Here is a 67,951-nt window from a genome sequence, read left to right on the forward strand (position 1 = left end):
TGTAGGTTTTTTCCTTTTAGCACTTTAAATATATCATGCCACTCTCTTCTAGCCTGTAAGGTTTCTGCTGAGAAGTCAGCTGATAGCTTTATGGGGTTTCCTTTGTATGTAACTTGTCTTTCTCTCGTGGTTTTTAGGATTCTCTCTTTATCTTTTATTCTGGACATTTTCATTATGATGTGTCTTAGTGTGAGCCTCTTTGGGTTTATCTTGTTTGGTGCTCTCTGTGCTTTGTGTACCTGGTTCTCTGTTTCGTTTCTTAGGTTTAGGGAAGTTTTCAGCTATTATTTCTTAAAATAGATTCTCTGCCCCTTTGTCTTGCTCTTCTCCTTCTGAGACACCTATAACATGGATGTCAGTGTGCATCATGTTGTACCAGAGGTCCCACAGACTGTCTTCACTCTTTTTAATTCTGTTTTCTTTTATCTGTTCAGCTTGGGTGATTTCTCTAGCCTTTCGTGCAGCTTGCAGATCTGTTCTTCTGTATCCTCTACTCTGCTTTTGGGTCCTTGTAGTGAATTTTTCATTTTCAGTATTGTATTCTTCATTTCTGATCGGTTCTCTTTTATATCTTCCATTTCTTTGTTGACATTCTCACTGAGTTCATCCATTCTTCTCCCAGGAGCAGTGAGCATCCTTAACACTCTTTATTTGAACTCTCTGTCAGATAGGTTGCTAATTTCTGTTTTGCTTAGTTCCTTTTCTGGTGTTCTGTCCTGTTCCCTTACTTGGGACGTATTCCTTTGCCTCCTCGTTTTGTCTCTTTCCTTGTTCTTGTGTCTATGTATTAGGTAGGTCAGCTACGTCTTCTGCTCTCGGAGAGGTGACCTTCTATATGTGATGCCTTAGGAGGCCTAGCAGTGTGCTGCCCTCTCCTCTCCAGTTGCAAATGTTCCAGGAGTGACCCCTGTGTGGGCTACATGTCTCCTTCTGTTGTGGCGGAGTTGTTCTTCCTGTAGGTGCCCAGGGAGGCTGAGCTATGCAATGGCCAGCTGTTGTAATGCTCAGCTGCTTGTAGTTGTTGTGGGCCCTTCAGTCTCTTTATCAGGTGTGGGGTGTGCCAGCACAGTTGGCTGCAATGTCTAATAGCACATTCCTGTTGCCATATTTCTATTAAGTGAGTAGGCCCCCAGCATGGCAGGTTGTTAGGCTCAGAGGCTTACAATTGCTATAAGCCTCTAGCCTTTAGGTCCCTTGTCAACTCTCTGAGGATTGCAGCCAGGTGGGGCTGGCCTCAGGCACGGGAGTACCCAATTGTTTCAGGCTTTGTATGGTGGGGCCAACCCCATATGTCACTCTTTGAGAAGCACAAGTCTTCTGCAGTTGACAAACCCCACCGCTTACAGGTCCACATACACAGTCAACACAGTCCTGACCCATGTGTGCACCCTGACCTCCTGAAGTGGACCCAGTCTCTCCAAGGCAGGAGCCCCACACACTCCACCACCACTCCACACTCTCCATCTGCTCCTTGCACACAGACTGCCCTACAGAGGCAGACCCAGTCACCAAGCTGTGGAGGGGCCCGGAAGCTCCCTTAGCAGCCCTGCATGCTGCCCGAGGGCTTGTTGGTGGATGGGGCCAGTCCCTAGGGTGGGCTGCCTGCCCTGGCCGAGCTGGATTAAATCAGTGCTCTAGTGGGGTTAGCAGGACTCAGGGAGAACTCCAATGGTGTCTGCCACCATCTGTGTCAGCACACCCACATCAGGTCACAACAATGGCTGCCGCCAATGTCCTGGTCCCTGGGGAAGTCTCACCTCTCATTGAGATGAACTCAGAGCCTATCAGGTGAGTCTTTTTTCCCCAAAGGACTGTACACCTTTCTTTCTGCTGATTTTAGGTTGCTTTCTGAAACCGGTGAGTTTGTGCGTGGGCCCTTTAAGAGCCGGTTTTAATTTCTTTGTGCACCAGCTTTTCTGGGCGTACTCTCCAATGTTTTAGTAGCAAGAAAAGTCAGATGTTATGCCGCTTGTCTCAGTTGTGCTGGGTCCACAAAATGCCTATTGCGGGCATGCTCCCTGGCTCAGGTCGCTGCTCCTCCAGAGAGGGCTGCATACCGTTGGGCTGCTCCTGGGCATCCATGAAGAACTGCGGCTTGTGAGGGTGGTGTTTTTTCTCTCCAGAAGGGAATTTCTGTCTCTTCCACCTCAATTAGGATTGCTATTTGTTGCAGGAGGTCCTCATATCCAGTTTTCATTCCTCTCCTCAGGGGTAATTTTTCCAAGAGTAGTTGTAAATTGGCTGTGTCCATGGGAGGAGGTGAGTTCAGAGTCTGCCTATGCCGTCATCTTGGCTCAGGAGACCCTATGTATTTTTGATATTGACCTTTTATCAGACATATGGTTTGCAAGTAACTTATTCCAATTGTTAGGTTGTCTTTTTGTTTTGTTGATGGTTTCCTTTGCTGTGAAAAAGATTTTCAGTTTGATATAGTCCCATTTGTTTATTTTTTCTATTGTTTCCCTTGCCTGGTGAGACATGGTACTTGAAAATATGCTGCTAAGACCGATGTCAAAGAACATTCTGCCTATGTTTTCTTCAGGAATTTTTATGGCTTCAGGTCTTACATTCAAGCCTCTAACTCATTTTGAGTTAATTTTTGTGTACAGTGTAAGATAATGATCTACTTTCATTCTTTTGCATGTTGCTGTCCAGTTTTCCCAACACCATTTATTAAAGAGACTTTCCTTTCTCTAGTGTATGTTCTTGGCTCCTTTGTCAAAAATTAGCTGTCCACAGATATATAGGTTTATTTCTGGGCTCTAGATTCTGTTCCATTAATCTGTGTGTCTGTTTTTTATTCCAGTACCATGCTGTTTTGGTTACTATAGCTTTGTATTATATTTGAAATCAGGGAGGGTAATACCACCAGATTTGTTCTTTTCTCTCAGGATTCCTTTGGCCATTCTAGGTCTTTTGTTTTTTCATATAAAGTTTAGGATTCTTTGTTCTATTTCTGTGAAAAACGACATTGGAACTTTGATAGGGATTGCATTGAGTCTATAGATTGCTTTAGGAAGTATGAACATTTTAACTATGTTAACTCTTCCAATCCAAGTGCATGGAATATCTTTCCATTACTCTTTGCCTTTTTCAATTTCTTTCAACAATGTTTTATAGTTTTCAGTGTAGAGGTCTTTCACCCTACTGTCAAATTTATTCCTAAGTATTTTATTCTTTTTGTGGCAATTGTAGGTCGGATTGTATTCTTAATTTCTCTTTCTACTACTTCATTGTTAGTTTATAGAAACGCAACTGATTTTGGTCTATTGATTTTGTATTCTGCATCTTTCCCGTAATCATTTATTATTTCTAAAAGGTTTTTTGGTGGGTTCTTCGGGGTTTTCTATATATAAAATCATGTAATCTGCAAGTAGTGACAGTTTCACCTCTTCCTTTCCAATTTAGATACCTTTTATTTCTCTTTCTTGCCTGATTGCTCTGGCTAGGACGTCCTATGTTATGTTGAATACAAGTGGTGGAAGTGGGCATCCTTGTCTGCTTCCTGTCGCTAGAGAGATAGCTTTCAGTTTTTCTCCATTGAGTATGATAGTGTCTGTGGGTTTGTCATACATGGCCTTTCTTAAGTTGAGGTACTTTACTTCTACACTCATTTTTTTCATGATTTTTTATCATAAATTGATGCTTTGTCTTGTAAAATACTTTCTTTGGGTCTATTGAGACAATCATGTGGTTTTTATTCTTTATTTTGTTAATGGTGCATCAAGTTGATTGATTTGCAAATGTTGAGTCATCCACGCATCCGTAGAATAAATACCACTTGATCATGGTGTATGATTTTTTTAAACATATTGTTGTATTCGATTTGCTAGTATTTTGTTAAGGATTTTTGTGTCAATGTTTATCAGTGATATTGGCCGTAATTTTCTTTTTTTGTGTTGTCATTGTCTGGTTTTGGTATCAGGATAATGTTGGCCTTGTAGAATGTATTAGGAATCTTCTCCTCCTCTTCAATTTTTTAGAATAGTTTGAGAAGGATGAGTAAAATCATCTTTGAGTGTTTGGTAGAATTCACCAGGGAAGCCGTCGGGTCCTGGACTTTTATTTTTGGGGGAGGTTTTTGATTACTGTTTTGATCTCCTTACTGGTAATTGGTCTATTCAAATTCTCTATTTCCTCTTGATTCAGTTTAGTAATGTGTGAATCTAAGAATTTGTCCATTTGTTCTGGATTATCCAATTTGTTGGTGTATAGCTTTTCATAGTAGTCTCTTATGATTGTTTGTACTTCTGACTTGTCTGTTGTAATTTCTCCTCTTTCAGTTTTGATTTTAATTATTTGAGACTTCTCTCTCTTTTTTTCTTGGTGAGTCTAGCTAAAAGTTTGTCAATTTTGTTTATCTTTTCAAAGATACAGCTATTCATTTTGTTGATTTTTCTATTTTTTTGTCTCTATTTCATTTATTTCTGCTCTGATTTTATTATTTCCTACTTTCTACTGATTTGGACTTCTTTATTTTTCTTTTTCTAGTTCCTTTAGGTGCACTGTTATATTGTTTATTTGAGATATTTTCTTGTTTATTGAGGTAGGCCTCTATTGCTATAAACTTCCCTCTTAGAACTGCTTTTGCTGCATCCCATATATTTTGGCATGTCGTATTTTCATTTTCATTTGTTTCCAGGTATTTTTGGATATTTTCTTTGATTTTTTAGTTGACTCAATTGTTGTTTAGTAGCATTTTCTTTAATTTCCACATATTTATGTCTTTTCCAAGTTTTTTCTTGTAGTTGATTCCCAGTTGCATACCATTGTGGCCAGAAAATATGTCTGGTATTATTTCAATCTTCTTAAATTTATTGAGACTTGTTTTGTGGCCTAATATGTGATCTATCTTGGAGAATGTTCCATGTGCATTCAAAAAGAATGTATATTCTGCATTTTTTGGATGGACTGTTCTGTATGTATCTACTAAGTCCATCTGGTCTAATGTGTTTTTTAAGGCCAATATTTCTTTGTTGAACTTCTGTTTGGATGATCCATATGTTTAATTAAATGTATATTGTGGATTAGTTGAAAGAACACATGTAAGGCCTCTGGCATAGAGTAGATATTCAATAAATATATTCTTCACATAACCATCTCTCATCTGGGGTTTCCTGCTCTTTGGAATTCAAATAAAGTAGAAAAGACCACTCACCATGTCCCTTGGAGGTCCAGAGGGTTCCCTACAGTTTCTTGAAATCCTAGGAACTTAATTCTCCTGGTCACCTCCCAGATCTCTTGTTCTTCCTGTGTGCTCAGCTTGCTGAACTCTACATTTTTCTCCTATCTACACATTGTGACACACATCATGCTGCTGTAGATCCAAGTATGCCTTCCATTAATTCCAAAAATATCCCATCCATCAGGTAGTTGTGTGTAGTACACTCGTACCAAAGGTTCTTCAGGTGGCATGAGTGTTATGCTTGGGCACAGGTTGGCTGGGATGTAGAAATGAAGTTAGATACCTGAATTTTTAAAACGTCCCTGGCATTTTTCCAGCGTGTAAACGTCTGACTCTCTGTAGTGTCCCTGGCCTGCACCTACATTGCTGGTTCCCTCTCTCTAGGCTCCTCCTCCGCACTCCCTTTAAGCAATTGACTTTATAACTCAACATTTCTCACATGAAGAGTGCTATCACAAGATGTGTAGGGACATAAGGGAGGGGGACATGTGAGATTTGCTCCCCATCACCCTGAGAGTGACCATCAGATGAGCTGCCTAGATTTTGACTCCATCCAAGAAGTTTTTGACCATAGGACTCATGGACTGACTTTGGAGTAATTTCTCCATTGTTTGGTGGGGTTGGGGGAATCAAGCCAGTGTTGAAGATTCTCTTATCTGGGATGCTGCAGAGAAGTTTAGGAGATGCAGTGACTGGACTCAGGTTACTTGCTTGAGGCCACAGAGTAGGATTTGACTGCAGCTGTGATGTTGGGGTTTTTTTCCATAATTTGTTATTAAGAGTCCAGACCGTGACCCTTGATTTGCTGTGTGACCTTTTGCAGATTGTGCTACCCCACAGGACTCAGGTTTCACATCCATAATATGGGTTTAGCACACAGCATCCTGACTACCTTGAGTACATGGTCATGGGGCCAGACTTGCAGATCCAGCTTTGGGGTGTTCTACCTGGGAAGCTGAGGAGGTAACCTCAGTAGGGAGGAGGCACTGACTGGGGGTTAGGGAGTTGGGGTTGCTCCCCTAGGGTATGGGAGACAAGAGTTCTCTAATGTTGCATAGAATCCAGTCTGGGGAGAAGAGTCCAGGACCTGAGCCTCAGTAGGTAGTGGTGAGTCTGAGGCAGCTGAGGCTGTGGGACCAGCAGGCATGTGTAGGTCTCTATCACTACAAGTCCATGACAGTGGAACAGGACAGGCAGAGGCTTAAAGGGAAAAGCTCGGTCTTCTTGCACCAAAGAGCCTATCAGTTTTTGTGTGGGTTTGGCTTTGCCCTGTGTGCAGGGAGCATTACTAGTACTAGTGGCAGCTGAGAAGGCCATATAGGTGCAAGCAATATGTAAATGGCAATGTTTGCATTTGGGGTATAGAGATTTGACATTTCCCACAAAGAGCTTTGTGTGTTTTTCTCACAGCTTCTTACTTAGGCAACTGATAGTTTAAACTTGTGGAAAATCCGAATGGAAATTTGACTCATTAAACAGTGTCAGAACAGAGGAGAGGAGAAGCTTAGTCCAGCCTGGTTGTAATAGAGTGACCTCTGAGCTGACCATAGGTTGGCATCAGTGGGAAGAGCTACCTGGGGCAGGCAGTTAACCAGACAAGCAAGTAAGGGTTTCAAGTGGGTGTAGGGGTAGTAAGTGTGAGATCACTAAACTGGTTTTACCACAGGGAGGTGGTCTCTCCAACACAGACCCAGGCATACCATAGAGTGAGGCTGTTTATAAGTTATTCTGCAAGTATTACTGAGGTCCTACTGTAGGTGATAGGGACGATATGAAAGATCTGAATTAGTTACTCTTTATTTGGCTGAGATCCCAGAACAAGTATTTAGCTCCACCCTTGGGGTGGGTAGAGCTTAAAAGACGTGTTTGGGTGAAGCTTTTCTTCTGCTTTTCTCTGACTCTTAGATGTATTCTCTGCAACTGAACAGGCTAGCAGGCAGCCTGTGATGGGGCCTTGCTCAGAAGACCCCCACCTCTGCTGGGCCTTCTTGCTCCTGGGATTCACCAGTCTCCTCCTCAGTGAGTGGCCCGGGCTCCTGGGAGGGAGGACATTGGTTGGTTCAGAGAGGTAGGGTTTCCTTGCCCTGTCTGATGTCTTTGGTAAACAAAACGACCAAGGAACTCTTATAATTTAGCAAATGCACTGAATTTGGTTTAGAGTCCAGGGCTGAACAGAAATAACAAATGTTTTTTGGTGGTAGGGAGGCTGGGAACCCTGAGCTCTAGGTGGGGATGCATTGAGGGAACAATTAACAGGGAGGTGAGGCCACTTCTGCTGCAATGACAGGGAAGCCGGGAGAGCCTGGAGCTACCTAATGAGAGGGATGGAGACAGACAAAGAAGCCAACTCCTGGGGACAGAAGGGGTGGGAATGGGCCACCCATGGCCTAGAACTCAGAGGGCACACGGCAGTCTCTGAAGCTGTCATGTGAAGGAGGGACCTGACCTGGCACCCCTGTGAGTGTGCTGGAGGAATCAACTCTAGTTGGGGCTTCTTAGTCTTCCCCACTAAAAAAGGAGAGCAAAGCAACACACTCTGAATGGGTTAGGGGCTCAGCTCCAAGCAGATTATCACAAAGAAAAGAGTCCTTGTAAGTCTCACATTTAACTTAAAATTACTTGTCAATTTTGCATTCCACTACAGTGTTAGTTTTCATCTTAAAAAGTTAAGATGTATTTGAATTTGGGTAAAGTGAATCCTCTTGGGGGGCCCCTTTTTCATGCCTGCAGATTGCATCTCCCTCCACTGCCAAATGCTGTTCAGGTCCTGGAGACCCCAGCCTGAAAGCACTGTTTTACAGAAAAACCCTGGAAACAAAGAAGGTACCCATCGATTTGGGAATGATTGAACAAATTCAGGACTATCTCTACCATGAAATAATATGGAGGATAAAAAAACACAAATGCACCAGTTGTCTGGGTGGGATTTCCAATATCCATGTGGTCAGATGCATGGATTTCCATGAGCAAGATGCAAGAGACTGAATACAATGAAATTCTAATTTTGTACATGAGTGGGTGCCTTCAAAATTTAAGAATATCTGTGTATCCACATGTTTATAACTGGAGAAAATGTGGAAGGAAACAGTTGACTGATAACATGGGTTCCCAGAGAGGGTGAACCAGCAGAGGAAATTGAGGAGGGGGAAGTAGAGCTGGGGGAGGGTGAAGCAAAAAGAGAACTGAAAGAAAAACTGTCCTAAGGAAGCCTGAATATCTCATTTGCGACTTTATCCTAGATTAATGTTTACGTATAACAAAACTAAATAAAGAATTGTTGATGTAAAATAACCAATAACCATTCTATAGAGAAGAGAAATAAGGTGAGTTTTACCTGAGCTGGAGTGAGGATTATAAGCAGGGAATGCTTTAGAAAGCATTCCAGAGAAGCATGGTTTTCACTACAGTCTTATGTCTTTTTAGAACAAAGAATATACGTTAAACATACCCAGGATATATTTTCATCAAAGTTTCAAAAAGGTATTTAGTTGCCAATTAGCGGGTCAAAATGACTCTGATGTTGGGAAAGGGACTAATCTGGGTGTTATCAATAGTGTGTAGGAGCGGAAGCGTGCATTTTTATCTTAAGAGAGTGCATTATTTACTTTAACGTTTAAAGCAGAAGTACAATATGTGTTTCATATGCCATAAGTCAGGCTCCTTTACTTCAAGCTGAATCAGCTTTGAACCCAAACACTTACCCCATATACCTCGATATGTGAAAATCTCTTGTCATTTTCCCCTTCTGATCAATAACTTTTTGATAGAACCCATTGCTGATCAAAATGTTGTCCTTTGGTGCCACGGTGGTTTCCACCTGCCTTGGGTCCATCATGTCCCTTGGTCCTAGGCTTTTATTTCATTGATTTGCCCTGTGATCCATGTTGAGGGTGAAAAGTCAGGTATAGTGGACAAGCATAAAGGTATATATTACCAGGGGAAGTGTTTCATAGGTTATGTAATTTGTCAATTATTTTTTAGATTATCACACAAACATTGTCCATGTGCTTTTACATGGACTTCCTATAGGTACATTATTTATAGCAATTATATAACAGGTAATCCAATACTTGAAATGATTTGCTTAAAAATCAATTCTTAGGCATAGTCTTAATAAGAAAAGGAAATTCATTCAGAGTTTTAAGATTGATTGATCATCTCAAGTTGCTGAGCAGTCATTACTCTAGCTTGCATGCCAGCCTTACAACACTGAGCAAAAAAAAACAGTAATTAGTTAGAATATTATGACAAGTACAAGAATTCTAAGGAGTAATAGAAAAAGAATTGCATTCCAGATCGCAAAAGGGAGCCAATACTGGAAGGGAACCAACTAAACAAATCAAGACTGGTTGTAGGGTCACTTAGGGCATTCACCTACTTTTTCATGTGCTGTAGCAGGGATGACACATTGGAAGATTCATCAGGTATAAAAGCACAGTATTCAGTTTGAATGATTACACACATACCACCTCAGGATGCAGTTAAAATATCTAAAGGCATTCTATTTTAAAGGTCAGCCTTTCTCATTAAAAACACTTCAATATTTAATAAGGCTATTCCTGCTTGACTATCATTAAGGGCTTGTTGGGTAAATTTAGTCAGGGCTTCTATATGTGATATGACATCTTCTAGCCCCAAAGAAGGAGCAAATATAGCCACTAGGTGGCCATACCAGTGGAATACTGAGCAAGCCCATCTGTCCTTAAGGAAAGGAAGATGGGCAACAGTTCTTAGTTCAGGGCAAATCCTTCCCTGCATCCAAAGGAAACACAGGATGCAGTATCACAGCCATCTGGGTGGTAGTCAAGGCCAGAGCTTTGTTCCGCATAAGCATTGAGTTCCATTAGAAGTCACCTAATAGATGCCTGGCCTTCAAGACCAGCGTGTTCCAAATCGATCATACCAATATCATACCAATCAAACCAATATGATAGTATGAAAACCTTAAGTGGAACAATTATAAAATGGGTATACAGTTTTAGCATTACAAGGGTTTAAAGGGGGAGATATAAGGTTGGGAATACAGACCTGGTCCAGACTCCTGGGACAGCTGTCTACAATAGATGCTGCCTTCTTCTCATCCTGGTTTGGAGGTATTTGTCTTGGTCAGTCAAAGTCAGGTGTCAGAAAAAGGAGTTGAAATCCACTCATGCAGAGGAGCCTATTTTTTTTTAATGAGAAATGTGAATCCATGAGAAATGTGAATCCATGGGTCTATGACCTTTAATTTTGCAGATCATGGATTGGTTAAAGGTACCTGTTATGGTTCTTTCCAACGGGGCTGAGAAAGTCTTTTATTTGATGCCTCTTCTAACAAATAAATTCTCCAGGTTATAGTCCATGATCCTTAAGGTCTTCATCTCTCAGGAGCTCTCCATGAAAGAAATCAACTACCCACCTTTCATTTCTTTTTAGCACCTCAATAAGACCCTGAAAACAATGTAATATATCCCCCTTAAGAAAAGTTAGTTCATACATTTCCTCATCTAATTATATAGGCTGTCATGTTATTATTTCAAAAGGAGACAGCTGATGTTTATCAAAAGATGTAGATCTAAGATTATGAAGAGCTGGCTGAAGAGCTTTTGGCCATGAGAGAATAAATGTTTCTGAAAGCTTTGCCAATTGAGTTTTGATTTAACAATTAGTTAAAATGTTGCATTATTGGCCAACTCTTACATAGATTTAATTTTTTGTCCAGTGAAATGAGTTCCCTCGTCACTGGGTAACTCAGTAGGAATTTCTCAAGCAGGAATTATCCTTTCCAATAATTTACCTACTACTAAAGCCACTGCTCTTCTTCAGGGAAAGGCCTCAATCCAATGTGAGAACACACAGATCATTACTAAGATATGTATACCCTTGTGATAGTCGCATTTGGACAAAATTATATTGCCATACATTGAAGGGTCCCTCAGGAAGGGGAAAGGGACATTTTGACTCATGAAGTGTTTTCCTGGGATTATATTTAGGACATATAGTACAACAAGCATATGCTCTCTGAGCTGCTGTGGGAGAAAGTTGCAAAAAATATTTTTTCCCCACAAAATCATCTTTTCAGGTGCCCAGTTGGTAATTGATGCATATGGTGGAGCAGTGGCAATTTTGCTGTAATAGGCACTATGATTTGTTATCAGGCTGAAACCACATCTGCATGGTGGTGTCAAAAATTCCCCCTTTTTGTCACCACCTTAGTTTCTCTTCTTCCGTGGTGATTTCTGGAGCGTGTAGAAGGAAATCTTTTACTGGGTTGGCAGAGGTAGTAGAAATTAGTGGGCATTCTTGAGGCAGGACAGCATATTCAGCTTGATAATGTCTTTGCTTATCCTTTAAGTAAGACCAATCTGTAAGCCAAATTAGATAACAAAATGAAGTCATTGTTTTCCTCCTCTGGTGCTTGAAGCAAGGTAGCAGAGTTAAGATAGTGAATAATATTTACTTATGCCATATAACCTAAGAAGATTTATCATCATTTATTTGACAATGCTTCCCATGCAATTTAGCATACCAAACAAGCCTAATTAGTTCAGCATCTGCCTCTTTATAGGGAGAAAAAATTTCTTTGAGGAATCCAAGGGGCCATCTGAAAATTCTCAAAGAAACAATTTTTTTTTTCAGGCCAAAAGAAAGACTTCATTTAGGAGTTGAATTTTTTGGGAAGCTTCTCAAAAATATCAAAAGGTTTCAAAACACTTGTTCAAACAAGATCAGGTGTTTTGCTGATCTTGTGTCTCTCTGAAACACTGGTCACTGTGAAAGAATGCTTAGTTATCCATTTAACCAAGGTTACAACAGATGTTCAAGACAAACAGTTAAAAAAGAAAAACCTTAGTTCTTTTTACAGAGAGATTTCAGTATTTTAGAACATAGGAAATTATTCTGACAAAACATAGAATTTCTGTCTTTTAGGTAGACTTACTCAAAGGTAAAGAAAAATCCTGTATAACTTCATTATCAAAAGCAGACTAAAACTGCAGGAAAATTATCCTTTTAAGAAAGAGAAAACCAAATTCTAATTTTGCACCACCTCACCTTTGATATTAAAAGTCATTTACTTAATTAAAATTAATCTAATCTTAGCCAGCTGGACCATGCATAAAACTCTGTTCTCAAGTTTCCTTTTTCACAAACCTTCTATAACTTTCTTTTTACATTCAGAATTTGTCTCATGCCTTCCTTTTTTTTTTCCTAATACTTTAATACAAATTTATCTTTCTTAACAAAACAATCAAAAATAATTCCTTTCCTAATACCTTCTTCACTGAAAGCATACATCTTACTTTCCTTAAATACAAAGATGTTTTCCTTACTAATTTTTAGTAGCTTTAATCACATATGTTAATTAGAATTCTTAACCCTCACAGACAATAATTATAGTGAAAACCAAGAAGTAGGCAATTATAAACTGTCTTTTGCATTAGCATTCTATGGCTTGGCAAATTTATAAATACTTTTTACAACTTCTAGAAATATGTCACTTCATAGTACAATCTTTTAATAAAATACAAGGCATGTTTACTAATAGACCCAAACATCTTTTAGTTTCTCTATAATGAGAAGCCAAATTAGATACACGTATATTTAGTAATTAATACCTAATATTTGAACTTATGTGGAAATGACCTAGATATTCAATAAATTTTTTGTCACTTAATTTAACCAAACTCTAAGGTTTCAAGTCACCAAAAGATTTTGAAGTTATTTTAATTAGATACACCATAGCATATAATTATTGTTGAAAATTTCACCCAAAAACTTTTATCTTTTCACATCCATTTACTTTACTTGTTTCCAATAACTATGTTCAGATTGCCTACAAAAACCTCATGAGACATTGGGCAAAATCAGCTATCATCCTATACCATTTTGCTGACAAATTTTGTAACAGAGATACATGAGCTTATTTGACTAATAAACACAAGCTGCCTGCCTGCATCATATCCAATGCTGATAACTCTGAGGACATGCCTACTTCAATCAAACCAACAAACTTAAACAAACTTTCATTTACCAAAGGTTATTTAAAATCATGTATGATTTCCTTCATTAAGTAGTAGATCATAACAACAATAAACAAACACATAGAGACAGAGATTGGATTGGTGGTTATCAGAGGTGAAAGGGGGAGGGAGGAGGGCAAAAGGGATAATTCGGCACATGTGTGTGGTGATGGGTTGTAATTAGTATTTGAGTGGTGAACATGATGTAATCTATGCAGAAATAGAAGTATAATGATGTACACCTGAAATTTATACAATGTTATAAACCAATGTTACTGCAAAAAACAAAAAACTAAAAATAAAATAAAAAAAATAAATAAAATAAAATCATGTTAGCTTGGAAGACATTTGGGTAGTTTCTATTACATTTAGAAATAACTTGGCCGGCCCCGTGGCTTAGTGGTTAAGTGAGCGCACTCCACTGCTGGCGACCCGGGTTCGGATCCCGGGCTCGCACCGACGCGCTGCTTCTCTGGCCATGCTGAGGCCGTGTCCCACATACAGCAACTAGAAGGATGTGCAGCTATGACACACAGCTATCTACTGGGGCTTTGGGGGGAAAAATAAATAAATAAAATCTTTAAAAAAAAAAAAAGAAATAACTTACATAAGCACTTTTTAAAAATTTTTTCTGAGGAAGATTCATCCTGAAATAACATCTGTTGCCAATCTTCCTCTTTTTGTTTTTGTTTTTTTTTCCTTGAGGAAGATTAGCCCTGAGCTAACACCTGTGCCAATCTTCCTCTATTTTGCATGTGGGTCACTGCCACAGCATGGCTGATGAGTGGTGTAGGTCCACTCCCAGGACTCAAACCAGCGAACCCAGGCCACTGATGCAGAGCATGCCAAACTTAACCACTACACCACAGGGATGGCCCCTGTAAGCACTTACTTTAAGCCAATTAAATAGAGCTTCTTTAGAAATTATACCATCTGGAGGTAGAAAAACATCACATATATAATATATATATGTGGACACACACACAAAACCCACACAAACAGATGCAACAAAGATGTTATAGCATCCATTTTTAAAATTTTCCTGGGACTTTTGGGCAAGGGTGCCCTCATAGCAGTTTACACCTCCAAAAGCTTCTTCCCCCCCACCACTACCTGTTTTTTTCCCCCAAGATTTAGGAATCAGGGATAGTCTAGATAGCAGCTTCCAGAGAGGTCACAAGCTTTTTTTTTGAGATAAACAGGGAAAGTTACTTACTTATCAAAAGACTGACAGCCCCATCCAATTACATTTTCCTTATTTTGCTTCTTTCTCTCTGGGTATTTAGTTTTATCTTAATTTAGGGAAGAAGGTCTAAAAGTCCCCATCAGTCTTTGAATATCAGCTTCAAATTTGGCCACATTTCTGATTGTAAGTTACTACATCCTTTCAAATATCTTGTCAGATTTCGGCCAAGATAAACAGTAACTATACCTGGCAGTATTAAGAAACTCTATTAATTTTTAATTTTAGTTTCCCCTTTACTGTTTAAGGGTTGCAGTTTCCCAGAAAAATCTCTTAGAGTCTCATTAACCCAAAGAGGGTCTCATGTTGGGTCTTCCTGCAAAGATAGATTATGAGGGTGTCCTTAAAGCTATGACTTAATAAGTGCACTTCTTAAACGATCTTACCTAATTGGAGCATTCCTTCTAATGACCAGTGTACAACTTTTGGAGGTTCAAAGGAGTCCCAAAGTGGTCACTGTAACTTTAAATTATCCCTGGTTATATTGATACAAGGATCCAACCATTTACAGTTATCCCCATTTTGTTAAGCACTTGAAAGTATATGCTCCACCATATGCATTGTACATGAAGCCAGCCAGAGTTCCACGGGGAGGCTGCCCATTTGGGAACTGGTCAGCTTTAGAAGCGTGATTTGCTGTTTTCTTTTAGTTTTGTTTTGCTATTAAGTCTGAACAATTTCTAAGGACCTATTACACAATGTGTTCAGACTTTATAGACACAATTCCTTCCAATTTAAAGCCAAATTAAAAAGGTCAGCATGCCCTCTTCACTCCAAAGTCCCCCATGTGCTTCCCTAGCCTAGGAAATTCTGCCTAGATTCCTCTTACCTAGGACATGTACAGGTACCCCTTTAAGACACCTAGTCTTAAGCCTTGAAACAGCTCAAGTAAAGTCAGGATCTACAACTTAAATAAGGAGGTGGGGTTTCAGGAGAACTCACCAGGGGCACCTGAAGAGTGCCATGTAGCTGGAGGGGCTCAATGGGCCTACGTGGTACCAAGCCCCAGTTCAAAGTAGATTCCAGATGGTCTGGTGGGTTTCTCTGAAATCCTCCCGCACTACACCAGGAAATGTCAACGCCAAATAACCAATAACCATTCTATAGATAAGAGAAATAAGATGAGTTTTACTTGAACCAGAGTGAGCATTATAACCAGGGGAGGCCCTAGAAAGCATTCCAGAGAAGCATGGTTTTCAGTACAGTCTTATATATTTTTAGAACAAAGAAATACATTAAACACACCCAAGATACATTTTCATCAAAAGTTCAAAGAGGTATTCAATTGCAAATTAGCAGGTCACCATGACTTTGATGTCCAGAAAGAGACTAATCTGGGTGTTACCAATAGGGCATAGGAGGGGAAGTATGCATTCTTATCTTGACAGTGCACTCTTTAATGGTTAAAGCGAAGTACAATGTATGTTTGATAGGCCATAAATCAGGCTTCTCTAATTCAAGCCAACTTAGTTTTGAACCTGGATAGTCACCCCAATATGTGAAAATACCTCAATATGTGAAAATCTCTCATCAGAACTCAAGGGAACACAATAACAACTAGTGAATTAGGAATTCAGGTGAAAGCCATGAAAGCTTTCAGTGTTGGATTTTTTTGTTCTAATATCCAAGCCACTATATGAAGTTGCAGAGAATTATATGAAATTTAGTGGATTAGAGAGTGTTTGTACACAGGATGTCTTGAATTAACAATGACCTTAGATTTAGACCCCCTAAACAAGGTAACTTTGTGTCCCCAGTAAAATGTAGGGTTTCTCCGCTTCTTCAATTTTATTTAAATGGAAAAATATGTTAACTTATGTAGAGTTTTCTCCATAGGCCCTGGGGTGTAAGATTATATAAGAAAGAGAGAGAGAGAGAAAGAAGGATGAAGAGAGAGAGAGAGGGAGGGCGGGAGGAAAGGAGAAGGAGGAAGAAAAAGGAGGAAAGCGTCAGAAAAATGGACATTTTATGATGATTTTTGAGTGTTAAATGTTATATTATTTAAATGAATTTTAACTCTATCTTGTTTATTACCATTCCTTCCACTGGCTTTATTTTCTTCTTCTTCAGGATTAGATCTTTTGTGGACCTGAGAGCTCTTGCTGCCTTCTTTCTCATTCTAAGTCTTCTCCCAGCTTCCTCAGAGTTTGTGCTCACCATCCACTTTCTGGGGTAGATCCTCCCTTGCAGCCTGAGGGCTGAGCCTCCTCTCTCCCCGATTCCGTCCTCTCTAGAAATTGGGGAATCTGGCTGGGTTGCTATTTAACCCTCAGCTATTTAATCCTCTGCTATGCCCTCTAAGTACTTGCTTCCCCTTTCCCAGGAGAGGGAAGATGGAGGATGAGACTCCAGGACCTGCTCTGATCCTGGTGATCAGAGAGCAGTGCTGGGAGGGAGGAGCTATGTGGAGGGCAGGGAAAGGGTGGGAGAGCTGATGGGCAGCTCACTGCAGGGGAGAAGCACTGGACAGGAAGAGAGGAGACCAAACCCAGGACAAGTTCACCCATCAGGGAGCCTCCTACTCTGTGAAAGGAGGGGCCTGGACAGATCCCCTCTAAGGTCCCTCCCAGCTATGACATTCTGGGATTCCTGCCTCCACGCAGACAGGATTCTCCTGTGGCTATTTCAAAGGCTCCACTCTGTCTCTTCATCGTGCCTTGTCCTATTCCTGTGTCCTGACAGAGACTGCCAGCTGGGAGCCTGTTTTGGGCACCTTCAAAGAGAAGACCCCTGGCAGTCCCTGTGGTCACTTCCTCAGCCCTGCATGGAGGGAGGGCATCATTCTCTTCAAGCCTTGTCTTTGGGATCCAGCCTGGACCTCTGTTCTCTCTGTCTCTGCTCCTGAGAGGGGTCTTCAGACCACCTGGAAGGACATCATCTCCTTCCCCCAGGGTGTAGAAACTTGGTCTGCAAACCTTGCTCAGGAAAGCACGCTATAGCTGTGTGTTCAGAAGCAGCTACCTGAGAACTTCATCCAGAGCTTCTCAGTTTCTGTCTGTTTAGTAGAAAATACCAGCTTCCTTCTCTCTGTTCCCCTGGTGCTGACCCCCTCTTACCAACGCTGGGGGGAAATAGACAAACGTTGTTTGGTCAGAATTATTGGTGAAAATCCCTTAGGAAGGGGCCACACTTGAGACTGAAATGCTATCTCTCAGAAAGTCCATCTGCACATATCCCCATTGGAACAGGGCTGTTCCTTTGAGCCCCAGGTTACATAGACCACTTATGGTTAGTGTCTATTGCTGTACCCAAAATTGCATATTTCAATGTGAGATTAACTCTGAATGCTATTATTGACTGAGGTGTTACAGAATACTTTTATTTCACTCATTACTTAATGAGGAAACTAGGAGGCTGTTACAACTGGTTCAAAGGAAGAGTCAGAGACCACACCCATATAGGACATCAGGAATGCTGGAATGAATTTACCATCAGATGCCCTGCATTTACAGGAGTTTATGGTATTTGTGGCTACATAGAGAAAGGTCTGGAAGGATACACATCAATAACAGTGCTTACCTCTGGGAGGAGGCACCCTTCACACTTGTACTTGAATCAACTCCATAATCCATATAATAGTTTTTTATGAACACGTAATACTTTTACGATTACAAAGATATCACTAAAGAAAGGGGAAAATGCCCACACCAAATAGACTTGGTAATGTAAATTTTTTCAACTCAAGCTTGAGATAACCTTTAGCCTGTCCTTCCTCCATCTTTATCACTCTCCCTAGCAGCATGGATGTCCTCAGGTACTTAGTAACATGGGAGCTGACAGTGGCCATGGAAGACACCTGCTGTGGACATAGCAATAAATTTCCTTCCAATCTCAGGGCTTTGGTAAACAAGAAGGCCCTGGCTGGACTTCATCTCCCCACAGCCACCTATGGGATTGCACCCATGGGTGTCTGACTCCCTGGAACCCATCCCTGTAACCAGGAGGAGACCCCGGGCAGGGGCACCTGCTGGAGAGGAAAGGGCACCACCCTGGGATCTGAGCATGTCTGGTTCTGATCCCAGGTAGGCTTGGTCAAGAATAATCACCATCATAATGAGATGGAACACATTTATGGAACAATTATTGAGCGCTGTGCTGAAAGCTTTTATCTTCTTAAATCTCCACAATAATTCTATGAGGTAAGTATTGTTGTTATTGCCATTTCACAGATGAGAAGGCTGAAGGCTGAGAGGTTAAATATCAGTACAATCCATATAGCCAGAAAATTGAGGACTTGGCTTCAACTTAGGTCTCGCCGACGTTAAAGCCGAAGTTTAGACCACTCTGTTGTACTAGATCACCCAGTCTGACACCTCAGTCCATTTCAATAAAAACATACTTTGAAGTGGGACTGAGAGGCTGTGAGGATGCTGTGGGTTTCATGTGGTGCAGCGACAGGGTGGTGGAGCCTCCACCACGCGTGACAGGCCCCCTCCCTCCCTCTCTCATGGGACATGTGGTGTGGGATATGAACTCTCCTTGTTCTAAGACCCTGAGGTATTGTATTTATTTGTTACCACAGCACAGCCTAGTCCATCCTGACTACAATGCCTGGAAGGAGGGGGCAGGGAGAGCAGGCTTCATTACTGTATTAGTTATCTATTGCTGTGTAACCTGTTACTCAAAAACTTAGTGCCTTAATACAACACTATGTACAGTCTCACACCTTCTGAGGGTTAGGATCCAGGAGTGGTGTAGCTGGGTCCTCTGGCTCAGGGTCTCTCAGACTGGAATCAAGGTCTTGACTGGGGCTGCAGTCAGCTCAAGACTCAGTGGGGAAGAATCCACTTCCAAGCTCACTTGTGTGATTGCTGATAGGATGCAGTTCCTGTGGCTGTTGGACCGAGGACCTCAGTTCCTCCCTGGCTGTTGGCCGGAGGCTGCCCTCAGTTCCTCACCATGTGGGTTTCTTCACAAGGCAGCTGACAGCATGGCAGCTGGCTTCATCAGATGGAGGGAGAGAGAGTGTGAGCAAGACGGGTCACAGTTTTGTGTAACCTCCCATCGCTAGGTGACATCCCATCACCTTTGCTGTATCTTGTTCCTCAGAGCAAGTCACTAGGTACAGACCACACTCCAGGGGAGGGGGTTATAAAGGGTGTTAACATGAGGAGGGAGGTGTATTTGGACCCACTTTGGAAGCTGCCTCCTACAGATGTGCACTTAGTATGTGCCAGAAAATGTGCTGGTGCTTTTGATCCTTCATCTCATTTAATTCATACTACCGTTTTGAGGCAGGTAAGGAAACTGCAGCTTAGCAAGTTTAAGTAACCTGTTCAAGGTTACACTCCAGTAGAACCAGGACTTGATTCCAGAATTGCTTAAAATTCATTCTACTAGGCTACTTTCCAAGAATCAAGAGAGTATATTGGGTGGATTTCATTAAGAATATGGGTTCCATGGTTCTCTCTTTTATTCTTGATGAAAAAACACTCATGTTCCTGTTTCCAATGCCCTAGGTGTCTGCAGCATTGGGGTCAAGAGTTCTGGAGCACATGGTTCTGGAGGTCAGCATTCTGGAGTCCACGTTCCTCTGAAGGGGATCCGAGGAGGTTCTGTGTTGTTTCATGTGATCAAGGAACCAGGAACTGAGATGGAGGAGATCTCATGGGGCTTTGGCCCTGACTTAAAATACACAGTCATACTGCGAGTCCGTAATGGGTCCGAAAGGGCTCCAACCTGGGTCTACCTCCAGGATAAGTACAAGCAGAGGGTCCATGTGCCCAACATGATATCCCTGAGGATTGAGAACTTGACCCAAGAGGACAATGGGTACTATCGAGGTCGAGCCAGCTTCACTGGAGGACTGGAATCTAACCAGATTTTCCACCTCACTGTCTATGGTACGTGACACCCCCTCACCTCAATCCCATGGCTATGTCCTTCTTTTGTACTTAGGAGTGTCACAGGGGCCCCATTTTGCAGGACTCTTTCCAGATGCCAGCCTTCAGACTCTATTTTCTCCCTTGAAATTAGGGTAAGTGGGTTCACCACAAATGGATGGCGGAGCTGAAACTCACACCAGGAATAAAATCACTTCAATGTTTTGTGAGAAGAAAATGGAAATTTGGGGGAAATGGAATTTCTCCCATAACATTTATGGTTTATAGGAGTAGGTTTACTTAATTTATGTATTAGTTTTCTATTGCTGCTATAACAAATTAGAGAAGTCCCCCCTTATCCGAAGGTGATGTGTTCCATGACCCCCAGTGGATGCCTGAAACCATGGATAGTAGCGAACCCTGTATACAGTATGTGTTTTCCCATATGTATATACCTATAATAAAGTTTAATTTATAAATTAAGCACAGTAAGAGATTAATAGCAATAACTAATTATAAAAGAGAACAATTATAACAGCATACTGTGATAAAAGTTACCATAGATCTTAGCAACTTTGGCATGATTTTTTTTCTTTCCTTATTTTTTTTTTTTTTAATTTTTTGTTTATTGCGGTAACATTGGTTTATAACATTGTAAAAATTTCAGGTGTACATCATTGTACTTCTATTTCTGCATGGACTACATCATGTTCACCACCAAAATACTAATTACAACCCATCACCACACACATGTACCGAATTATCCCTTTCACCCTCCTCCCTCCCCCCTTCCCCTCTGGTAACCACCAATCCAATCTCTGTCCCTATGTGTTTGTTTATTGTTGTTATTATCTACTACTTAATGAAGGAAATCATACGGTATTTGACCTTCTCCCTCTGACTTATTTCACTTTGCATTATACCCTCAATGTCCATCCATGTTGTCACAAATGGCTGGATTTCGTCGTTTCTTATGGCTGAGTAGTATTCCATTGTGTATATATACCACAGCTTCTTTATCCATTCGTCCCTTGATGGGCACTTAGGTTGCTTCCAAGTCTTGGCTATCGTGAATAAGGCTGCAATGAACACAGGGGTGCATGTACCCTTACAAATTGGTGTTTTCAAGTTCTTTGGATAAATACCCAACAGTGGAATAGCTGGATCATATGGTAGTTCTATCGTTGATTTTTTGAGGAATCTCCATACTGTTTTCCATAGTGGCTGCACCAGTTTGCACTCCCACCAGCAGTGTATGGGAGTTCCCTTCTCTCCACATCCTCTCCAACACATGTTGTTTCCTGTCTTGCTAATTATAGCCATTCTGACGGGCGTGAGGTGATATCTCATTGTAGTTTTGATTTGCATTTCCCTGATAGTTAGTGATTTTGAACATCTTTTCATGTGTCTGTTGGCCATCTGTATATCTTCTTTGGAGAAATGTCTGTTCAGGTCTTTTGCCCATTTTTTAATTGGGTTGGTAGTTTTTTTGTTGTTGAGATGCATGAGTTCTTTATATATTTTGGAGATTAAGCCCTTATCAGATGTATGGTTTGCAAATATCTTCTCCCAATTGTTAGGTTGTCTTTTCGTTTTGTTGATGGTTTCCTTTGCTGTGCAGAAGCTTTTTAGTTTGATGTAGTCCCATTTGTTTATTTTTTCTATTGTTTCTCTTGCCCGGTCAGATGTGGTGTTTGAAAAGATGTTGCTAAGACCGATGTCGAAGAGCGTACTGCCTATGTTTTCTTCTAGAACTTTCACAGTTTCAGGTCTTACATTCAAGTCTTTAATCCATTTGGAGTTAATTTTTGTGTATGGTGTAAGGTAAGAGTCTACTTTCATTTTTTTGCATATGGCTATCCAGTTTTCCCAACACCATTTGTTGAAGAGACTTTCTTTTCCCCAATCTATGTTCTTGGCTCCTTTGTCAAAGATTAGCTGTCCATAGATGTGTGGGTTTATTTCGGGGCTTTCGATTCTATTCCATTGATCTGTGTGTCTGTTTTTGTGCCAGTACCATGCTGTTTTGGTTACTATAGCTTTGTAGTATATTTTGAAATCAGGGAGTGTCATACCTCCAGCTTTGTTCTTTTTTCTCAGGATTCCTTTAGCTATTCGGGGTCTTCTGCTGTTCCATATAAATTTTAGGATTCTTTGTTCTATTTCTGTGAAAAATGTTGTTGGAACTTTGATAGGGATTGCATTGAATCTATAGATGGCTTTAGGAAGTATGGACATCTTAACTATGTTAATTATTCCAATCCAAGAGCACGGAATATCTTTCCATTTCTTTGTGTCTTCTTCAATTTCTTTCAGATATGTTTTATAGTTTTCGGTGTACAGCTCTTTCACCTCTTTGGTTAAGTTTATTCCTAGGTATTTTATTCTTTTTGTTGCAATTGTAAATGGGATGGTATTCTTAATTTCTCTTTCTGCTACTTCGTTGTTGGTGTACAGAAATGCAACTGATTTTTGTATGTTGATTTTGTATCCTGCAACTTTACCATATTTGTTTATTACTTCTAAAAGTTTTCTGGTGGATTCTTTAGGGTTTTCTATATATAAAATCATGTCATCTGCAAATAGTGACAGTTTCACTTCTTCCTTTCCAATTTGGATCCCTTTTATTTCTTTCTCTTGCCTGATTGCTCTGGCTAGGACTTCCAATACTATGTTAAATAGGAGTGGTGACAGTGGGCATCCTTGTCTGCTTCCTGTTCTTAGAGGGATAGGTTTCAGTTTTTCACCATTGAGGATGATATTAGCTGTGGGTTTCTCATATATGGTCTTTATTATGTTGAGATACTTTCCTTCTATAGCCATTTTATTCAGAGTTTTTATCATAAATGGATGCTGGATCTTGTCAAATGCTTTCTCTGCGTCTATTGAGATGATCATGTGATTTTTGTTCTTCATTTTATTAATGTGGTGTATTACGTTGATTGATTTGCGAATGTTAAACCATCCCTGCATACCTGGAATAAATCCCACTTGATCATGGTGTATAATCTTTTTAACGTATTGTTGTATGCGATTTGCTAGTATTTTGTTGAGAATTTTCGCATCGATGTTCATCAGTGATATTGGCCTGTAATTTTCTTTTTTTGTGTTGTCCTTGTCTGGGTTTGGTATCAGGGGAAGGTCGGCTTCGGAGAATGAGGTAGGGAGCTTCCCCCTCCTCAATTTTTGGAAGAGTTTGAGAAGGATAGGTATTAAGTCTTCTTTGATTGTTTGGTAGAATTCACCAGGGAAGCCGTCTGGTCCTGGACTTTTATTTTTGGGGAGGTTTGTGATTACTGTTTCGATCTCCTTACTGGTGATTGGTCTATTCAAATTCTCTACTTCTTCTTGATCCAGTTTTGGAAGGTTGTATGATTCTAAGAATTTATCCATTTCTTCCAGATTGTCGAATTGGTTGGCATATAGTTTTTCATAGTATTCTCTTATAATCTTTTGTATTTCTGAGGTGTCTGTTGTAACCTCTCCTGTTTCATTTCTGATTTTACTTATTTGTTCCTTCTCTCTTTTTCTTGGTGAGTCTAGCTAAAGGTTTGTCTATTTTGTTGATCTTTTCAAAGAACCAGCTCTTGGTTTTATTAATTTTTCTATTTTTTGGTCTCTATTTCATTTATTTCTGCTCTGATTTTTATTATTTCCCTTCTTCTACTGATTTTGGGCTTTGCTTGTTCTTCTTTTTCCAGTTCCTTTAGGTGCATTGTTAGATTGTTTATTTGAGATTTTTCTTGTTTGTTGAGATAGGCCTGTATTGCTATAAACTTCCCTCCTAGAACCACTTTTGCTGTATCCCATAAATTCTGGCATGACGTATTTTCATTTTCATTTGTCTCCAGGTATTTTTTGATTTCTTCTTTGATTTCTTCGTTAACCCAGTCGTTGTTCAGTAGCATTTTGTTTAATCTCCATGTATTTGTGGCTTTTCTGATTTACTTCCTATAGTTGATTTCTAGTTTCATACCGTTGTGGTCAGAAAAGATGCTTGGTATTATTTCAATCTTCTTAAATTTATGGAGACTTGTTTTGTGGCCTAATATGTGATCAATCCTGGAGAATGTTCCATGTGCATTTGAAAAGAACGTGTATTCTTCGGTTTTTGGATGGAATGCTCTGTATATATCTACTAGGTCCATCTGTTCTAGTGTGTCATTTAAGGCCAATGTTTCCTTATTGATCTTCTGTTTGGATGATCTATCCGTTGGTGTAAGTGGAGTGTTAAAGTCCCCTACTATTATTGTGTTACTGTCTATTTCTGTTTTTATGTCTGTTAATAATTGCTTTATATATTTAGGTGCACCTATATTGGGTGCGTAGATATTTACAAGTGTTATATCCTCTTGTTGGATTTTTCCCTTGATCATTATGTAATGCCCTTCTTTGTCTCTTTTTACAGTTTTTGTTTTAAAGTCTATTTTGTCTGATATGAGTACTGCTACCCCAGCTTTCTTTTCATTGCCATTTGCGTGGAGTATCTTTTTCCATCCCTTCACTTTCAGTTTGTGAGTGTCTTTAGGTCTGAAGTGTGTCTCTTGTATGCAGCATATATATGGGTCTTGGTTTTTTATCCAGTCAGCCACCCTATGCCTTTTAATTGGAGCATTTAGTCCATTGACGTTTAAAGTAGCTATTGATAAGTATGTACTTACTGCCATTTTTTAACTTTTTTTTTTTTTCCTCAGTGTTTTAGTAGTCCTTCTCTGTTCCTTACTTCTTCTATACAGAATTGGTGGTCTCTTTAGTTTGACCTCTGTCTGAAACCTGTACTCTTTAACTACCCTCCTCTCTCCTTTTATGTTTTTGATATCATATCTAACCTCTTTTTTGTGCATTTGTGTGCATTACGTTCTAATCGTGGAAATAGATAATTTTTCCTATTTGTGGTCTTCTCTTTTCCCCTTAAATCAGTCCCTTTAACATTTCTTGTAACACTGGTTTCTTGGTGACAAACTCCTTTAATTTTTGCTTATCTGGGAAAATTTTGATCTCTCCTTCCATTTTGAACGATAACCTTGCTGGGTAGAGTATTCTTGGCTGTAAGTTTTTTCCTTTTAGCACTTTAAATATATCGTGCCATTCTCTTCTAGCCTGTAAGGTTTCTGCTGAGAAGTCAGCTGATAGCCTTATGGGGTACCTTTGTAAGTAACTTGACATTCTCTTGTGGCTTTTAGGATTCTCTCTTTATCTTTAATTCTGGACATTTTGATTATGATGTGTCTTGGTGTGGGCCTCTTTGGGTTTATCTTGTTTGGGGCTCTCTGTGCCTCCTGTACCTGGATGTCTGTTTCCTTCCTTAGGTTAGGGAAGTTTTCATCTATTATTTCTTGAAATAAATTCTCTGCCCCCTTGTCTCGCTCTTCTCCTTCCGGGACACCTATAACACGGATGTTAGTGCGCTTGATGTTGTCCCAGAGGTCCCTTAGACTGTCCTCACTCTTTTTAATTCTTTTCTCTTTTACCTGTTCACCTTGGGTAATTTCTTCTAGTCTTTCTTCCAGCTCACAGATCCGTTCTTCTGTATCCTCTACTCTGCTTTTGAGTCCCTCTAATGAATTTTTCATTTCCAGTATTGTATTCTTCATTTCTGATTGGTTCTTTTTTATATCTTCCATTTCTTTGTTGACATTCTCACTGAGTTCATCTATTCTTCTCCCCAGATCAGTGAGCATCCTTAACACTCTTAGTTTGAACTCTCTGTTGGGTAGATTGCTCATTTCTGTTTCACTTAGTTCCTTTTCTGGGGTTTTGTCCTGTTCCCTTACTTGGAATGTATTCTTTTGCCTCCTCATTTTGCCTCTTTCCCTGTGCTTGTGTCTACATATTAGGTAGGTCAGCTACGTCTCCTGCTCTTTGATAGGTGACCTTATGTAAGTGATGCCTTAGGAGGCTTCCAGTATGCTTCCCTCAGTTCTCAATGTTCCAGGGGTGGCCCCTATGTGGGCTACGTGTGTCCTTCTATTGTGGCCTGTTAGCTCTCCCCATAGGCGCCCAGGGAGGCTGAGTTATGCTCCTGGCCAGCTGTTGTAATGCTCAGCTGCTTGTAGTTGTTGTGGGCCCTTCAGTCTCTTTATCAGGTGTGGGGAGCCCCAGCACAGTTGGCTGTAAGTTCTAATACCACATTTGTGTTGCAGTATTTCTTTTAAGTGAGTAGGCCCCCAGTGTGGCAGGTTGTTAGGCTCAGGGCCTTACAATTGCTGTAAGCCTCTAGCCTATTAGGTCTCTTGTCAGCTCTCTGAGGATTGCAGCTGGGTGGGGCTGGCCTCAGGCACAGGAGCACCCAATTGTTTCAGGCTTTGGAAGGTGGGGCAAACCTCCTCTGTGGGTCTTTGAGAAGCACAAGTCTTCTGCAGCTGACAAGCCCTGTTGCCCACAGGTCCACACACACAGTCAACACAGTCCTGCCCCGTGTGAGCGCCCCGACCTCCCCAAGCAGACCCAGTCTTTCCAAGGCCGGAGCCCCACACACTCCACCACCACCCCACACTCTCCACCCGCTCCTTGTGCACACCCTGCCCAGCTCAAGTCAGCTCAGTTGCCAGGCTGCAGAGCATCCAGTCACCAATCTATGCAGGCCCACACGTTGCCTGAGGGCTTGTTGTTGGGTGGGGCCAGACTCTAGGGTGGGCTGCCTGCCCTGGCTGAGCTGGATTAAATCGGTGCTCTAGCGGGTGGAGCAAACCCTGGGCTAGCAGGTCTCAGGGAGAACTCCAATGGCGTCTGTGCCAGCACGCTCACACCAGGCCACAACAATGGCCGCCGCCAATGTCCCAGTCCCTGGAGAGGTCTCACCCCTCACCGAGATGCACTCAGGGCCTATTAGGTGAGTCTCTTGTCACCGAAGCACTGTGCACCTTTCTTTCTGGTGATTTTAGGATGCTTTCTGGAACGGGTGAGTTTGTGCGCTGGCCCTTTAAGAGCCAGTTTTAGTTTCTTTGTGAACCGGGTTTTCTGGGGGTGCTACTCAATGCCTTAGTAGCAGCAAAGTCAGATATTATGCCACTGGTGTCGATTGTGCTGGGTCCACAAAGTGCCCACAGCGGGGGCGCTCCCCGGCTCAGGGCCCACCCCGCGCCTCCAGGGAGGCTGCGTACCTGTGAGCTGCTCCCTGCGGCCGTGAAGCTGGCGGCTTGTGAAGGCGGTGGTTTTCCTCTCCGGAAGGGAGTCTCTGCCTCTTCTACCCCAGTTAGGATTGTCCGTTGTTGCAGGAGTTCCTCTTATCCAGTTTTCAGTTCTGTCTCAGGGGTAATTTTTCCATGAGTAGTTGTAAATTGGCTGTGTCCACGGGAGGAGGTGAGTTCAGAGTCTGCCTACGCCGCCATCTTGACTCCCTTTCCTTATTAAGTCAAGAACTTTCACCTTTTTGCTGAAAGGAAGCACTTTACAGCTTCTCTTTGGCATATGTGAATTGCCAGCATCACTACTCTTGCTCTTCTGGTCAATGTTAAGTAAAATAAGGGTTACTTGAACACAAGCACTGTGATACCACCATAGGCGTCTGACAAATGAGACGGCTACTAAGTGACTAACAGGTGGGTGGTGTACACAGCGTGGATGTGCTGGACAAAGGGATGGTTCACGTCCTGGCGGGATGGAGTGAGATTTCAACATGCTACTCAGAATAGCTTGCAATTTAGATCAGGAACTGTTTATTTCTAGAGTTTTACCTTTAATATTTTTGGTCTGTGGTTGACAATGGGTAACTTAAACTGCAGAAAGCAAAACCACGGATAAGGGGGGACTGCTGTACTACAAACATAGTGGCTTAGCAACACAAAATTATTATCTCACTGTGCTGTATGTAAGTCAGAAGTCAGACACGGCTCTCACTGGGCTAAAATCAAGGTATTGGCAGGGCAGTGTTCCTTTCTGGAGGATCCAGGGGAGAAAACATTTTCTTGCCTTTTCCACCTCCTGGTCGCTGCCTGTATTCCTAGCTCTCACCCACCGTCCCCAATCTTCAAAGCCAGAAATGGTGGGATGAGTCCTCCTCACAGTGCTTGCCTCTGAACTCCTTTCCTTCCTTCTTCCACTTATAAGGACCCTTGTGATTACGTTGCTCCCATCCAGATAATTCAGAATATTCTCACTATTTTAACGTCAGATGATTAGCAACCTTAATTCTATCTATTACCTTAATTCCCCTTTGCCATTAATTTAACATATTCACAGGTTCTGAGGATCAGGACGTGGACATCTTTGGAGGGGGAGCACTATTCTGCCTACCATAATTCAGAAATCCTTGTGTAATTCACCCTCCCTATCTCCCCTGCTCTTACTCAGCCCCAGCCCAAGGCCAGCCTCACTCACAAAATCCAGCTCTAACTGCCTCCATAGATGTAGGAGAAAATTTACCCTGCAATACTTCTTAAGAACCTCATTCAGCAACTCTTTCTTTCCCCAGAGTTAGTCTGCATAGAGAAATACCTTGCTATGGAGAGAGTGCCTTTGACAGTTTTAGGTTCCCGTGGGATTTCTATGACTGGCTTGTAAATCTGTGACTTCTCTTCCTCTATGTACCACAAGTCCAGTGGCATGTTCTAACCTCACTGGGGGTTGTAACTCCAAGTCACTACCACTACATCTCCCACAAACGTCTCTACTTTTGGGCACATGGGTCCTTTCTCTGGACTCCCAGGGCTGGCCGGATGTTTTTCTTCACCATGGCCTGTGTAGTCCCAGGCATCTTCTCAGCAGGAGAAACAGGGGGATGGCCCTGGACCACGACAAGTCCTTCATTTCCGACTTCTTGTCCATCAAGGAAAGACCGAATTCTAAAAATAATGGGCCTTGAGCAGGTGGAGTGCAGGTTTTATTTTCTTGTGGGATATTTTTAAGACTTGCTCAGTCTAGTGCAATCACATGAGGCTTAAATCAGTGGCTCCCTTCCTTCTTGTCTCTTGCTATATATTTAGCTTTGGGGAAATACTATTTCATCTATAAAATGTCTCACCTTCCGTAGAGTGAGGAAGCCAGAGCTTCAGTGAGATAATGGATGACAACGTGCAAACTGTAATGTTCTCCACTCATGTGAGGCTCCGTTCTCTTGTCCCTCCCACCCCAGAGCCAGTGCCCCATCCCCAGATCTTGGTCCAGACACAGTCCATCACAGCAGGCTGGTGCAACATCACCCTGGAGTGCAGAGCTGGGGAGGTCACAGAGGAGCTGAATGTGACCTGGGAGAGCAAGGGCCTCCCCAGGGAGCTGGAGCAGAGGGGGACACTGGGACCAGCCCCCAACTTCTGGACCCTGAATGTGAGCCTGCCTCTGAGCCAGCCCAATGCCAGCCTCACCTGTGTGGTCAGCAACACTGAGGACCAGAAAACTGTCACCTCAGCCCTTGGAGAGATCTGTGCCCATGGTGAGTGCAACCTGCCTGAGGGGAGGGGTGCTCTGGGAGCTCAGGGAGCACTGGGGTCTGAGGACTCTGGGCTTTTCTCCCCACCGTGTTCATCAGCACCACCTCCAACTGCTCACCCCATACAGAAGTCTGGGAGGCACATCCAACTTGTTTCTGCTTTCAAATGTCTCTCACGTCTATGCCTCTGCTCTTGTGCCCCTGCTGGTAGGCAGCAGCTGTCCAGTCCCTCTCCCCACCCCACTCATCATCCACAGTGAGTCCAGAATCGTCTTTTGGAAAAGCAACTGTATTGTGTCATTTGTCTGTGTCACCTGTAGGATCTGATCTCCAGTGACTCCCAGTAGGATTCAGGGCTCAGACGCTCCTCTACCCATGGTTTTGGCCTCAGTGTCACACTTCACACCACACTGCTTGCTTGGAGTTCCCGAATATGTTCTTTTTTTTTTTTTTTAATTTTTTGTTTATTGCAGTAACATTGGTTTATAACATTGTAAAAATTTCAGGTGTACATCATTGTACATCTATTTCTGCATAGATTACATCATGTTCACCACCAAAATACTAATTACAACCCATCACCACACACATGTACCGAATTATCCCTTCCACCCTCCTCCCTCCCCCCTTCCCCTCTGGTAACCACCAATCCAATCTCTATCCCTATGTGTTTGTTTATTGTTGTTAATATGTTCTGCTATTGCCAGATTTGAGCCTCTGCATATGCTGTTTCATCTACCATCATTCCTCTCATGTTTTCCCTTAATTTCTTGCCTTATTCCTACTGAAGCATTTCCCTCAGGCACGGCTGACTTCAGTAACATGTGGCCCATGTTGTCACACAGGCCCCGTGCTGGGTTTAAAGCTCTGCAGTGTCCATCTTGACGTTTCTAACAGTTTTTGAACAAAGGGGTCCTTGTGCTCATTTTGCACAGGGCCCTGCATGGGCTGTGGTCATCCTGCCCTCAGGCATCACTTTTAAGGAGGGTCCCTGGTGCCCCACTGAGTGGTAATGCTCTGTTTCTGTACTTGTCTCCATAGCCTGAAACACCTTGAGGGCAGGGGCCATGTCTTGTTCTCCTTTGAATCCCTGCGCTAAGCACAGCTTATGGCACAGTTTGTTCAGTGTTTTGATGAATGAATGAATGACCTGGTACCCTCGTGAGCAGCCTTGCCCCTCTAACCTGTCCTCCATGAGCTGCTTGAGGGATCTGATGTGTCAGCATCACATAAAACCCCCTGTTACCCTCCCCTCAGCCCCTGTACTGGAGCCTCAGATAGAGTTCCACACTCAGCATGACCCACAAGACCCTCTGAAGACAGACTCCTGCCTCCCTCTGATCTTTGCCTGGCTCCTGCCTGCTCTGTTCCCCTCTTGCCTACTGCACTGGGGTGCTGGCAACTCCGAGGGGCTGGCTTCTGACACAGCCCTTTCCTGAGCGTGATGCTCATCCCTCCTGGAATGCGCTGCCCACCCTGAATATCTGGTAAACTCCTATTCCTCCCTCAAGACTCAGGCTACCCATCACATCCTCTGGGAGGCCCTCCCTGAAGACCTGTGTACAAGGTGTAACCTCTATTGCACTGCAATCCTTCTGGCTGGCAGACTTTGTTGTTTTCTCAGTCTTTCCTGCTGGGTGATGAACCCCAAGAGTATGGACCAAGTCTTGTTCACCTCAATATCCCTGGCACCAAGCAGGAGCTTGGGAACTGGTTAAAAGAATGAACCTCCGTGCTCCTGCTCTTCAGCTTCTGAACCAGGACCCTTCAGATTTCTCCCCCTGATCTCTCTATCTCTCCTGGCAATGGGTATGTCAGGTTCTCTCTTGACTTAACCTTCTTCCCTTTCTCTCTGTGAGGGAAACAGATTCACATGGACAGGCAATTGCTGGCCCCCTGCGAGCCATCCTAGGGACCATCGTGGCCGTGCTGTTGATCCTCGGGGCTGGACTATGCCTATTGAAGGCCATTGGAAAGAAGACGATGGAAACTGGAAGAGGCAGGTTGCATTTCTCCTTCCGGGCCCAGATACCCTCCCTCCTCCACTGGGCCCTTGGCTCCCTTTCTCCTGCATTTTGCTGCTCAGGAAATGTACCTGCAGAAGGCACAGTGTGTAGACATAGCCTTGGGGTTCATAGCAGTGGGGGAGGGAACAGGTTTCCAAGGCCCACATTCAAGCTCCACTCTATGTAATCCTCAGGTGCAGAATTGCAGGAGGAACACAGGAACCAGGATGGTGACATCCACTATTTAGAGCTGAGCCAGCAGGAGTCTTGAGAGGGCAGGAACATAATGAGAGCTGGGAGCAGTGCCCAACCTGGGCTCACCCAGCTCCCTCTGCACCTGGGTTTGGACATTTCCGGCCCCACTGTCTCTTTAACTCTTTCCAGTTATTCACCAGTATTTACCAGGAAAATTGACAATTGGGGCCAGTGTAGTGCTAACACTTTGGGGGAATTCACATGCAGTTCATGTCAGCAGCATTGGTTCCACTTGGGTCCCTCAGGGGCCTCTCTATCCCTCAGCTCTTCTAGGAACCCTCTGTCTTGCATTCCTAGGGTATGGGTGAACGACATCTAGAAGAAAAGGAGCCTCTCACTACTGTCTACAGTGAGGTCCAGAACCAGGCCAGGCCATGAAGATGATTTAATTGGAGAAAACAGGGGAATCGGCATTCCTAGGACACATCCTCCCAGAGCTTGATCCCTGAAGACACCCCCCTCTTCCAGCTCTGGTCCAGCTCCAGCTGCCCCTGGTCTGCGTTACTCTGACCCTCATGTGCTCAACTCCCTGGGCACCTGTGGCCCTGTCACTTCCTCTGACACCTCCCCAAGCTGCCCTCCCACTCATAACCCTCACTTCTGCAAGATGAGTGCTCTTCCTCTCTCATTGACTTAGCTCCTGACCCCTCTCCTTCTGAAGCTTCCCAAAGGGGACCCTACTGACTGTTCATGTGTTAATCCCCACAACCTCTGCTGTGTTGCTGGTGTGTTTCTTTCTGAGAACATGAGCTGAGGCGTGGGGGCTGTGTAGAGGTATTGACCATGCCACAAAGGAGAGAGTGAGGCCCTTGGTGTTGGATGCTGAGAAGGGGGTCAATAGAGGCAGTACGGGTGGGTGGGAACCCACAAATGACTGGCCTGAGACTTCCTAGTACTGTGCATAGGGCTTCCTTGTGGGTGTCGGACAGTGTGTGTGTGTGTGTGTGTGTGTGTGTGTGCACATATTTGTTGGGGGGGTGTCTAGTGTACATTATATATTGGCCAGAGCCCTTGCTCTTGGTCACCTGTGCTAACCTGGACCTCAGCCTTAGCGTCAGCCCATGGGTCCCAAACCCACATTCCTGGGGAGTGGAAAGAAGAATCGGTACTATTTCAGGCCCTTTCAAGTCTTCTGTTTCTCAGAGAATGACCCCAGAGGTCCAAAGATGGGAGTTGCATTCTTAGGAAAACAGCTTCAGCTGTTCCTCTGTCCTGATTAGTGGCACTTTGTGGTTAGAATGGATGAGGCCACACGCGTTGGTGGGGCTGATGTGGGGTGTGAACGGTGAAGCTTGTGGGAAGGTCTGAATTGCCGTCTCCAGACTCCTATGCTGACCCTCATCCTCCTACAACCATGCTGTCCTCACACTCTAGATCAGTTCCTCATTGCTCGTTTACATCTCTCTTTCTAGAGTGACAGTTCCCTCTCCCCATTCCTTGCTGCCATTCCTGCCTGTTGAAATACTACCATCCTGCCGAAACCTCCCTTCTAAATCACGTTACATGGATCCTGCCTGGTTCCCAAAGGTTTGGAAATGGTCGTTCCTACATTTAACTTTTTCGAATACCTTGGACATAACTAAGGCCACTGCCACAGTCTGCTCTGGATTAGTAATGAATCTTCTCTACTGGACTAACCTGGGGCTCCCTCAGGAGGGTGTTGAGGTTGTAGGAGGCCAGGATCAACAAGACAAGCACCTCTCTCTGTGAAGGGTCTTGGCCACCTTTCCTCCCACAACGGCTCAGCAGACTGAGGCCATGAGCACAGAGGCACTGAAGGTCTTTCTGGTGGTGGGTCAACATGGAAGCAAGGATGGACATGATGACCTCCTGTGACCCTGCCAATGACCTCTCCTGACTCTCCCTGGACCAGAGATCTGAAGTGGGGACTTCCTCACCCCACCTCCAGCCTCACATGGCTTGAGGACCTCATGAAGCCTGCACTGAGGTATGCGAGAGCTTCTCCCTCCATGGGGGTCCTCACCTCCTCAAAGCCTCAGCCTCCTGCCTTGGATCCCAGCTCTTGGGTCATGATGGTCTCACTGATACTTTGAACTGTGGTATCTGATATGCTGGTCTAGATTTCTGGTCTCTTCGTTCCCTTCCCAGCTCGGCTCAGCTCAGCTGCTTCATCCCTGACCTCAGAAAGCAAAGTTCTGAGCTATAGGCTTGAGCATTATGAAGCAATGCTAGGAGCCTGCTGAATGGTGCATGGATAAGGGAAGAGTAGGTGGATTCATAATAAGGCTGTTTCTGACATCTTTTCCCTTAGGCTGAGCAGAAAGCTGAGAGAGAAAAAGATGACATCTCCTCACTGGCATCCCAGGTGACTGGTTATGGTTGGGTGTCAATGTCCATCAATCTAGGAGCAGTGACCACCCATTAACCCTTCCCATCCCATCTAAAGCAGGGAATGAAAAAAAGGAAGGGAACTGGGATTTCCAAGCCTACAGCGAACAAGGTTTTGTCCTTTGTTATTAGTGTCACTGAGCTGATTCCAACTCCTAGAGACCTTATGTACGGCAGAGCTGAACTCTGCCTGGTCTTCTTGCACCATCCTCTCATCTTCTGGCACTGTATCAGGCAATGCTCCACTGCTATTCATGTTGTTTTTGTGGCCATTTTTTGGGTGTAGGTGGCCTGGTCCTTCTTCCTAGTCTGTCTTAGTCTGGAAGACCTGCTGAAACTTGCCCACCATGGGTGACCATGCTGGTATTTGATATGCTGGTGACATAGCTCTCACCATCACAGCAACACATAGCCACCGCAGTATGACAACCGACAGACAGCTGGTGTGGTTCTGTGACATGAAAACAAACTTGGGCCACAGTGGGTAGAGCGCTGAATCTTAAGCACTAGACCAACAGGACTGGCATCTTTTTCCTAGGAATTTTACTAATATTATTTCTTCTAATTCTTTCAAGAACTCTCTACAGTAGATATTATTATGCCCATTTTGCAGAATACGTAACCAATGTTCCAGACTAGCTGGTTGTAGAGCAAAGCTTTAAATCTAACTCTGGATGATTCCAGCATTCATATCTTACCCTTTACCACATGGTTGTTGAAGAACTTGGAATCTTGGAATATTCTGATGGCAATATCCTCCATTTGTTCCTCTCCCAAGGATCCTGGTCTCCTGAATCAGATGTCCCAACTTGGGATGAGGTAATCTTGATGATGGATGAAGCAGCTGATGGTTGAAAGAGAAATTGTTCCTTGAGTGGACAATGGGGCCTTGGTGGGTGGAAGACATGGAATGAGAGACCTTGAACTCTGGCGCAGATGAGATGAAGTGTTGCTTTTCCCTCTTCAGTCTTGTGGGAGATCTTTGCTCTCATATAAGATGTTTTGTGTATTTCAGTATCCCCATCCTCAAAGCAGCTCCCTTGGGCATTATTATTCCTAACTTCATTCAATAGGTTTTACATAAGTTTCTCATTTAGACCTTCAACAAATCTACAAGGCAGAAATCGCCATTGTACTGATGGAAAAATAAAATCCAGAGATGTTAACTACCTCACAAAAGTTCTCCCGAGTGTAAGTGATGTAGGAACGATTTGGTTCCACAGGAGATCATAATTTCACTCATTTTGCCTCTTCTCCCTGATCCAAGACGTACAACCAGTTACCATCTTCCATTGGGTTATCTTTCATAATGCATCTTGTATTCCATCCTCCTCTCATTTTCTTTTATTCCTACCTTCCACTTGCAGCTGCACCATTTTTACATTTCCGCCAGCAATGTATGAGGATTTCTCCACATCCTCTCCAACTCTTACTATTTTTTGATTACAGTCATCGCAGTTTAAGTGAAGTTGTATCTCATTGTGGTTATGAATTGTATTTCTTTAATGATTAATGATGTTAAACATCTTTTCATGTGACTATTGACCATTTGTATACCTTATTTGAAGAAATTTCTTTCTCTCAAATTTTCTCTTGTGACGCATTGCCTCCACGCCTCCTTTGAATCTGCTCTTGTCCAGGTCATCGGGAAACTCCAAGTTGTCGAATCCAATGGTCAATTCTCAGTCCTCATTTCCGGTGAACTCTCAGCAACAATGGACCTTTACTTCCTTGAAACACTGTCTTCACCTTGCATTCCCCACTCACCATTCTTTTCCTCCTACTCAATAGTTGCACCTTAGTTTCCTTTATCAGTTTCTTTCCCATCTCTCCAAGCTCTAAGTTTTGGAATATCCCAGGGTTCATACCCAGACCACCCAGACCTCTCTTCACTATCTACACTCATTCCCTTTCTAATGTTATGGCCATGCACTAATCCCCGGAACCTGTGACCATACAACATTATGTGGCAAAAGGGACCTACAAGTGTGATCCCTCCCCTGGACTCCACATTATAAATTTCCAACTGTTTCCCTGACATCTCCACTTGCATATATAACAGGCATCTCCAGCTTGACATGTCTAAATTCAAACTCCCCAAACATGCTGCCCATACAGTTTCCCAGCCCAAAAAATGTCACCTCAATTTTTCCATTTGTTCTGGCCAAAAACCTGGGTGTCATCCTTGACTTCACTCTTTTTCTCATACCCCACACTCTATCAGCAAATATTTATATCACTTCATTCAGTAAACATATTCATAACAAAAATACCTGTCGCCACCCCCCTTGTCCAAGGACGATCATTTCTCACATGTATTATTGCAGTAGCCTCAGTCTCCCTACTTTTGTCTTCATCCCTTAATATCTGTTATCAAAATGTCATCCATAGTGATCTTTTCAATACCTAAATTGCATCCCACTACTCCTTAGCTCAGAACTCCCCCATGGGTCTACTTTATCTGCAAGGCCCTGTACCGTCTGACCTTATCTCTCGTGCTCCCTCCTCCCTTAACTCAATCTAGGACACTGGGCTTTTTTCCTTACCTTCAATACACCACGCATGCTCCTGCCTCAAGGCCTTTGCTCTGCCTAGAATTCTCTCCCTCCAGGTATCTGCATGTCTCATTTCCTGACCTCCTTCAGGTCTGTGCAAATGTTATCTTCTCAGTAAGGTCTACCCTGACCTGCCTATGTAAAGTTGCATACTCCTCCAGGTGCCATCCTCTCCCCTCCATGCTCTATTTTTCTTTATAGTACTTCTAAAGGTTATGACTCAGGGTGCATTTAATCTGGGCTATAGTTAAAGACAAATGGGAATTGAGGCCTCGAAGTATAAACGGCAAATCCTATTATGCAAATACCATTATTATTCCCAGATAACTGCAACACTGATACGTTAATGAACTTGCTCCAGGTAACATAACTAGTAAGTGGCAGAGCTGGGATTAAATTTTGGAGTTGGATTCTAAAGCCCCTGCTCTTGACAACTATATACTGTTAAATAAGTATAGTTTATCCACATAATGGAATACTATAGATGTAATAAGAAAGATGAATTACATCTTTATGTATTTAATTGGGAAATTGTCCCTGAGATACTAAATGAGTTATGGGACAGAATGTATAGTATTATCCTGTATTACAAATATGTATAAACAAGTGCTTATGTCGGCATAAAGGAATTCTAAAAGCTGATATGTCAAGAAGTTAACAGTGGTTATCTTCTGGAATGTGTCTCTTTTGCTGTATCATCAGATTCTCTATAACACTTATCAGAAAAAAGATATCTATTAAAGTTTTTGAACAGGGCAGTGACATGAGCAGAGCTGTGTTTCAGATAGATAAAGCCACATATGTGCAAACAGGAAGCGTATCATCTTGGAAACTCATTAAAGTATTTATACTCATTTTCACTTTCTATTGTGTTGAATTGAGCCTTCAGAATCTTTGTTGAAGTAATCCCAAATATTTCTGAATCTATCTAAACAGTAAAGGCAAAGTGACAATTTTGGTCTAATTGATTCAAATGGACACTCCTCATGACCCAAATCACAAACCTGGCTGTTCATCAGATTAACTGGAGAGCTTTTAAGATCAGGAGCTTGGACCATATCCCCAAACTGAGTATCATCTGTATTTTGCAAAACCCAATAGGTGATTCTGATACATGATCAGAGTTGAGAACTAAAACCTTTGGTCTACATGGAGTCTTCATAAAATTCAAATGGTAATATACATGGCACGGAGAGACTGAAAGTTTGTCTTCCAAGATGGTTCTCGGTGTGTGCTCAAGACATAGTGCAAAAAATGTCAGTTGAGTGAAAGCATGAGTGAATGATGAAACCCCACAGGATCAGAATTCCTTTGATGTGTTCACCAAGGTTCAGACTCTGACACACAGATTCTGAGACTGAGCCCAGAAGCTCCAATTTATCCATTGCCCTGTGTGATTTGCCTCGGGGTTGCAAAATCTTGCTAACAAATGTCAAAAGACACTGATAGACAAACCCAGAATGCTGCTTTATTAATTTACAGTAAGAAGCACACTTGCTAACTGGGCTGGATAGTCCTGTGAGCCTGACCAGTGTGTCTGGATAGTCCTGTGAGCCTGACCAGTGTGTCGTCTCCACAGGCCACATGGGAAATAAGGTGTCACTGGGATGCTCAGGGAGCCTAAGTCAGGGCAGGTGAGTAGATGCTGCTGGTGTGGATGTGAATAGCTTTCTAGTCTGAGCTCTTCGTCTCCATAGTAGGATGTACCTGCCCGGGGCCTGGGATTCTGCTGCCAGTCTGACAGAACTTCACTTGTCTCTGTCACTCACCTCTCTTTATATACCATTTCTTGTTAACCCTCCTTTGGATTCACATGTTTTCCTTTGGTCATATTCATTTGTGAGTTTAAGTCCTGCCTTGGTCTCTGATCTGGAATCTCTATAACTCTCCTGTGATCCAGGTATGTGATGTTTTATTTAATCTCTAAAGACCAAAAAAACAAACAAAAAAATACCCACACTTATTTCTCTCATTTCAAGTCATAGTGGAGGGAGTGGAGAGAGAGGACACCCCCTCAGTACACCACATACCACCAGCTGAATCGCTAAAACGCTTTTGCAAACAGGCCCAAAAGGAAAAGCCATGAAATGATAACGGGATTCCATAGCACTCAGGGCCAGAATCTTCATCTAATTTATCACTTAGCCTTTCAGTAAGATCCTCTCATATTCAAAACAGCAAAACAACAATAACAACTAGAAAAAAATAAGGGAATATAGTATGCAATTAATGTCTATTCAATTTAAAAATCTTCATGAAATGGACAATATCTAGAAAATGATAAATTGATAAAATTGATTTAAATGTGTGTATAAACCTCAAAAAGTCAACACAGAATATATTGTAAAACTTATATAAGTATTTCTCTTTAAGGGCAAAGGAGCCACACGCTATTATAGGTAGATTCCTTCAAATCTTAAAAAATAACAAATTTCTGTGCTAACAAATATGTTTTAAAACTTGGCAAAATATAGAAAGCATCCATTTATGACTTAGAAAATTTGACAAAGCACAAGAAAAGAAATAAGGTCTAGGTTGTGATGGTGCTCAGGGCAAGCTGCCCCAGGAAGCACCACTCTGGTATGCGGATTATTTCGAGCTGAAGACAATAAGGATATTTGACCTCCCCCACTAACTGCCTAGAGAATCTGGCATGGTGGCTCATTCCTGGAACAGATCTTCTATCATGATGGCTATAAAGATAATGTAAAATAGATGTTGCAATGGGAGGGGCACCAAGCCCCTGTTATCAAAAAACTCTATCTCTCCCTGACCAAATTATCAATAGATGACCCTGAAAAGAATTGTCCTTCTGCTCTCTGAAGTCCCAGGCCACTACCCACCCCCAACACGTTCCTTCGCCTTTACCTGCAATACTTAAGAAAGCAGCTTAGACAGAGGGACGTGTTGCTCATTTCTGAGTTTCTCCCATGTATACATGTTATTAAACTTGGTATTATTTTCTCCTGCTAACCTGTCTTGTTGATTATTTGGCCAGCCAGAAGAACCTTAAGGGAAAGGGCAGAGGGAGATTCTCCCTCTTCCCCCTGCAGTTGCTTGGGAACTTCTCACTTCTCTTCTGCTGGAAACCCTTCTTGTGAGCTGAACTCTCAGGTTCCCAAAAAGCCTGAAGAGCGAAGCCCTTTGCCAGTGTTGTCCACAGTACTGGGAATAAGAATAGAGTTCTAGTCCCTGTTAGGTCAGAAAGAGAGCAGAGAGGGAGAGGTTTCTGGGTGACGGATCCTGGACTGGCCACACTCCCTTCTGTGGGCTGGCTCATTGTAGGCACTCTCCTCCAACCTGATGGTTCTGGGGAAACTGGAACTTTGGGGTTTGGAATAATACTACATGATTTTTCCGCAGAGAATTTCCTAGAATCTAAGAATGTCCATGTTGGAAGCAAACTCACTGTGAAGTTCTGTTCCATCCTGCATTTTATAACAACACACCATGTGACTTTGCCTGTGGTTACATTCCACCAGTGACAGGGACCTCACTGTGTCCCAGACCATCTATTCTATTTTTGGATGATTGTGACTACAGAAATCTCTCCTCTAACATTGAGTCAAAACCTGCCTTTCTTTATCTTCTAGTTCCCGTCTTGGTCACTTATTGCAAATATGGTTACTTGTCCACTCAATGGCCATTTGAGTGGGATTTAGAGCAGAGCAGCGAGAAACATCAGTGCCTGGACAGCTGTTCTTTGCTCTTCTTAAAAGCCTCGATTCCATCCATCTCCCATAGTTTCCTGGGTCACATGCGAACCTTTACTGTCTCTGCTTTATCTCACCTGGTATTGCCCCAAGGGCTGAAGATGTTGTATATCACATTTCCTGGGGATGGTAAGCACCAACCTACTGCACCCCCAATCTACAGGGAAAGGAGTGTCTCAGGAGCTGGGCACACTCACCTTTCTGGGCACTTTCTTGATCCCAACAGATTTCCACGATGTCACTGGTGGCAGTTTTGTGGTCCACATGGTTGGTGACCACAAAGGTGAGGCAGATGTTGGGCTGGCTTAGGGGCTGCCTCACAGCCAGGGTCCAGGTGTTGGGGGATTGTCCTGGTGTCCCTCTCTGCTCCAGGTGGCTGAAGAGGTCCTTACTCTCCCAAGTCATGTTCAGGTCCTCTGTGGCTCCCATGGCTCTGATTCCTCGGTGACATTGCTCCAGTCTGGTGTGATGGATGATGACTCAACCGGCATCTAGGGAATAGCCACTGGTTCTGGGGCAAAAAGGGACAAAATCATTATAATTGCATTTTTAGAACACATTATTCATACATTGCTTCATTTGTTCCACAGTGCTTTGCTGGGAAGGCAGCGCACTTCACAGCTAGAGAAACTGAGGCTTAAAGAGGTGTAACAGTTTGTTCAAAGTCATATAACAAGAAAGGGATAAAGAATCTCAGTTTCAAGAAGGGAAAGCAGGCAGTCTATGAATTCTCTCCACCACTCACACCCCCAGCCCTCATCACACAGCTAAAATCACACCTGCTTGCCCTCCACACACATGATCAGATCCTTCACAACCCCCAGAGCATGTGGAGGCTCTAATCAAACTTCTTGGTCAAATACCTGCCATATGCAGAATTTTCAAAGAAGGTTCTGGAAACTGCTTTAAGACTGTTAATGCTCTCTCACTGAAACTGCAGACAGAAATGTTAGGATCTGGAGATAAGGGGGAAGAGAATTTCTTTGGAGAGAATTGTACTGTTGTGAGTGCCCCCCTAACTGGATGGGTGCCTGCCCCTCACCTCAAACATGGTGAAAGGGGCTTCAATGAGACCATTCAGAGAACTGTGGCTGTGTCCCCTGCATCTTGGGGATGCACTGGACAGGTGGCTGATTTACACCTGATAAACCCAATCGGAGAGATGCTGCTGAAACAGCCTATAGTAAAGTATTGGCTGCCAAGTGAAAGAAATTACATTGGCATTAGTGAGTCAAATGTACATGCTTTTCATCAACTAGACTTAGGATCTTGAAAGAACTTTGACAACAGGGCCATCTGGGGCCAGAGAGCCCCAACAGAGAGAGACTGTGTGGAAATGGACCAGCCAAGACCAGAGGCCAAAGAGAAAGACATAAGTGGCCATCCTGTGCATTACCTATGACAAGGCAGGCGAGATATCCCAGCATGACAGAGGAGGGGTATCCAAGGAACCTATGAAAAATGCCCATGAGAAAGAGAATCAGCCTAAACACTATCACACCCAGAGAACCCAACTGCTTGACCTCCACAGCAGGAGGAGTCAAAGAAGGCCTTTCCTGAACCTCCGACCTCCATCCCCTGGACTGCTCCTCTCTCCCTCCCCGACCTTGTGGAGGTGGGGAGAGAGCTCAGCCATTTTGCTGTTCTCTATAATCCTTGTGGGCCTTTGCCAAGGAAATTTGCTCTGGTCTCTAGGGCGCATTCTCTGCCTCTGCTGCATCTGCTGCTGATGTGACTCTTCCTGCTTGTCTTGGGCCAGTGCAGGTGATGCTGCTGACATCCTTGGTCCCTGTCACAGCCTCCCATTATGAGGCCCATGCACTAGGACTTCCCTTATTCTGACCTGAGACAATTTCTGGCCTTCTCAGTACTCTCTCCCCTCTAGTAGCTCATGAGAACTTCTGAATCTCGCCAACATGGAACCCAGCCTGAGGAAACTTGTAGCCCTTCTAGAGGCCTTTTTCTGTGTAAACATACCATGTCCTGATTTCTACTAAACAGGGCTCCCTGGGAGGAGGCACTCCCTTCCCAGAGAAGTAGTAAGTGGGACCCAGGTTCCTTCCCTTTTGTGTTCCTGCTCATCCTACCTGGAGTTCCCATCCCCTGGCTTGCTCCCACCCTGCCCCACAGCTCACTGCTGTTGAGCCCCTAGGGAATAGTATATCACGTCCTCTCCAAATTTTAATCAAATTCTCATCCTTAATGCATTTCTTCAGTGCTTACTTAACTCCAGAAATATATATAAAACCCCTCTCCTGTCTTACCTGCCATGATTTTAGTTTGTGACTTGCTGAAAGAAATCTATGCTCTGCACCTACAGGTTTTAGTTTTTGGAACACACAAATATCTTTTTTCAATCAATAAAATATGGCTCTTGCCTATTTTCGAAGTAAAAAGATGGACACAGAGTTCCACATTCTCAGTGGGCTTCTAGCCTCTGCCTGAAGCAATGGCTGCCTCGGCACCAAGAGTGGAGGTTTGTGGGCAACAGGGATCACAGTTGTGGAAAAACTCCTAGAAAACCTCCAGACAAGAAGGCCCTTGAACTGGCGCTGAGCCCCTCCTCACAATCTGACCACACAATAACACTTGATAAAAGTATAATAAAAATGTTTAACAATGTATCTCAGGTCTAGAAACTCCAGTTATAGAAAGCAGAGGGAACTAAAGAGGTGCTAAAGGGAGGAATGGGATTGGAATTTCTCGTGTCCCAAGGGGTTATTAGGACCAGACATAAATCTCAGAGGCCCATGTCATACGTCCCTCAGCAGGGACCAGTCTGTGTGTGGCTTTGTGCCTGTAGGGATGCTGCAAGAAGGGGCTCAGGTGAATACAGGCTGAAAGAGTTCCCGTCTTCTGTCCTGGGACATCAGCCCAGGGGGTGCCACCTGCTCTGGACCATGAGAGGAATCTGTGAGAAACTGGAATCCAGACTTGCACTGTGCAGGGTGTGGGTGTGAATTATCACTATGTACTGGAACTCTGAGCCCAGAAACTAACTCCAAAATGGGTTAAACCCATACAGCCCAGCAGAGTGAACACCGAACAGAGTGGAGAGGAGCATTCCACTGCCCAGGGCACGTGTGTGCACTAATGGTTTGAAGAGATTAGGGAAGGAATCAAACCTATGGTGTAAAACCAAAACATTTTGAAGAAAGAACAGGCAAAATGTAATGGGGAAAAGTAGAAATTTTGAGCAAGCAAGCAGGTAAAAGACATTAGTGAATCTAAATAAGTATTGATGGTAAATACATATCCATAATCAGATAGTGTTTCAAGCTCATCTGCAGATCTGCTGCAGGGAAGTGTCTGTGTGAGTCAGTCCAGGGGGTCATAACCTTGAGAGTCTGTGCCTGTCTGGAGTGGCCTCCTTGACTGACTGTTACACTAAGGGCCGCAGTGTGATCCTGCTGCCTCCAATCCACAGGACAGCAGGTTCTCCAGCCTCAGTGGTGGAAGCAGAGGGTTGGCTAACCCCAGACACCTTACTCTTGACTTGGGCTGCCCCAGTTTCCCCCAAGCTTCTCTTAATCCTTCCCTGTGTACATCGTTTTCATTGACCACATCAATTGTATCATCCTCTGCATTCATTTTCTCCTCGATTAATTGATTACTTAGTCTGATTCTCTCAGATCCTCATTTGGCACTGGCTTTGCCTGTGACAGGGGCAGTTCTCCACCTAAACAAAATGTGTTACAGCATTAGTGCACACAATAGACAATGACAAAATTTTACAATAGTCAGAGGTAGAAAAGACAGATCATCTACAGAGAAATGACAGGGCAATGACAGAACAGCTGTAATGTATGATGTATAATATACTCAAAGATTTCTGAGAAAATAATTGTCAACTTTGAATTGTATGCTTAACTGAATTATCATTCAAGATAAAGGGCAAAATAAAGACATCACTAATCAGACGAAAACTGAAAACATTTACCACCAATACCCAATCACTAAAGGACCACTTCATGAATAAGAAAAATGATCTAGAAGGGTAGTTTGAAAACAAAAAGGAATGGTGAGCAGAGAAAGTGGTAAACAGGCAGTAAATCTGGACACAGACTGCATAGAAATCATGAGAATTTATAAATGTGGTAGAGAAAATTCGTAATAAAAATATTGGATAACAATAACATTTAAGACAAGAGAGATATGAGAAGAGGGAAAGTGCTCCAAGTTTGTTTTCATTTAATGAAGTGAGTAGAGATATTGGTTTAGAGTTTGAATTGTATATGTATCTTAAAAGTTAATTAAAATCTCTAATTGAAAAGAAACAGTGTATAACTTCCAAAAAAGTGGCAGAAAAAATGGAGCAAAAAATTTACAATACACCTAATTACTTGAAAGAAGAAGAAAAGCACAGACAAAACAGAAGAAAAAGAAGGATTTAATAATACGATAGAATTAATGCTGTACACATCAGTAATCACAGTATCTTAAATGGAGAAACACCTCAGCAATTAGACATGGACAAGCATAGATTGCATAGAAAACTCCATCCAGCTACAAAGTATTTACAAGAGACATTATTATGGAGAAAGAGGGTTATATAACAATTCTACATATACTGGCAATGTATGAAAATGCTTTTGATAACATAACCTCATGATATATGATGCAAAATTGACGGAAATGAATGGAGAAAAAGTCAAATCCATTGTCACAGTAGGAGAGGTTAATACAAGTCTCTCCGTAATCGAAAAAGCATACAGACAAGAATTACTAAGGAGAGAGATTTGAACAACACAATTGATAATTCGGTTTAATAAATAAATACCAAGCCTGATACCCAATAATGAGAGAATGAATATTATTTTCAAGTACACAGGGAACATTGATAAAATTTGACTACATACGAGACCACAAAGCAAATTTCAGTGAAGGAAGGAAGGAAGGAAATGAAGGAAAGATGGAAAGAGAGAAAAGAAACCAAGCACTTGTTGGAATTTGTCATTTTACAGATGAGGCAATCTGTGTCCAGAGAAGGAAAATGACTTTCTCAAAGTTACACAGGATCTGGGAAAAAGTGGAATTCGTTGTCATTTGTCCCAACCCAACCTCCACGGTACTAAATGAGCTGGACACCTTTCAGTTGAGTTTGGGCAGCCTGAGTGAACTGGAAGAGGGATCATTAGAAGGAACATCACCCCTATATTGCTCTACACTTTGGGGAGGAGTGGGTGGTGAAGGAGTGATGGTGTGGGTGGTGCTAAAGTATTTCTCCTTACCATTCTTAAAATCCTTAACCCTTTCCTGGACATCTCTTCAGGAAGAGAAAGGCAGAAGGGAAGGTGGAAACCTGAGAGTGAGCTCAATTCACACTACAATTTCCCGGAGATGCAGTAAGCTGCCAGTGAGGAGTGGTCCTTCTCTTATAGGGACCCCCTCACCATAGCAATAACAGCATTTACTGAATGTGTCCCTGTGCCTGCTGGCAGGAGCTGGAGAAGAAAGGGTCCATGCCATTGTGGGCTCCAGACAGAGACATAGAGGCAGAGGAGACAGCATAAAGAAATGGAATTGGGTTTGATCCATAAGTTGAGATGGAACTACTAATGTAGGTGTGATCGTGGGGAAGGGTCAAAAAATGGACAAAATTTTAATGTGTGGACAAAATGCATGAGTTTTAAATTTTGTATTATTTAAATATATGTTTAATTCACCTTGCTTACAACCACACTCTCCCCTGGCTTTTTTTCTTCTTCTTTAGGATTAGATCTTTTGTACAGCAGAGAGCTCTTGCTGCCTTTCTTCTCTTTCTAAGTCTCCTTCCTTCTTCCTCAGAGCTGGTGCTCACAATCCAGCTTCCAGGGTGGATCCTCCCCTGCAGCCTGAGGGCTGAGCCTCCTCTCTCCCTGATTCTCTCCTTTCTAAAAAGTGGGGAGTCTGGCTAGGCTGCTGTTTAACCCTCCCCTAGCCAGAAGTCCAGGCTCTGCTAACCCGTCTAAGTACTTGCTTCCCGTTTTCCAGGAGAGGGAAGTTGGAGGATGAGATTCCAGGATCTGCTCAGATCCTGGTGATTAGACAGCAGTGCTGGGAGGGAGGAGCCCTGGGGAGGGCAGGGAAAGGGTGGGAGAGCTGATGGGCAGCTCCTTGCAGGGGAGAAGCACAAGGAACAGAGAGAAGAGACTCACCCCAGGACAAGTTCACCCACCAGGGAACCTCCTTCTCTGTGAAAAGAGAGGCCCGGGGAGATCCCCTCTAAGGCCCCTCCCAGCTATGACATTCTGGGATTCCTGCCTCCACCCAGACAGAACCCTCCTGTGGCTACTTCAAGGTTTCCACTCTGTCTCTTCATCCTGTCCTGTGCTATTCCTGCGTCCTGACGGGGACTGCCGTCAGCTAGGAGACTGTTAAGGGCACCTTCAAAGAAAAGACCCCTGGTAGTCCCTGTGGTCACTTCCTCAGCCCTCCAAGGAGGGAGGGCATCCTCCTCCTCAAGCCTCCTCCATTAGACCCTCTGTTTTCTCTGTCACTGTGCTTAAGATGTGTTGTAGTAGTTTGTTACTCTGCCATAACAAAATTCCACAGATCTGGCGGCTCCAATGACAGAAATTTTTCTCACTCTTCTAGAGGCTTGCAGTGCAACATCAAAGAGTGAGGAGGTTTGGTTTCCCCTGAGGCCTCTCTCCTTGGCTTTCAGAAGGCTACTTCTCACTGGGTGCTCACATGGCCTTACCTCTGTTTGCATGCATTCCAGGCATCCCTTTTTGTCTCCAAATTTAATTTTCTTACAAGGATACCAGTCAGATTGGCTAAAGGCCTATCTTAATGGTCTCATTTTAACTTAATCACATCTTTAAAGGCCCTATCTCCAAATAGAGTCACATTCTGAGATACTAGGAATTAGGACTTGAATATACGAATTTTGTGGAAATGAAATGTAGCCCATAACATGGATCTTGGAATCAAGTGCCCTCAGTTCACCTGGTGAAGAACATCATCTCCTTCCCCACAGTGTGTGGAATCATTATCTGCAAATACGACTACATATTAGGCCACAAAGCAAATTTAAATAATCATTAAAGATTTTTAAATATTATTTAAAACTTAAGTTCAAATTGAAAATAATATTCAATATTTAATCTTCCTCTTCTAACTTTACTACAAATTGTGTAGAAATCAATAAATAAGAATTAAATAAGGCCACATTTTTGGAAATTATAAAACACACTTCTGAATAATAATAAAAATAGTGATATATATATGCATTTATGGGCTACAACAAGAGTGTTATTTAGAGAAATTTTTCAGATTTATGATTTTATATTAGAAAATAAAAAAGGCTAATAAATGAGCAAATTTTCCAATTCATAAAATGAGAATAAAGAACAAACTTGGAGCTTGTAAAAGGAATCAAATATAGGATAAAAGCAAAAAATAATGCAATTGAAATAAATATACAGTAGAGATGATCAACAAAGCCAAATCCTGGGGGCAGGGTGGGGAATTGGGGAGACGTTGTTTAGGGAACAAACATGCAAGCAGTAGATAAGTCCTGGAGGTCTGCGCACAGCATAGTTATCATAGACAACAATACTATACTGTAAACCTCAAAGTTGCTAAGAGACTTTAATTGTTCCCACAACAAAAAGTAATAATTCTATGACATGGTAGAGGTATTAGCTAACACTATGGCGGTAATCTTATTGCAATACATAAATGTATCAAATCAACATTTTACACCTTAAACTTACACAATGTTATATGTCAATTATATTTAAATTTAAAAAAAGCAAAATGCTGATTTTATGAAAAAACAAAACAGTTGGTTGATAAAACTTTGGCAAGAATGACCATAAAAATGAAAGAGAAGGCCCACAGCTGATATAATTTCTTTATAAAACATAACACAGCTATAGAGGCAGCAGAGATGAAGAAAAGAGTGACAATGCTATACTGAACACGTAAGTTAAACAGATAATTTTCTAGAAAAATACAACCTCCTAAAACAGTCTCAAGAAGAAATATAAAACCACAAAGTACTATTATTAAAAAAAAAAATTGCAACAAAAGTTACAAGTCTACACCAAAGAGAGCAAAACCTAAGATGCTGACAGTTGCAGAAGTAAATTAATTTAATTCATTCAACAGATATTAGTTGAACATCTAAAGGATACAGGTAATGTTCATCAAATTATTTCCTTTGTCTTTTCCTAGACTCTCCTGCAGTGAGGTTGGATCATGTGATCGAGTTTTGATCAAAGGAATGTGATCTTAATTCTGAGCTGAGACAGTTAAGAACTATGTGCCTCTCCCTGTGTCAGTGGCTTGAAGCAAAGGACTGCAGTATGGTAGAGCCACATGACGGAAGGAGCCTGGATCCCTGAGTCACTGCTTGAAGGTAGGGTACCAACGAGAGATGCTAACTTGTAGGAGACAGTGATGCAATTGAGAAACAAGTTTTGTTGTGTAAAATCGTGAGATTCTAGGGCTGTTTGTTACAACAGATGGTATTAGCTATCCTGATGAATGCATCCAGGTTAGGTATTCTTCTAGGGTCTTGGGATACATCTTTGTATAAAATAGAGAGAATCTGCTCTCCTGGAGCCTATATTCTAGCTAAGGGTCGTGGGAGATACACAAACATTAACACAAAAAGACATAATTATACAGTGTATTAAAAAGTTCAAGCTGATGGGGCCAGCCCCGTGGCTTAGCGGTTGACTGCGCATGCTCTGCTGCTGGCGGCCCGGTTTGGATCCAGGCGCGCACCAGGGCACCGCTTGTCCGGCCATGCTGAGGTGGTGTCCCACGTACAGCGACTGGCATGACGTGCAGCTATGATGTGCAGCTATCTACTGGGGCTTTGGGGAAGAGGAGGAGGAGGATTGGCGGTGGATGTTAGCTCAGGGCTGATCTTCCTCCCAAAAAAAAAAAAAAGTTCAAGCTGCTATGGAAAAAATAAAAAGTAGAGCAAGGTAAGGAGGTTCAGGAATTCTGGGGTGAGGTGCAGACTGGCATGCTGCTCTTTGAATAGGGTAGCCAGGGTGGGCCTCATTGAGAAGGTGACATTTTCACAAAGAGTTGAAGGAGGTGGGAGAGTCTGTCACGCTCACTTCCACCAAATGTTCTAGCAACAGATAAACTATATACTGTACAAACTATTGTGGAGAACAGAAAAAGTAGGAATGCTCTGCAATTAATTTTATGAAGCTTGTTTCAACTTGATACAATATCCAATAGTACAGGAAAGTGAAAGAAAGGAAAATTATAGCTCAACATTACTATGGGCATAAATATAAAATTCCCAAAGCAAATACCAGCAGACCAAATCTAGCAATGTTTAGAAAAGAAAATACAGCTTCATAACCAAATTGGACTTATTCTTAGAATGAAAGGATGGTTTAACTTTGGAAAAACGTACTTGGGAACAACGCCACATTATCAAGTTAAAGGAGAAGAATCACATGATTATCTCAATAGATCTAGACAAAATATTCAGTAAAGCCTATTTATGACTAAAACTCATAGAATCCAGGGATAAAGGGGCACACGTGTACAATCTACAATGGTGGATGGCAACTAGACTTTTGTTGGTGAACATGGTGCTGTGTATACAGAAGTTGAAATATAATGATGTACGCCTGAAATTTATATAATGTTATAAACTAATGTTACGTCAAAAAAGAAAAGAAAATACTCATAGAATCCAGGAATAGAAGGATGTGATGTTAGTGGAAATTTGTCAGCTACTTCTGGAAAGTGTCCTTAAGGGAAGAGGTCTGTCCTTCCTTGTCTCTTCTTCCTTCCTGCTGATTAGATTATGACGTGATGGGCAGAGCTCAAGCTGCCATTTTGGACCATAGCAACAAGATAGAAGAAACCAGGGTTTCAAAACAATGATTTATAAAGCAGCTGGGCTTCAGTAGTTGTTGCTGTGACCTGTGAAAATAACCTTTAATCTCTACAAAATAATCTGTACTTCTCACTAGTTTTCTTACTTCTATAACAATATTTAAATTAACTTCTCTGTTTTCTGAAAGAAATAGATACTTGTGAATTTTCTTTGTTAAGCTAGAAGGTGATCATTGTTACTGCTTCCTTTTCCCATGTGCATGATGAGAAAGAAACTCATAACTCCACTGAGTTTCTTATTTAGACAAAGAGTTTGAAAATCTTATTTCATTTAAATTAAAATAACTCTAATAAATGTATAATTACAAACAGATAAATGCTCTGAAGGAATAGAGCATTTAGAAACTCTTCGAGAGTTTCCAATACAGGACTCTTACTTAAGGATGAGGATTAGGGAAGGATCTCTGTGATATGGGTGCTTGATCTGAGATTTAAAAGGGTGAGTAAAATTAATTAGGGAAAGAAGAGCAAGAAGAGCTTTCTGGGGATAGAAAACAACATGTACAAAGGTCCTGTGGTGGGAGGAAACACAAAACATTTGAGAAACTGAAAAGCAGCCATTTTGATGGCAATCCAGGAGCATTACAGAGAACAGAGAAAAATGAGAGTGAGGTGGAGAGCAGGGGAGACCCTGCACGGCATTGCAGTGCATGTTAAGGATGCAACATGGAATCGCTAAGATGGGATGATATAATAATACATGCTTTTCAAAAAGATCACTTTTTCAAAAAGATCACTCTGGCTTCAGTATAGAAGATATATCAGAGGGGCCTCAAGACTATGTGGGAAACCCAATTTAGTTGACTCCTGCTGCTAATGGGAAGATGAAGAGAGATGATGGTTGGAACTAGAATAGTGGAAGTAAAGATGGAGGAAAGTGGATGAGTTCAGAGATATTTTGAAAACAAAATTGAAATTACTCACTGATATATTGGCTTTGGAGTTGAGGGAGATGAAAGTGTCAGGGATGACAGTATGGATGGTGGCATCATTCACCAGAGTGGAGAATACTTGAGGAAGACCAAGCTTAGGTACTCAATCCTGAACATATTGAGTTGCTTTTGAGACATGCAAAGGGAGCTGTCAACTCACAAGTTGGGTTTAAAAATTTAGAGCTCAAGGGTCTCTAGACCTAGAGCTCCAAAGAAGTCTGGGCTGGAGATATAAGTTAGGAAGGTATCGTACATGGATGAATTATTCAGTAAATGGTGATGGGGTAAAGGACTAAACGTGTTGGAAAAAAATAAAATTATAACTCTATATAAGTTAGAACCTATGCCAACATATATTTCAGATGGATGAAAGCTGTTATCTATAGTTGAGTATCTGAATCCCTTAGAAGTGATTTCCAAATGTACCTTCTCAGGATCCATCTCAATCTACTGAGTAAGAATTTCTGGGAATGAGGCACTTGAATGAGTGTTTTCATTGCAATTCTGGTTAAGAACCATTAGGGTAAAAAGTCATATGTAAAAATAAAATAATAGAAGTGGTAGAAGAAAATAAGTTAATATTTTTATAATCGTGGGATGGGAAATAGCTTTTGAAGCATGTCTCTAAAGCCAGAAATAATAAAGATAAGGATTCAATAGATATGAGCACAGAAAACTTACAATTTCTTATCAGCAAAGAATGGGAGAAAAAAAAGTAAAAGGAAAAAAATATATAGAAGTTTGTCACATTTACAACAGCAGCTTGATTATCTAACTGCAGAGACGTGAAGCTCTGTGCTCCATTTCCCACTCCCCTCCCACCCTAAAGGAGTGGCTATTAATTTGGGTGAATTACAGGGTATGTTTTCTAGCTGCTGTAGTTTACTTGTACAAAGAGAAATGTATGGGTTTGGCCATTGTTCTTCTCTTATTCTTGTGGCTTCTGTATCCTTTCCCCCATGTAGAAAGATCCTGAGGTCCAGGGTCAGCCTTAGAGAGGAGAAGGGTTCCATAGAAGTCAATTATATTCTGTGAAAGTGTGAGTGGAATGAAATAGTGGCTATTTACTTTTAAATTCCTTAAAATTAAATAAAACAAAAAATTCAGGTGCTGGCCCCGTGCCTTAGCGGTTAAATGCGGGCACTCCACTACTGGCAACCCGGGTTCGGATCCCAGGCACGCACTGACACCCCACTTGTCTGGCCATGCTGAGGCGGCGTCCCACATACAGCAAATAGAAGGATGTGCAACTATGACATACAACTATCTACTGGGGCTTTGCGGAGAAAAAGGGAAAAGAAGGAGGAGAATTGGCAATGGATGTTAGCTCAGGGCCGGTCTTCCTCAGCAAAACGAGGAGGATTGACATGGATGTTAGCTCAGGGCTGATCTTCCTCACAAATAAATAAATAAATGAATGAATAAACAAACAAACAAATAAATAAATAAATAAATAAAAATTCAGTTCCTCATTCATATTACTCATATTGAAGGTGCACAAGTGGCTATTGGCTACCAAATGGGACAGCACAGATATAGAACATTTCTACCACTGTTGCAATTTCTATTCAACAACTCTGTGTTAGATAAAGTTAACATCAAAACAAATGGAGACCCCCTTGAAACTCCCTGAGTGACATTATTAGTTGCTTAATTTAGATTATTTTGCAAGACAAACTTGACCTTGGTCACTTCTTGTTTATGCTTCTGGGAATCACAAGTAAAACTGAAACTCTTCCCCAAAGTTGATGTGAGGTAACCACTGACCAATTCCCTACCATTTAAGAAAACTTTATTATTATAACTAATCACTGCAAAGAATAAGTGGTCACTACTTTCTCACTATAAAGGCTGCCTTATAACACTATACTCCTCAGCCTCCTTTTACGTTTTGGTTTACGTGCTCCTGGCTCGGGAACTGTCTTTTTGGTGTGTGCACAATGAACTTTTACTAATTTCTACTTTGGCGATTCATTGGTTTTACTTCTGTCATTTCTGAACTTTTGACAATGTTAACTGGTGATTTTTTTCATCCCTTTTAAAAATGTCTGTTTGGTATTTTTAGTTTGTAGCAGAAAGCACCTGACTTTACACTTAGAAAGATCTGAGTCTGGCTCTTGGCTCTACATGAGCTGCTTGACTTTGAACTTATTCTTAACTATAAAAATAACTTAAATTGTTGAGTCTTTTTTTAAAAAAATATAAACAGTAAATATAACATACTTTATATAGTGTTCACAGTGGGCACTTAATAAATGGTCACTATAGGGGACTGGCACGGTGGCATAGTGGTTAAGTTCACTTGCTCCTCTTCAGCAACCCAGAGTTCATGGGTTCAGATCCTGGATGCGGACCTACACACTGCTTATGAAGCCATGCTGCGGCACTGTCCCACATACAAAGTAGAGGAAGATTGGCACAGATGTTAGCTCAGGAACAATGTTCCTCCCCCTCCCCCCCAAAAAAGAAATGGTCCCACGTTATTTCTTCAGTGAAAAAAAGTTCCTTTGGTAATGGTGTTCTTAGTTGGAGACTAGTCCAAACATAATTGTTAAAGGTTGATGTAATTTTAAAGCTTTAAGCAGTTTTTTGTTTTTCTTTTTCAAAAAACGTTAACAGAGCAATATTTTGAAAATTATTGATAGGCTTTTTCTCCTTGGGTTTTCTGAATACATTGAATGCATGGATTTTACCTAGTAAACTGGAGCCAAACATGTGCCTTGAGAGATTAGGATTTGATATAGACAAAATGCAAACAACAAGAACAGGAAATATGCAGCTTCTGGCAGTCAAAATAGCAAAATAGGATATTGCAGCAAGCCATAATGTGATATGTGTGTGTGTGTGTGTGTGTGTGTGTGTGTGTGAGAAAGAGAGAGACAGAGAGAGAGAGTCAGAGAGAGAGACGGAGACAGAGAGAGTCAGAGAGAGAGAAAGAAACATAGAGAGAGAGATAGACACAGAGACAGAGAGACAGAGACAGAGGCAGACACAGAGAGAAAAGACTCTATTGGCCTAAGTTCATCACAGTGCAATGAGGAAGGAAAGAGAGAGCAGCAGCGACTGTAGAAGCCAGCTGAGGTGTCCTTGTCCACGGAAGGCCTAGTCATGTGTGAACTGGGGAGGCCAGTGTGTGGAGGGGTGTGGAGTGGACAGGTAGTGTGGGCTGTGTTGACTGAAATAAAGAGTCCAGGTAAAGGTTATTGAAAGGAAATTCGAATCCCAGGAAATCAAGGTGAGGAATTCAAATCCTAGGAAACAGCCCAACAGAGTATTCTGAAGAACTGCTCCAAGGTGTGTGAGTTTAAGTGCAGCTTATATCTCTCACAAAACAGTGTGCTAGGCGCTGGCCCTGTGGCTTAGCGGTTAAGTGCGCGCTCCGCTACTGGCGGCCCGGGTTCGGATCCCAGGCGCTCACCAACGCACCGCTTGTCAGGTCATGCTGAGGCAGCGTCCCACATACAGCAACTAGAAAGATGTGCAACTATGACATACAATTATCTACTGGGACTTTGGGGAGAAAAAGTGAAAACAAGGAGGAGGATTGGCGATAGATGTTAGCTCAGGGCCAGTCTTCCTCAGCAAAAGGAGGAGGATCGGCATGGACGTTAGCTCAGGGCTGATGTTCTTCACACACACACACACAAAAAAAAACAGTGTGCTTGCAGGGAAGAGGAAAAATACAACTATATTTCATATATGTAAAAAAAAGAGATAGAGTACATCTGCACTTTTCTCTAGATGATACATTGAAGGTAACATAAACAAGAAATTCTTGGTTATACATCAAACAAGTTCAGAGATGCTGATGTTATCTATGTGTGCAGGGAGGCAAGGGCCTAGGTCATGATTTTTTCCCTCAATCCCCAAGAAATGCAGCTGTGGATGTAGGCTAGGTACCCTTTAGCTTTTCCTGTTGCTGGTTTCTCCAGCTGGCATCTTCAATGATGAGACGAGGGGTTGCAGATCATTTGCACACAGGCTGAAGATGGCCTGCATGGCTGCTTCACAGTGCGGCATGGATTGTTATTGTACTGACTTAAAGCCTATACAGTCTGCTTGCTAGATACACCTGCTAAACCAGACAGAGGGGTACCAAAAATCTGTCCACAGCTGTCACCATCAACAGTGATATGGAAAACCTGGTTAAATTCTATTCCTCCAGTTAAGCTCAATCCTGGTACTGCCCACTGTCCTCACAAGTCAAATTGTCAATACTCAGGGACATCATGTTGGGCACATGGACCCTCTGCTCATACTTGTCCTGGAGGCTGACCCAGGTTGGAGTCTCTTCTGCCCCACTATGGACTTGCAGCGTGACTCTATAGTCTGATTCAGAGCAAAAGCCCCACAAGATCTTCTCCAGCTCAGCTCCCGGCTCTTTGATCCCATGAAACAACACAGAACCTCCTCAGATCCCCTTCAGAGGAACATGGGCTCCAGAATCCTGACCTCCAGAAGCATGTGCTCCAGAACTTTTGACCCCAGTGCTACAGATGGCTAAGGCATTGAAAACAAGAATATGAGTGTCTTCTCATTGACAACAAATGAGAAAATCTTCCTTTTTAAATTGGATCCATCTAGTCTAGCCTAGGAAGACTAGGATGATTCTAGGAAGGCAGCCGGTATAGTAAAATTAGAATAGACCTCTGTTCAAATTTCAAATGTAGTCCTGTTGACCTTGGTTTAATTCACTGGACTCAGTAAACCATAGTTTCCTCTCCTGAAAAATGGGCTCACGGTGCTTACCTCATAGCGCTGCTGCACGGGTGAAGTGAGAGAAAGCGTCCTAAGCACCCAGCGCAGCCTCTGTCCACAGGAAGAGCTAGTCGTATTCCTTTCCTTCTTGGGAGCAGTGCCCTCAACAATCCCAGGCTCACTCAGTTGCTCCGTGCTGCGGAGTCGTGACCAATGAACTGCATCCGCTCCTCCTGAGCCCTGAGCTGCCCCGTGGCCACGAACCCTGGGCCTCTTGTCATTCCTACACAACTCGAGGAGGCTTCTGTCTTAACTCTGCTCTTTGTGCCAGCCCAGAGCTGGGCCACTGGAAGTATCACAGAAGCCAAACTGCTCTTGCCTTGAAAGGAAGAATGATCCCCTGCTTTCAAGCAGGTGCAGCAATTACTTGGATTTGCCACTGCCCAACAGTGTAACCAGATTACTGAATCAGTAAGTTCTTCCTTGTCTCTGGTCTGTCTCCCATTTGCTTAAGTTAAACTCATTCCTCATTCTCACTGGGGCAGATGATAGCTCATACCGTGGCTTCGAGGCCAGCACCCTGTCAGATAGGTTCTTCCTATTTAGCAATTAATGCACCCAACCAACCACATCCTAAGAACAAGGTCCTTGGGGACACATGAAGGAGTAAGATGGGGAGCAAGTCCTAGAGATTCACATTCACATTGGTGGGGAGATATTCAATATGGAGCTACCTTGTTACAAGGCTGAATACCAGAAAGCTGTATGCAGAAAAAAAGATATAAAAAAGTTCAGAGGAGGAAGAGGTCACTTCTGGCTGGTGTAATCAGGAAAGGGTTCTTAGAGGAGGTGTTTTGTGGACTGCTTCTCCAGGGTGAAAGCATCCCAGTCCCTTCAGCTCCCCTCGAGGTGGCCCATAGGGGTCACCTTCAGGACCTACAACAGTGGTGTCAGCATAGTGCCTGTTTCTACCTTGGGTCATCCAGGTTGAGCCTCCTCCCAAACTCAAGGCTCCTCCTTCCATCTGCCCCTGCCTGTATCCCATCCCTTTCTACTGCTCATCTAGTCCAGGAAGCAGTTTCACCAGAGCCTTCACGATGCTGTCCTGTGGAGCATGCCCTGGAGGGCAGGGCAGACACCCTGACATGGCTCCATGGGACATGGACTGAGAGAAGATGGATAAGATTTGCTGCATGGGATTGGTCTCTCCAAACTAGTCATGATACATATGGCCCAGCTGGTCTCAGGACACAGTGCTCACATATCAGTACCTGGAAGGGACAGAAATCCACACTAACCCTCTCCAAGTCCCAACTCCCTCCATTATGCATCCACGGGATTCCAGGTGTCTTAGGGTCACTAATGTCTTGAGGAAGAGGAGTCCGGGCAGCCCTGCTCCTGTTCAGTGCATTGACTGAGGTGGGGGATTCTGTATGCTGAGGAAATCTTTCTGGTGTGCAGAAGCTAGATGAGGGCGCAAGTCCTGTAGTAGCCGTAAGTGCAGGAAGTAGTGACTCCAGGGTGGCAGCTGCCTCTCCCAAGAGTAACACCCAGGAGGTGGACCCCCCATCAGTCTGGCCAGGGCCTTCCAAGTGAAAGCTCTTCCTGTCCCCACTGCTCCCCAGCCCTTGTCCCAAGGTGGTGGACATGGGAGAGCAGCAGGCTTGAGGCAGAGGAGGTTCTGGCTGTGGGGTTGGTGTTACAGGAAGCCCCAGCACTGATTATGGAGTCACGTGTGTTAGGAATATGGGTCTCTCTGGAAGGACAACGCATAGGGAGGTGAAGCAGCAAAGGTGATCTGAAGCTGCTAGGGAATTTCTTTAAGTTGATGGTGGAAGCTAAGAATGACAAGGTTGTCCCCAAAGGCCGCATCCTGGGCACGGCTGTGGAAGTTGAGGCCCCCGTGCAGCTGCTACCAGAGCTCTCACTAGCAGCGGAAGAAAAGCTGATCTCCTTGGACACACTCAGTGGCAATTCTCTAAGAGAGCTAAGGCCCATCTATTATCACAGCTCTATGAAATCACCTTTCAGGCCATACACGGCCACTTTCCAGGGCATGGCATAACCTGGAGGCTGAGTAGGATCCACTCCTGTGTCCACCACCTCACAGTCCCAGAAGGTCTTGTCCATCTCTCCAAACAAAAGTAACGTTTTGTTTTTTCTCAAACAAAGGTAAAGCACCTTTCCTATTAATATCTCTAAACCCTGAAGGAGCCTGTTTATCCTCATTTATGTAACTCAGGAGGCTGCTTACATGTTTTACCTGAAGATTTTCTGTCAGAGCCAACACTGAAGAGCAGTCATAGCCTTCTCTCTGTGAAGAAAGGGCAGGGGAATTTTAATTTTGCTCTAAACTGTCAAGTCTGACTCCATTTTTGATGGTTCACTCCTTTTTTTCCAGCCTTATTATTATTGGTTTAAAAAAACTGCACATAATTAATGAATATAATTTGGTGAGTTTGGTCAGATGTATACACTCGTGTTATCATCACCACAATCCAGGTAATAAACATATCCATTACCTCCAAATGTTTCCTTGTGTCCCTTTGTTCTTTCATGTCTATGTGTGTGTGTGTGTGTGTGTGTGTGTGGTACGAACACTTAATATGAGATCTACTCTCAACGAATTTTGAAGTACACAATATCTTATTGTACAGCAGGTGTCTGGACTTTACTCATCTTGTATAACTGTAACTTTATACCCATTGAATAATAACTCTCCATGTCTTTCTCCTCCCAGTCCCTGGTAACCATCATTCTATTGTCTGCTTCTATACCTTTGACCATTTTAGGTACCTTGCAAATAGAATCATGCAGTATTTGTCCTTCTGTGACTGACTTATTTCACTTAGCATAATATCTTCCAGTTCCATCTATGTTTATAGATGGTAGGATTTTCTTCTTTTTTAATGCTGAGTAACAATCCATTGTATGGTTATACCACATTTCCCTTATCTCTTCACCTGTTGATGGACATTTGTGTTGTTTCCGTATCTTGGCTAGCGTGAATAATGCTTCAATGAACATGGGATTGCAGGTATCTCTTCAAGATCCTCATTTCAATTCTCTTAGATATACACTCAGAAGTAGGATTGCCGGATCATTTAACACAGTCATTCAGGACTTATAGATCTCCACAAAGGAGGTCCCAAAAGGGAAGTGGGCCACTGCTCCACACATAGTACAAGACCCTGCCACCTCAGTTAAGTTCCTAAAAATTATTTGGGAAGCCAAGAGCTGCCCCATCAATGACATGGTCAAGAAACAACTACTGACCCTCTAGCACTCACAATGTTAATTAAAACATGCTCAACATCTTTTAGGCCTTTTTGAGTTCTGGAGGCAACATATAACTCCTTTACAAATTGTAAACTCCTTTACAACAAAAGGCTCTAGAGTCTGTCCAAATTGGAATGCTGCAGGCATTCCTGTGAGTGCCGCCAGACTCTCTTTCACTGTGAAGACTTTAGCAAACTTTCCCCCTGCCTCTTGGAGTCTCTGGATCGCCCATATTGGCCAAAAGTTGCCCATGGACTTCTTGTTTTTCTTTTCTTTGTGAGGAAGATTAGCCCTGAGCTAACATCTGTTGCCAATCCTCCACTTTTTGCTGAGAAAGACTGGCCCTGGGCTAGCATCCGTGCCCATCTTCCTCTACTTTATATGGGAAGCTGCCACAACATGGCTTGACAAGCAGTGCATCAGAGCACACCCGGGATCCAAACCCTGAGCCACCGCAGCAGAGCACACACACTTAAGCGCTATGCCACTGGGCCAGCCCTGCACATGGACTTCTGATGCTAGGATCTTCTCGGACCCACACTATATGCCATCAATACAGCAATTGCTGGTTGCATCCTGGGCTCCCCTGGAAATAGAGACTCTCACAGGCCACAAGCCTGTGACCCTCCCTAACCACCTGCCCACTATGCCTTAGGTCATGTGAGCAGTACCTGCAATGTTGGCATCACCACTGAAGACTCCTTGCTAGAATGAATGTGCATATAAAGATTAGAACACAGAGTCTGGACCATACCACTACTTAACAAACAATTATTACTGTTATTATTACTTGACCACATTCATAGACATAGTTGGAATCAGAACCTGGTGTTTCAAAGAAGTCACTGATTTCAAGAGGACATTCATTGCATTATTGGCAGCAGCTGGCTTCCTCAGCCACTGTCATGTACCAAGTACCTGAGCACATCTGTGCCACTAGGAGGAAAGAGGTAGAGGGGAGCACAGAAGGAAGGATATACTACATATTCTGGCAAGTCTTGGGCAGGAAAAGATATTTATATATTTTATATAATACAAATATAAATAAAATAAATACATGTTAGAATTATAGATACATACGTGTGTATATACATAAAATTATAAAATGGCTCCTAGGATTTTCACTTTAATCCCCAAGACTGTGAATATGATGAATTTTCCTCCTATGATTAGATTATGTTACGTTGCACAGTTGACTTTAAGAAAGGGAGACTATTGGGATGGTGTAACAGAATCACATGAGCCCTTTAAACACAGTTTTCTCCAGGTGGTGGAAGAAGAGGAAATCAGAGGCATCTTCACTCTCCAACGGCAGGGAAGAAGGGAAATGGCCCTTCCATCTGCCTAGGCTTCCTGAGAAGGGAGCTACTGGGGAGTGTGGCTTTTGGAACATGGGGTGGAAATCAGGGTGACTGAGCTAAAACACTGAGGGCGCAATAGTGAGGACTGTCAGAGTGGACAGCAGCGTCTCACCTACTCTCTATGGTTCAACTGCCCAGGTCCTGGCAGCTTAAACAACACTCCAGGTGGTCAGGACCCTGTATTCTGGCTCCAATGAATTGCTGTGGTTTCCTGGGGATCCTGAACCACTTACCCTGTAGAAGGCAAATGCAGCCCAGAAGCCAGGAGGCCCAGCGGAGGCACAAGCCCCTGGGCAGGTGTCACAGCAGGAGTCAGGCTGCCTGCTCAGCTGCAGATGTCACAGAGAAGAGGAACAGTGTTGTCTAGCCAGGCCAGCCAGATAAAGACACCGTGATCCACATTTGCTGACCACTGACTAGCAGGTTAGTTCTGGGGAGACAGCCCCAGCAGAGAGCCAGGTGTCAGGCTAAAATGAAACAAAAACTTCCCAAGGAGGCTCAAGATCCTCTGTCATTTCTGACAACAGACTTCCTCTGCCATCTTGAACACTCTGAGCTCCTCGTACCTCTGTGTCTTTGTGTGCTATTTTCCTACAAGAACACGCTCCTCAGACTGGTCCTTGCAAGCAAACTTCTGGTTACCTGTCAACCACCCTCTCATTCTTTATCTCTGAGAGCTTCGGGTTGTTCAGGCCAGTGAAGACGCTTTCTTCTAAGCTCACAATGCATTTTGTATATAACATCAGTGGAGCAATTTCCTTTTTCTATTTTGGTTGTTTTGTGTTTCTCCCTACAGACTGTAAGCCCTTGGAGGGTTGGAATTAAATTTGATCATCTCTGTATCCCCAGTACCTTCTTTGCTGAAGCTCAGTAAGCACTCAATCTCCAGCACCACAGTAGGAACTCAATAAATAATTGTAGAAAGAACAAACAGACAGGATGACTTTAGGACATGCCTGGAACCATGTTTGACGGGACCTACTCTGTGTGGTCACCGCCAGCTTGGTGTTCTCACACACACCCTCTGCCCACCCTTTGCTACTTCCCTGGGTCAATAGCTCTGCCCCTGGCAGCCCTGCTCCTCAGTGCCAGCCTATGATCAGGCTCAGAAGTAACGTGTTTTTTTTTTTTTTTTAAGATTTTATTTATTTATTTTCCCCCCAAAGCCCCAGTAGATAGTTGTGTGTCATAGCTGCATATCCTTCTAGTTGCTGTATGTGGGACGCGGCCTCAGCATGGCCGGAGAAGCAGTATGTCGGTGCGCGCCCGGGATCTGAACCGGGGCCGCCAGCAGCGGAGCGCGCGCACTTAACCACTAAGCCACGGAGGCCGGCCCAGAAGTAACGTTTTTAAAGCTAGGCTGGGTGAGGCGTTCCTGGATTCAGTGGCTGTCTTTTGTCCCTACCCCTTTCAGTGAGTCAAATTTCCATTCTCAGTTTCTGCAAACTTCAACTGTCAGTTGCCTAACTAAGAAGCTGTGGGCAAAGAACAAACCTCTTTTTGGGAAGTGTTAACTCTCACATCCCCAATGCAAATATTGGTATTTACTTTGTCCTGGTAACCAGTTTTTGAGAGCCTATAGCCTGCAAGTCTGGCTCCACTCCGACACACTCAAGGAATTTGGGTCACTGATTATGAATCCATTTTATGGATGTGAAACATGAGTCCTAGTGGGGTTATGTGACCTCAAAGGTCATGCAGCTAATCAAGGGGCAGAGTCCACCACTCCCTCTCATGTCCTTATACCTCTCCTGAAAGGACTCCTTCCTTGTTTGGGAACTGTTTGATTATGAAAACAATTTGTGTGAGGCAGGGTGGGAGCAGGAGCCTAGAGAGAGGAAACTAGTTGTCTTGACGACAAGCCCAGGACTCGTCCCTCAACATCACAGGCCCTCTCCCATCCCACTATGTGGTTCAAGCAAGTCTCCTGGAGTCCAGTCTGTCCTCCCCCAAACATGGCTCTGAAGTATCCCAGACAGGAGCACATTCAACATTGGCTTGATTCACTCTTTACCCCACCTAGTAATGGGAAATATCTTCCAAAGGAGGTCCATGCAGCCTGTGCTCAAAAAGTACTCTTATATGGAATCAAAACCCAAGCAGCTCATCCCCTGATCACCCACCGGGTGATGGAGAACAGTTCTCATATGCCACCACTCCCTCTCATGTCCCTATACCTCTCCTAAAAGGACTCCTTGTTTGGGAACTGTGTGATTATGAAAACAATTTGTGTGAGGGATGGTGGGAGGAGGAGCCTAGAGAGGGGAAACCAGTAATGTGGCTGGGCACCAGGAGTACTGTGAGGGAGTCAGCCGATACACACTCCATGCTGGTAAAATGCCAAAGACTTTTTTTAAAAAGTCTACTTTCAATGTCCCATCCACCTTGTATCAAGGCATAACATGTAAACAAGCACATGCATACCCACTGTAGAAGAGTTCAGGGAAGAGTTTACTACATACGACAGCCTAGTGCCAATAACTTTTTAGAGAATTAATGGAAGGCAGAGTTCAATTTCCAGTAACTGAAAAAATAAACTTTAGGACAAAAATTATTACTAGACACAAAGTATATTTTATAATGACGATACATCTAGAAGATATAACAATTATAAACCTATATGAACCTACAAACAGAGCGCCAAAATAAAAGCAGCAAAAAATGACAGAATAGAAGATAGAAATACAGAATTCAACAATAATAGTTGGAGACTTCAATACCCCAATTTTAGTAATGGATAGGAAATATAGAGAGAAGATCATCAAGGATATAGAAAGCAATAGAGCATATAAAACAATTAGTGGACAGCCACATGAAAAGAATGAAATTAGACCAATATCTTACACCACACACAAAAAATTAAATCAAAATAGATTGAAGACTTGAATATCAGACCTGTGACCATAAAACTCCCAGAAGAAAACATAGGCAGTATGCTCTTTGACATTGGTCTTAGCAGTATTATTTTGAATATGTCTCCTCAGGCAAGAGAAACAAAAGCAAAAATAAACAAATGGGACTACATCAAACTGAAAAGCTTCTGCACAACAAAGGAAAGCATCAAAAAATGAAAAGACAACCTAACAATTGGGAGAAGATATTTACAAATCTTACATCCAATACAGGGTTAATAGTCAAAATGTATAGTGAAGACATACAACTCAACATTAAAAAAACAAACAATTAGAAAGTGGACAGAGGATCTGTATAGACATTTTTGTAAAGAGGACATACAGATGGCCAACAGGCACTTGAAAACGTGTTCAACATCACTAATTATTATATAAATGCAAATCAAAACCACTGTAGGATATCACCTTATGCCTATCAGAAGGATTATTACTAAAAAGATGAGACATAAGTCTTGGAGAGGATGTGGAGAAAAAAGAACCCTCAATCACTGTTTGAGGGAATGTAAACTGGTGCAGCCACTATGGAAAACAATATGGAGATTCCTCAAAAAACTAAGAAAAGGATTATGATATGATTCAGCGGTGTTGCTCCTGGGTATTTATCCAAAGAATACAAAAACATGAATTTGAAAAGATATATGCACCCCTATGTTCATTGCAGCATATTTATAATAGCCAAGACATGGAAACAACCTAAGTGCCCAGTAATGGATGAAGAGATAAAGACAATGCGGTACATATATATACAATGGAATACTACTCAGCTATAAAAATGAATGAAATCTTGCCATTTGGGCAACATGGATGGACCTTGATGGTATTAGGCTAAGTGAAATAACTCAGATGGAGAAAGACAGATAATGTATGATTTCACTCACATATGGAAGATAAAAAACAACAAAAATAACAACAAACAAACAAACACATAGATACAGAGAACAGATTGGTAGTTACTAGAGGGGAAGTGTGTTGGGGGAGGGTGAAATGGATAAAGGGGATCGTTTGTAAAGTGACGGATGGAAACAAGACTTTTAGTGGTGAACATGATGCAGTGTATACAGAATTCCAATTATAATGATGTACACCTGAAATCAGTATAATGTTTTAAAGCAATGTTAGCTCAATAGAACCAAAACAATTAGACCTAACAGACTTCTATTGAACACTCCACCGTCCATCTGTTGATCTGCTCACTATTTAGCGGTTCACACATTCTTCTCAAGTATGCATGGAACATTATTCAGAAAACACAATATGTTAGGCCATAAAGCAAACTTCCATAAACTTAAAAAGTTTGAAATTATATGAAGTATGTTCTCCAACCTCAATGAAATGAAATCAGAAATCAGCAACAGGAAATTTGGCAAACTCACAAATACATAGAGATTAAATAACACACTCTTCAGCAACCCAAGAGGAAAAGAAAAAATCACAAGGGAATTAGAATCTACTTCGAGATGGAAAAAACTGGAAAACTATATACCCAAACTTATGGGATATATTGAAAGCAGCTCCTAAAGGAAAATTTATAGCTATTAATGCCTATATTAAAAGAGAAGAAAGATCTTAAATCAACAACCTAAACTTCCAACTTAAGAAACTAGAAAAAGAAGAGCAAGCCAAAATCCAAACAAATAGAAAACAAGATTAAATGTTTTATTGTATAGATACCAAATTTTGATTATCCATTTATCAGTTGATAAACATTTCAGTTATTTGCACTTTTTGACTATTATGAATAATCTTAAATTTTTGTATGAATATGTTTTCAATTTTCTTGGAGTATACCTAGGAGTAGAATGCTGAGTCATATGGTAGCTGTGTGATGAACATTTTGCGGGAATGATAAACTGTTTTCCAAATTGGCTACACTATTTTACATTTCTACCAGCAATGAGCGAGGGTTCCAATGTCTCCACATCCTTGTGAACACTTGTTATTGTCCAACTTTTTGATTCAAAGATACAAATAGACTGTATCTAGTGGGTATGAAATGTTACCTCAATGTAGTTTTGATTTGCATTTCTCTAATGACTAATGATGTGGGACATCTTCCTATGTGTTTATTGCTTATTTATATACCTTCTTTGGAGAAGTGTCTATTTGAATCCATTCACAACTTTAGAAAATTTTTTTGTCTTTTTATTGTTAAGGTGTTAGAGTCTTTTATGTATTCTGGATTTGTTGCTAGTGCTGACAAGTGGATTCTGACTCCTAGCAACCCTGTGTACAGTAGAGTGGAACCCTACATGTCTTTTTGTGCTATCCTCTCATCTTCCAGCACCCTATCAGACAATATTTCACTGCTATTCATAGGGTTTTCATGGCCAATATTTTTGGAAGTAGGTGGCCAGTTCCTTCTTCCTAGTTTATCCTGGTCTGGAAGTTCCCCTGACACCTGCCCACCATCGGTGACACTGCTGGTATTTGAAATACTAGTGGCATAGCTTTCAGCATCACAGCAACACATAATCACCACAGTATGACAACCGACAGAAGGGTGGTGTGGTTCTCTGACCAGTAAATGAATCTGGGCCACGATGGTGAGAGTGCCAAATCTTCATCTCTAGACCACCAGGCTGGCTATGTATTATGGACTCTAGACCCTATCAGATATATGACCTGCAAATATTTTGTACCATTTCCAGGATGTATTTCACTTTTTTGATAGTCTCCCTGGAAGCACAAAATGTTTTATATGTATGGAAGTCCAATTTATCTGTTCTTAATTTGGTGGCTGGTACTTTAGCTGTCATATCTAAGAAAGTATTGCCTAATCCAATGTCATGAATATTTTCATCTGTTTCTTTAAAGAGTTTTGTACTTTTAGCTCCTATAGTTAGGTCTTTGATTAACTTTGAGTTAATTTTTTTATATGGTCTAAGGTAAGGGTGCAACTTCTTTCTTTTGCATGTGGATATCCAGTTTTGCCAGCACCATATGTTGGAAACTCCGTTCTTGCCCTCATTGACTTGTCTTGGCACCCTTGCTGAAAATCAATTGACCATTGATGTGCGGGGTTATTTCTGTTCTTTCAATTCTATTCCAAAGAATTATTCTCATGTCAGAGCTACATTGTTTTGATTAATTTAGCTTTCTACTAAATTTTGAAACCATGATGTGTGAGTCTTCCAACTTTATTCCTGTTTTTTTTTTCTTTTTTTTTTTAAAGATTTTATTTATTTTCCCCCCAAAGCCCCAGTAGATAGTTGTATGTCATAGCTGCACATCCTTCTAGTTGCTGTATGTGGGACGCGGCCTCAGCATGGCCCGAGAAGCGGTGCGCGCCCAGGATCCAAACCCGGGCCGCCAGCAGCGGAGCGCGCGCACTTAACCGCTAAGCCACGGGGCCGGCCCTATTCCTGTTTTTAAAGAATGTTTTGGTTATTCTGGGTCTTCTTTATTTCCATACAAATTTTAGCATTGGCTTGTCAATTTCTTCCCATAAATCCAGATGAAATTTTGATGGGTATTGCTCTGAATATGTAGTTCAATTTGGGGAGTATTGCCAATTTAGCAATATTAAATCACTAATCCATGAACATGGTATATCTTTACATTTATTTAGGTGTTCTTTAACTTCTTTCAACAATATTTTGCATTTTCAGGACACTAGTTTTACATTTCTTTTGTATTTCTAAGTATTTTTTTATTCTATTGTAATGGAATTGTTATCTTAACGCATTTTTGGAGGGTTTGTTGCTAGTATATGCAAATATAACTATTTTTGCATATTTGTCTTGTCTCCTAATACTTTCTTGAACACAATTGTTTATTAGGTCTAATAGTTTCTTGTGGATTCCTTTGGATGTTCTCTATATAAAATCATGTCATTTTCAAATAGAGATGGGTTTAAATCTTCCTTTCTAATATCTGTACATTTTATGATTTTTCTTTCTTAATTGTTCTGGCTAGTAACTACGGTATAATGTTGAATACAAGTAATGAGACCAGATACTCTTGTATGTGTATGTTTTTCATCTAAGGAAGAAATCTTTCAGTTTTTTTTTTTTTGACATTAAATAAAATATGAGCTGTGGATTTCTCATGAATACCTTCGTCAGACTGAGGAAGTTGTCATCAATTTCTACTTGTTGAGAGTTTCTTTTCATTAGAGGGTGTTACATTTTGTCAAATACTCTTTTTTCCTCTAACTTGATGATCATTTATTTTTTTCCCATTTAATCTACTATCTCATATTATATTGCTTAATTTTCTTATGTTGAACCAACCTTGTGTGTCTGGGATGAATGCCACTCGGTCATGTTGGATAATCCTTTTATAGATGCTGATGGTTTCAGTTTGCTAGTAATTTGTCTAGGATTTTTGCACGTATAATCCTGAGGATATTGGTCTGTAGTTTTCTTGTGATGTCATTGTCTTCTTTTGATATCACAGTAATTCTGGCTTCAT

General features: G+C 42.2%; 1 protein-coding gene, 1 long non-coding RNA gene and 1 pseudogene across 2 annotated transcripts; 1 reads left to right on the forward strand and 2 right to left on the reverse strand.

Moving 5' to 3' along the window:
* Positions 1–7,098: 7,098 nt before the first annotated feature.
* On the forward strand, positions 7,099–32,299 carry LOC106802799 (SLAM family member 9-like). The gene is made up of 4 exons (XM_087441270.1): positions 7,099–7,204; positions 19,888–20,271; positions 29,324–29,620; positions 31,485–32,299. The coding sequence occupies exons 1-4, from the start codon at positions 7,132–7,134 to the stop codon at positions 31,808–31,810; spliced, it is 1,080 nt and encodes a 359-aa protein (XP_087297396.1). The 5' UTR covers positions 7,099–7,131; the 3' UTR covers positions 31,811–32,299.
* LOC147917910 (uncharacterized) lies at positions 8,892–10,606 on the reverse strand. The gene is made up of 3 exons (XR_015548919.1): positions 10,443–10,606; positions 10,214–10,346; positions 8,892–9,057 (listed from the first exon to the last, which is right to left on the reverse strand). It is a non-coding gene; the product is annotated as an uncharacterized LOC147917910 (long non-coding RNA).
* Positions 32,300–38,694: 6,395 nt separating the features above from the next.
* LOC147917911 (uncharacterized) lies at positions 38,695–58,116 on the reverse strand (annotated as a pseudogene).
* Positions 58,117–67,951: the final 9,835 nt, after the last annotated feature.

The sequence above is a fragment of the Ceratotherium simum genome, chromosome 2, assembly GCF_057802395.1.
Source record: "Ceratotherium simum simum isolate JZ-2026a chromosome 2, ASM5780239v1, whole genome shotgun sequence".
Lineage (NCBI taxonomy): Eukaryota > Metazoa > Chordata > Mammalia > Perissodactyla > Rhinocerotidae > Ceratotherium > Ceratotherium simum.

What these genes read in the sequence shown, in the direction of transcription:
- LOC106802799 (XM_087441270.1), top strand. Translation starts at nt 7,132, where the DNA reads ATGGGGCCTTGCTCAGAAGACCCCCACCTCTGCTGGGCCTTCTTGCTC. An exon ending in ATTCACCAGTCTCCTCCTCA is followed by an intron (nt 7,205 to 19,887) that starts GTGAGTGGCCCG and finishes CCAATGCCCTAG; the next exon opens with GTGTCTGCAGCATTGGGGTC. An exon ending in TGGAGAGATCTGTGCCCATG is followed by an intron (nt 29,621 to 31,484) that starts GTGAGTGCAACC and finishes TGAGGGAAACAG; the next exon opens with ATTCACATGGACAGGCAATT.